General features: G+C 36.3%; 4 protein-coding genes and 2 long non-coding RNA genes across 9 annotated transcripts; 2 read left to right on the top strand and 4 right to left on the bottom strand.

Moving 5' to 3' along the window:
• Positions 1-26,101: 26,101 nt before the first annotated feature.
• Positions 26,102-29,096, top strand: LOC118487963. The gene is made up of 3 exons (XR_004883022.1): positions 26,102-27,360; positions 28,065-28,151; positions 29,044-29,096. It is a non-coding gene; the product is annotated as an uncharacterized LOC118487963 (long non-coding RNA).
• Positions 29,097-32,407: 3,311 nt separating this feature from the next.
• Positions 32,408-36,177, top strand: LOC118487962. 2 transcript variants are annotated; one of them, XR_004883021.1, is made up of 4 exons: positions 32,408-32,949; positions 33,036-33,520; positions 34,225-34,311; positions 35,223-36,177. It is a non-coding gene; the product is annotated as an uncharacterized LOC118487962 (long non-coding RNA). The 2 variants fall into 2 exon arrangements; XR_004883020.1 differs by having other exon boundaries at positions 32,408-33,520; positions 35,223-36,176.
• Positions 36,178-41,039: 4,862 nt separating this feature from the next.
• On the bottom strand, positions 41,040-44,738 carry LOC110916833 ((+)-neomenthol dehydrogenase). The gene is made up of 5 exons (XM_022161491.2): positions 44,606-44,738; positions 42,683-42,929; positions 42,532-42,606; positions 42,265-42,447; positions 41,040-41,514 (listed from the first exon to the last, which is right to left on the bottom strand). The coding sequence occupies exons 1-5, from the start codon at positions 44,626-44,628 to the stop codon at positions 41,134-41,136; spliced, it is 909 nt and encodes a 302-aa protein (XP_022017183.1). The 5' UTR covers positions 44,629-44,738; the 3' UTR covers positions 41,040-41,133.
• Positions 44,739-45,776: 1,038 nt separating this feature from the next.
• Positions 45,777-47,554, bottom strand: LOC110916832 ((+)-neomenthol dehydrogenase). The gene is made up of 5 exons (XM_022161490.2): positions 47,048-47,554; positions 46,719-46,965; positions 46,562-46,630; positions 46,311-46,487; positions 45,777-46,228 (listed from the first exon to the last, which is right to left on the bottom strand). The coding sequence occupies exons 1-5, from the start codon at positions 47,089-47,091 to the stop codon at positions 45,842-45,844; spliced, it is 924 nt and encodes a 307-aa protein (XP_022017182.1). The 5' UTR covers positions 47,092-47,554; the 3' UTR covers positions 45,777-45,841.
• Positions 47,555-47,726: 172 nt separating this feature from the next.
• Positions 47,727-51,209, bottom strand: LOC110916834 (putative threonine aspartase). 3 transcript variants are annotated; one of them, XM_022161492.2, is made up of 12 exons: positions 50,992-51,209; positions 50,723-50,773; positions 50,113-50,233; positions 49,911-49,995; positions 49,738-49,819; positions 49,505-49,628; positions 49,289-49,398; positions 49,047-49,198; positions 48,737-48,860; positions 48,306-48,410; positions 48,106-48,181; positions 47,727-47,990 (listed from the first exon to the last, which is right to left on the bottom strand). In XM_022161492.2, the coding sequence occupies exons 1-12, from the start codon at positions 51,136-51,138 to the stop codon at positions 47,902-47,904; spliced, it is 1,266 nt and encodes a 421-aa protein (XP_022017184.1). In that variant the 5' UTR covers positions 51,139-51,209; the 3' UTR covers positions 47,727-47,901. The 3 variants fall into 3 exon arrangements, with proteins under 3 accessions (XP_022017184.1, XP_022017186.1, XP_022017185.1); XM_022161494.2 differs by having other exon boundaries at positions 47,727-47,999; positions 50,992-51,208; XM_022161493.2 differs by having other exon boundaries at positions 47,727-48,002; positions 50,992-51,207.
• Positions 51,210-58,586: 7,377 nt separating this feature from the next.
• LOC110916836 (ankyrin repeat-containing protein ITN1) lies at positions 58,587-60,183 on the bottom strand. Its single transcript, XM_022161496.2, has 2 exons — positions 59,600-60,183; positions 58,587-59,509 (listed from the first exon to the last, which is right to left on the bottom strand). Exons 1-2 carry the CDS (start codon positions 60,167-60,169, stop codon positions 58,739-58,741), a joined length of 1,341 nt encoding a protein of 446 aa, XP_022017188.1. The 5' UTR covers positions 60,170-60,183; the 3' UTR covers positions 58,587-58,738.
• Between the last annotated feature and the right edge of the window lie 11,906 nt (positions 60,184-72,089).

Genomic DNA, 72,089 nt, shown 5'->3' with positions numbered 1-72,089 from the left:
ACACCTTTTCTTGTAATATATTGGAAATTGTTTAAATGTGTTGATTATTTTCGCTTTATTATTACTAAATCATTATTTACGCCCAGTTTGGAGTGTGCATATATAATGTATATATGTGTAAGCTCTCGTAGGTCAAAAGTGAAATTACACTAATTTTAACTTATTTTACTAATTTAATGAAAATAACGTTAAAGCGGCAGACGGTTAATCATGCATTATGTGGTGGTGTTGATAGCCGAAAGACAAAAGGATACATGCACTAATCGGCATTTGTCTCGATTGTTGAGTGTTATGTGCCTTATGTCCAAGGCTTGATGCGAAACTATTATCGAGTCGGGGGTCTCAATGGAAGCAACATCTCTATTCCTGGAATAGAGGTAAGACTGTCTACATCTTACTCTCTTCAGATTCTATCTTACTTTTGTTATTGATGGAATTTACTGAGTCTACTAATAATAATGATGGGTAAAGTTCTTGTACAAATAATCTTAACATACTAAACATACAAATTGAAGGAAAACTCAAAAAGACAAGGTGGCATTTTTGTAATTATCAATAACTATCAAAGTTACTCTACAAATATACCTAAAAAAACCTAACCACTCCCCCCACCCCCAAAAAAAACCTAAACCCCCCACCCCCCAAAAACCTAAAAAAACCTAACCCCCCCCCCCCACACCCCCAAAAAACCTAAAAAAAAAACCTAACCCCCCCCCCCCACCCCCAAAAACCTAAAAAAACCTAACCTCCCCACCCACCCCCAAAAACCTAAAAAAAACCTAACCCCCCCCCCCCCCCCACCCAAGCTAAAATGCTAAAAACTAAACCCCCCAAAAAACCTAAAAAAATCTAAAAAAATAAAAAAAAAAACACACAAATTATTTTATTTTATTTTTTTAACATTTTTTATTAAAAATCGCTACTTTTAGTAGCAGCAAAAAAAAATTTTTTTTTTTTTTTTTTTTTTTTTGCTAACGAAATGTAGCGATTTTTTAATAAAAAATGTTAAAAAAAATTTGTATTTTTTTAGGTATTTTTGGTTGTAACTTTGATAGTTGGTGGTAATTACAAAAATACCACCTTGTCTTTTTGGGTTTTCCTTCAATTTGTATGTTTAGTATGTTAAGATTATTTGTATTTGATCTTTTGCCTAATAATGATTACCAATTTAGTTATTTAATGTTCGTTCCAATTTTTTAATGATACTGAATTGAGATAGTCAAATTAACAAAGGTAGAAAAGATATAAGGAAGTGAAGGAACTAGGGGGTTGACAACTTGACACGTTGGCTTATGCATAAAGTTTTTTAAACTAAAAGATGCATCCCGTGAACACCGGTTTTAGCCTATAAATTGTGTGCATAGATTAGTTTTCTTTTGCAAATTAACACACCCCTGTAATTTGATAGAACAGTTTAGGATTTTCACCATTTTTTCCTCTCAATCACGTTACAAAAAAATGTGATAAAACTCAGAAATTTATTTAAGATTTCTTATATTTAGAGACACACTCTTCATTATTTATCTTAATATCTATCTGCAATGTATTCTGTTATCTTGCAAATGAATAAACTTTTTTTTATCTAATTAGATAAAGATGAGAGATGCCGTTCAAAAAAAAAGATAAAGATGAGAGATGAGTAATAATGGGCTACCAAGTGTGGTGGCAGTCCATTTTTTTTAACTCCTATCACCTTCTGTCCAACTCCAAGCACATTTTGTCACCTATTTTTTTTTTTTCTTCTTGGAGTAAGTGGTGGAGCTTGAACAAAAATTCAGTGGGGGCTGGACTTTAAAAATCCAAATCGGTGGAGGCTGAACTTTTAGAAAACCAATATTTTACACAAAAGAAATCGAAAATTTTCGATAAAATTAACACTATACGAAAAATCGGTGGGGGCTGCGCGAAAAATCGGTTGGGGCCGACGCACCCACGGCCCAAATAAAGCTTCACCATCGCCTAAAGTTCTCTAAAGATACGATGTGAAGTTTGCTAGACTTTTGAAAAAAAAAAATTGAGTGAAGTAAATGACAATAATAACATATAATTTGAATTAATATAAAAAAGTAATTAATCAAGTAATTTCAAACATAAAAAATAATAAATATAAATAAAGGACTAAATACGTTAAAAAAATGAAGTACAAACAATGTTAATACGCTAATCATCGTTCTTAGAAGATTGGGAACCAACACCCATCACTGGAACCGCCATCCACTTGTGATGATTTTTTAGAATCTCCGATGACGATATGTGTTTAAATCCCTTTTAGCATAGCTTTTTTTATACTTTCAAAGGGCGTCGCTGATCACACATGCCGTCGATTGCTCGATATGGCTATGCGTCCACAAATTTATTACAAATAAATTATAACTAAAATAATAATAACAAATATTAATAAATAAAAAATATGAGTAAAAATAAGTAATAGCATTAACTTATATTTATACCTTTTGGTTGAAGGTATGGCTGAATTTAGTATCCTTCATTTTCAAATCTTTCAAAATGGGTTGTTAGAATAAGTGTTCGAATCCCCTCAATTGTTGACGGAAGTTGCCTAACATTCTACTCCAAAATGATCCACCTAAGTCGTGGCCAGGGTCACTTCTTCAATACCGGTCTATGTTCTCACTCTCATTGAGAATAGTAGGGTATATAATTTGATAAAAGGGGAGGTATTTTGTGTAAAAAATGGTTGATTTAGTTTATTTGTATAGGATAATTTAGATTTAAAGCTTTATTTTGTAATGTTATATAGCCGTTTGAAACACTTTTAACTTTCCATTTAGTTCTTTAAAGACTTCCTGAAACATCTGGGACGGTGTTCCCAGCTACCCTTGTTAGCCTCGAGCTCTTCGGGGCTTCCACTTTGTTCCATCTGAAAGATGAACAAAATTTATTGATTCAAGTGATATATCAAGTAAAAGTACAGGAGAAAAGGCCGAATGAGAATACTCTAAATGATGTTTAATATTGATTTCACAAAATTGTATTACTTTAAATAAATTAAATGAACTTGATATATTAAAATAGGTTGAGTGACTGTATTTTATACGAAATAAAATCTTTCATGCCATCCTGGTATTAGAGCATTCATATTTTCGTTCACCATTTTCTACCATAATTTATTTAAAAATTATATCTTTCAAAATTTATCGCTCATCTTAAAAAACCTTTCATATATTATCCATCATTTTTATATTTAATTTACTCACATACACTTATTATATTATATGTCTTATTTTTATACACTTATACTAACGTTAGAGGATGAATAGTATAGCTTTTTATGTATAAGAAAATTAGGTGGTGTTTGTTTTTTTTCAAAAAGAGCTTCCTGCCTCTTCTGTCTGCACCGTGCAGACGCGGGAAGATGTTTAGCCTCAAAAAAGTGTTTGTTTTTTTTTTTTTGAGAAGTGCTTCCTGTCTCTCCCCAGCCTCTTCATGAGGAAGTGATAAAACCAAAGCTTCTCCAAGAAGAGCTTTACCTCTTCTTGGCACCACCTCCACCTCCACCCATGCTCCGCCACCACCACCACTGCTCCGCCACCATCATCATCATCATCACCACCCCTGCTCCGCCACCACCACCTCCACTCCGCCACCACCTCCGCTGCTCCGCCACCACCACCACTGCTCCGCCATCATCATCATCATCACCACCTCCGCTGCTCCAGCCTCCACTCCGCCATCACCTCTGCTCCACCTCCACTCCGCCACCACCTCCGACATCATCATCAACATCACAAACAAAACCCCCACATCAAAACCCCCAAAACGAAAACCCTAAAATCGAAAACCCTAAATCGATCGGAAACGAACACCCCAAATCGATCAAAGTTCAGCGAGTCCGGTCGACCTCATGTTCAGCGACTCCGGCCAGGTGTGAAGGCGGAGGTGGTGACGGTCGTTTTGTTCGATTCGTTGCAGGCTCGGTAGTTGTGATGATGGCGGTGGAGGTGGTGACGGTGGTTGTGATGATGGCGGTGGTGAAGTGGTGGCGGTGGTGATGATGGCGGTGGTGCAGATTGTAGAGAGAGAGTAGAGAGAGAGTAGAGAGAGAGTGGAGGTGCAGATTGTCTGTGTGGTGTGTGTTAAAACCTAGAAGAAGAAGAGGTTTTATATAAAAGAAAAAACAAACCCTCTTCTCCTTACAGACTGAAGACATTTGGTCCACCTCTTCTCCTGCAGATGCCTGCAGATGTGGCCTGCAGCAGAAGAGGTTTTCAAGAAGAAAAAACAAACAGCACCTTAATGTAACATCTTTTTATAATTTAGAGTTGGGTAGAAAAATAAGAGCATTCACATCCATTTCACCAAATTATGTGACTGGAGTTTTTATAATATAAAGAGTATAAAAAGTGGTTGTGAGTGAAGGATAGATAAAATGTTACTGTTCATCTGTATATTTGAGGGGACACTGTTCGCCTCCTACAATTTTTTAATATAGTTTAAAAGTGATTGTGAGTGAAAGAAAGAGAAAATGTAATAATAAAGGTATAAAAATATATTATTTAATTGAAAAGGAGAGAGAAGATGTAGTGTTTTTTAGTGTAATATAGGGTAAAAACATAGTGGAATAGATGTGAATGCTCTAATAGATGGGATAGAGTCTGTTTTAGTATATTTCTTTTAAAATTTAAAGATATGGGAATTGGGAAATGATGATAGATGGGATGGATCGCCAAAAGACTATATGGTGTGGAGGGACTTGAAAATGGGGTCTTATTGTAACACCCCGTAAAATCACGTCCAATGAAGTATTGACACGTGTAATAAACCCTAATAAAGTCAAACCTTGAATTTAAGGGACTAATTTTTTCGAAAAATCGAAAAACATTAATTATGAAAGAACTGGAAGTATTAACATACCTAAAATAAGTTTCTAAATAACCTTTTACGGTTTTATATTCACAAATGAGCCACTTGTTGATCAAGTATAGCCGTTTACGGAATTAATTGAAAGTTTGCGCAATAAAGGGTTAAAAGCGTCAACATGTTATTTCTTACCTCTGAGTGACCTTTTAACAAACCGAGAGCTTCATAATATTTGATTATACTCTCGGGAATGCCAATCGTTGGCCGTCCAAGGCTTTTATGCCTTTAAGTGGCGTTACGCGTAACTTTGCAAGTTAGAGGGACTAAAAGTGTCAATATGTTTAATTAAACCTCTGAATGACCTTTTAGCAAACCCGGAGCATCGTGATATTTAATAATACTCCCAAGAATGCTTAATATGGGTTAAATAGGGCTTCGATACTATTAAACGATGATATGTGCAAGTTCGCGTATTAAAGGGACTATTTGCGTCAAACTGTAAAAGTATACCGATTCGTATGGTATCGAACCTTTCGGAATATGACCATGAGTTAATTATACCCTAATTATCCTTTATATAGCTTAGATATAGGCTTAAAGGTATTTGGTGCGCAAAAATATAATTTTAAGTCATGCAGGGACTAAATGTGTCAAAAACTGCACAGGTTTGCATTTTCGCGCATATCTCGCATGCTGAATATCCCCGGACACCCAAAAATTTATGTAAGCACTAAAATATTTTATTTTAGCGTTTGGCTTGATAAAATTCCATTCGTCGCGTAATTTGGATCGTTTTTAGCGTCCGTCCGTGTTTCGTCGTAATTAACCGAACAACGGGACCGTACGACCAAACGAACCGACATCCGGCATATTTTTGAGCATGTTTCATGTTCCCTATGCTTAGTCATCATTGTAGAGCCTTAAAAAATGGTTTATCGGGCCTTAGAAGTGTTGGAATTGACTTTTGGAAGTGCAGGGGCCAAAACTGCCAAGTTTTAAAAGTCTGCATGTGCTGTACAGGTCCTTACGGACCGTATACAGGACCATACGGTCCGTATAGCTTGCCCAGTTCCAGAATTTTAAAAACCAGCCTTGGTTTTGCTTTTGTCTCTCATTTCTTCAATCTAGGGGCTGCCCATTGTTTTGTAAACCATGGGTAATAGGTGTATGGGTCAGATTTGATCACGGTATACGAGAAACGATCCTAATGGTTCTCAAATTCCTATAAATACCCCCTTGATCTTACTCCCATTTCACACCTTGATCTCATTGTTCTAAGTTGAGGCCCTTGTGCTTCATACCTGAACATCCAAGATCAATTCCCTTCTTGCTTGGACCTTTTGTAAGTGTCCTTTCATGCTTAGTTTAATTTTTAGCGGTTATAACCGAAAGTCAAGTGTTTTCGATAAACGCTTTGACTTTTAAACGGTTGAGCTATGGTTCGCAACGAACATGGCTACGTGACCGTAATTAGGTAGGTAATTAACCCTCAAAAGGGCACCTCCTAATTACCACGTTTACTTAGTTTAATTGTCGGGTCAAATGAAAGTCAAACGGGTTAGTTTAAAAAAAATTCATAACTAAGCTATAAAATCAGTTTTTTCACTTTAATAACTTGGTAAATATTAGTTGAACATGCCTAAGTATGATTCAACCCGACAATTCTAAGTATAGGCTCGGTTCGGAACCGAAAGTCGCAAAAGTTGACTTTTGCTTTGACTTTCAGTTCTGACCCGATTTAGTTTAGTTTAGATATGTCTTAGGATTCCATTAGGACCATATTATGAGTTAGTATAACCCTCCAAGGTTATACAACCTGGTTCCATAGAAATCCTAGTTCATGCATGTTTCCGTAAATGCCTAAATGTTAACCGTTATGCCTTTTGACCTTAAAACGATATTTTGAAAATGTGAGAGGATAGAAACCTTCATTACTGAATTATAAACTTGTCCCTAAAATTTGACATCAGTTTGAGCTTTAGATTAGGAGTTATGCTCATTAGCGTAAATGAAAAGCTTTTTATTAATTAAACGGCGTAAATAGCATATAGCCTATCTAAACCCAATTTTTGATACCAAACTTTTTTACCTACTGATATAAAATAATATTTTGAGATTTTTGAAGATTTTTATTTATTTTTAAGCAGAGCATAACATAAGGTTCTAAGCTTGATTCGGTAATTACCGGTTTTGCCCTTTTGGCCTATAAAATGAGTTTTACAAAACATTTTGACCCTAAACCTTTTGCTACTGATTTTATAAGATAAATAAAATATTTTAAGCTTTCTGGAATAATAAAAATATCAGCTTTTCTTTAAAAACCCGAAAATCGCTTAAAACTGCATTTTCACGCGTTTTAAGCGCATAGCACGTATTAAAACTATTTTAAATATATATGACTTGATACCTACTGATATTTTAAGTAAAATTTTATACTTTAACAGTAAGCAAAAGTTTTAAACTCATATTTCTAAAATTTGACCTTTAAGCCTTATGTGAAATTACCAAAACGCCCCTTCGATGCATAGTTTGGTTATAAATGATAAAATTCACATATGTGTAATACCCTACTGATATAACTTATTAAATTAAGTATTTTTACTGATTAAATTAGACATGAAACTCAGATTTATGTTAAACCTCTTTTATAACCTTTTAAATGACCAAAATACCCCTGCGAGGCATAAATTGGTTTTAAATTCGTTTTGGGCATAACGGAAGGTATCTTACTGATATCACAACATATTTAAGGCATATTAACTTAGGAAACATGTATATGACTCTTATGGCTACCCGTTACGCATATTTCACGTTCGGATCGGTTTATGTAACTAGTTTGCATAAAATAACCGAAACGGGTCAAACCTTATCATTTTCACTTCAAAATCCGGAATGTGTTTAGTTTACCCATATTATACAAGTCTTTGTACATGTCGGGTCTAAATCACATTCTAATCCGGTTTGCGCTTAATCATGCGTTTTGAACTGTATCCCCCTTTAAAACTAACCGGTCTAAGCATAGGCTTAATTAAGACCCGTTAGGAATCTAATAGGTTATTAAAAACCCTCGTTCCAGATTAAGAGCCCCAGTAAAGGTACTTGTGCTTGCTGATTAGGATATACGGCTGAGTATAAATTGCATTGTTATCTCAGGTAAATACTTTTAACTTATTTCCCCTTATACGGGCTTGGGATACGGTATATAAAATACCGCTTGGTCGGGTATAGAAACCTTTTAATCGGAGATGATTAAATTGCACAATCCCGTTTTAATCTGTATTGCTTGATAACAAATAACATTGGGGGTTAATGACCGTGTCCTGGATATCCTTGGCTCATTTAAAAAGTGAATGGCCACGACGTAAGCACAAGGTGTAGGCATAACACCTCCTGTTGCTTATGTAAAGCATATACTCACTCGTAAGGGTGTCTTCTTGTGAGATTATATTTGTGGTGTGTCTATTAATTTTGACCAGCTTGTATTATCACCGACCCTAAATGTTGGACAAACATGTAAATCGGATACAAGATTTTTATTAATAAAATTGTCCCAAGTTATAAAATCTTTTGTGCCTTGTGCATTCAAATCAATTTTCTAAAACGTTTTCAAAATGGGTCAGTTAAATTGTATTTACCAGTGTAAACTGACGTATTTTCCAAAAAAGGCTAAGTGACAGGTACTGTACGTAATTGGCTGGGAGCTCAGGGTGTTAATAGAGAATCTTGCAAGTTCTAGATGCCTAAAGTCTGTTGAACAGTTTTCTTTTATTTGATCCGCCTGTGGATCCCTTTACATACCGTTTGTAATACTTTGATATTCTCATTCGGTTGTAATATAATTATCTTTTGCTTCCGCTGTGCATTTAAATTGTGTTGTTTGACTATGATGATATCAACTACGTCACGATACTCCCCACCGGTAATACGTGGAAATATCGGGGTGTGACACTTATGCACATCCGCGTGCGCCAGAAATGGGGCGTGGTGCAAAAACAGGAAGAGGGGGTGTGGGACAGGCGTGGTTTGGTGGGCGTTGTTCGACACGTGGCAGACATTTTTTTGTTATTATTTTATATTTAAAATATTTAAATAAACTTACATAAATTTTTAAAAAAATTTACCTAAACATTAATCATCTTCTACTTCTTCATCTTCATTAAGGTCGTTTCGTAGAACCCTCAAATGTGTTCAACGAAGTCCGCTTGAAGGTTGTGATGTGTTATATTATGTTTAATTTCGTCGAAGTTCTTTTGTTTCTTTTCATCACTTAATTCTACGGTCGTTGGTTGACTCGACTCCTCATAATATTGCAAATTGCGCTTCCCGGATCCTCTAGAATCATGTTATGTAAAATAATGCACACGTAGATCACATTTCGAATTTTAGGTTTTTCCATAATTCTACACGGCCTCTTCAAAATGTGCCATCTATTCTGCAAAACACTAAAAGCTCGTTCGATGTCCTTTCGTGCCGCTATTTGAGCACCGTTAAGCTTATATGTCTTTTTGTCTAACGTTGTCCCCCGTGTAAATGATTTTACAAACACGGCATAATCCGAGTAAATACCATCCGTTAAATAATAATCGTATATATACTCCGCATCGTTAACATAAAAGAACCTTTCGGTACAACACTGTTTATATAGTTATTGAAAATGGGCGATTGATTAAGAATATTTAGATCGTTATTTGAAGTAGAGACGCCAAAGAACGCATGCCAAATTCAAAGATCTTGAGATGCAACCGCTTCAAGCATCATAGCCGGGGCTTTATGACATCCACTGGTGTGTTGCCCACACCACGCAGTTGGACAATTTTCCCATTCTCATTTCATAAAAACTAAACTGATGATCATCCCAGGGAAACTATGTCGCTTTTCATGAGACTCTAAAAGTTTTTGTATATCACTAAATGTAGGTTTTCTCAAATATCTTTTTAAATATAGTTCAACGACATACTCACAAAAATAATTGATGATTTCCCTCGCCACTCATTCTGGTATCTCTATATATTCGTCCATAATGTCGGAAGCCGTCCCATAAGCCAATTGTTTAAGCGCGGCCGTGACTTTTTGCAACGTGCTAAATCCTAGACAACCACGCGCATCTTTTCTTTGTTGAAAAAAAAAATTCTATTTACTTGATAAATCTTTTGATATTTTAAGAAATAATTTACAGCTCATACGAAAGTGACACCTAAAAGTATTATCATCACAAGCCAGGTTGGGTGAAAATAATCATTACCAATAAATCGTGTGCGGCGATTCGGTCGCGTACTACGTATTTCCTCCTCTTTGGTACTGAGGAGCACTCTTCGTCTTCCATTATAGTTTCAACCACTTTTTGAAACACTTTAATTAGAAGTGTCATTCCCTCGTCGTCTGATGAGAATAAAATAAAGTTTTCGAGCTTAGACAACGATGAAGAAGATGAACTTGCGCCTTTCAATTTTTTTAAAGTTTTGTAGAAAATGAAAGAAAATATATAGTTGGGAAGATAGAAATGGATGATTTGGTGTATGGTTTTTGGGTGAAAGATATCGAGGTTTTTTTTTTTTTTTTTAAATAAAACCAGCCGTTGAACGGCTAGTTTAAACAAACCAACCACAACCGTCCACGTCGTCTGGCCATTTGCACACAACGACGATGGAAAATCAAAAGCCCCAAGCACAACGCGGGGCACGGGGTGGTTTTGTGGGCGTAGACTGGCAACAACGGTGTGTTTCGACGCCTACACCGTGTGGTCCTAGATTATACGGTGTAGGGGGGCATGAAGCGTCACGTGACAGCCACTTCAGCGACATCAGAAGGAGTGGCGTGGTGGAAAAAAGCGTGGGATGGAATGAGGCGTGGAAGAGTGGTGTACAAATCGGTTTTATTCAAAAACCGGTTTCGGTTTTTTCACCCAAACCAAAATAAAAACCGGTTTTTTTTATAACCGGTTCCGGTTACTAACCGGTTTTTGAGGTCCAAGACAATAACCGGTATAACCGGTTGGGACCGGTTTTTAACCGGGTTTTCCCAAAAAAAAAAAAAAAACGGTTTTTTACCGGTTTTAACCGGTTTTTTAATAACCGGTTCAGTTAATATCCGGTTTTTGAAGTCAAGAATAGTAACCGGTATAAAAACCGGCGGTTAAAAAAAACCGGTTATAAAAAAACGGTTTCGGTTTTTTTTTTTCCGGTTTCGGTTCTAAAACCAGTTTTTTTTACACCTCTATGACATCATCAATCCAATAAACAACCACGTTATCATCATCAAACCCTCCACACGAGGCAAGAACTCGTCGCCCACGCCCTACTACACACCTATGTCGGGCCGGTGTGGTGCCATGGTTGAGCCCTCCACACCGGCCTCCATGCTACCACATTAATGTGTGCTTAAACTGCGTATGATATGATAAAAGTTGTGACTGACTTTTTATAACTTGGAGTTTTATAGATTAATGATAAAAGTTGTGAGTGACTTTTTATAACTTGGAGTTTTATAGATTAATTTGGGCCCATGAAACAAAGAATCTCCAGACATAAAAAGTATAATTGAAAGTGAAAGGGGAAAATAAAGTAAATACTGAAAAAATAATGATTTCCTTCAAATCATAAAGTAGTAAACATCGTCGTGAATTGCTCGAGATGACAAGCGACGAGACAAGCGACGAATTATATTTAAGTAATAAGTAAATAAAATTTAAAAACAATGATTACACATCAATGAAGCCCCCAAAGCTAGTGAGTGTGGAGGAGAGTATCCTTTGTGATGATCCACCATTTAAGCGTCTATGTCAATGGGTGTTATGGATGAACCTAGGGTGTGAGGATGAGACTCTTTATATATGTGTGTATTAGGGCTGCAAACGAATCGAACGAACACGAACAAAACCTTGTTCGTGTTCTTTTGTTAAGAAATATATGTGTTCGCGAACCGTTCACGAACACTTATCGAACGAGATTTTATGTTCGTGTTCGTTTGTTAACTAAATGAACTTGTTCGTGTTCGTTTGTGTTTGTTTGTTAATTTTAGGCAACGAACGTTGACGAACACAAATGAGCACAAACTAATGTTCATGAACACAAATGGAAACAAACGAACACAATCGTTCATGAACAGAATATATAATACACCGACACTTATTAGATATTTAATTTGTTGGAATTTTGAAGTATTTAAATAAATATAAAAACTAAAAACAATAACGAAGTATTGAACACAAACTAGCACGTTACCGAACGTTCACGAACATAAACGAACGAACACGATCTCTGTTCATGTTTGTTCATTTAACTAAACAAACGAAATTTCTTGTTCGTGTTCGTTTGTTTAGTAAACAAACAAACACAAACGAACTTCCCGCCGAACGGTTCACAAACTGTTCGCCGAACACAGGGGCGGAACCAATTAATAATGAGCTGTAGCACGGGCTACGGCTCAACCCCGTATTCGCAGTGTTTTTTTTCGGTTTTATACATAGCATACCCCAAAACATATACGAGGATATCCCTAGGAGAAAATTATGAAACTTGATATTATTCATTAAGCTCAAAACTTGTAAGGTAACAAAGCCCAAATAATTAGTTTTATGATAATTAAGCCTAAATTGTAATAAATAACAAAGCTCAAATAATAAAATAAGTGATCTTGCGCATCTTATGGTTAAAATGGGAACACATAGTTCTTGTCTCTTGGTTTATCGGATAATAAAGCTATCTTTGGTTTTAACGGTTGCAACAGCAACCGTTGAAAGATGTTTTTCGAAGTTGAAGCTTGTCAAGACGGATTTACGCAGTCGAATGGGCCCGGAATTTTTGAACGACATGTTTGTGCGGTCGAAAAGGATTTTCTTTTTCATAAAGTAAAAGACGACGATGTGATGGAACGATTTCAAGCTATGAAAAAAAAAAGAATATGACAAATCTATTAGGTATTTGTTTTATTTGTGTGTGTGATAAAAAGAAAGAGGGCCGTCATTGGTGTCTTGAAAGGGACGAAGGGCACGGGGACGGATCAAAGGGGGCGGTGTAGACGGCCCTCAACAACCCTGGAATGTCATCCACACCCACTAGCCTAATAAAACCTCTCCACTACACTTCTTTAATAGTCTAAAGAGTAAATTACTATTTGAGTCCCTGTGTTTTAGTGGTTTTAACCGCTTGAGTCCAAAATCAAAAAGTTTAACACCCTGAGTCCCTAGCCATTTATTTTATAACGTTTTGAGTCCAATTTTGTTTATTTTATAACGGTTTGAGTCCAATTTGGTTAAAAATATTAGACTCAAAAAGTTAAAATTTGGACTCAAAAGGACTCAAATGATTATAACAAAAGCGTTTAAGTACTCAGAGCGTTAAACATTTTGATTTTGGATTCAAATGGTTAATACCACTAAAACATATGAACTCAAAAAGTATTTTATCCTAGTCTAAATAATGAAAAAATTACGTCTACATGTCACCTTGACATCTCAACAAAACAAAGTCCACGTAACATGTTTCTTGAAAATATCTCTCTTAATCTTGATTTAATATATTAAACTCTTCACATCTATTAAATTATACATAGCTCTAAATTCAGGAAAAAATGACCTGTTATATCTTAAAGGAAAATCAACCTTTGCCCCATTGGTAAATAATAATCCCACCTACGTAATTGGTATACAATAATTCTACCTATCAACATGTTGGTACTCAATGAACTTCTATTAGTTTTTTTTTAACTGAAGTTAGTTTTTAAGTTTTATTTATTACACAAACAGTCCCTGTAGTTGTATTTATTACACAAAACAGTCCATGTAGTTGTAAAACTCGAACTAAACCCGAAAACCCACTGAAAAACTCAAACCAAGCTGACCCGTAGACTTGTCTTGACCCGATACCCGTTGAATCTGACCCGGAACTCGAACTGGCATCTGAGATGAAACTGAAACTGAAATCTGACCCGCTTACGTGAACCCGGGTCCTGCGTCGCTGTCATCGGCCAACATCTCCGACGGCCACCTCTCCTGCCGTCACTCTCCAGCACCATAATCATTCATCATCTTCAACCTTGACAAATCCTCATCATAATCAACAACAGCAATCTCCATCAACATCTGAAAGTCGCCGATGGCGGATTGGTCGCCGGAAAACGGCATCTCTGCGCTCTCTCTCTCCTTCTGTCTCTCTCTCTCCCATATCTTCTCAGCCCTCTCTCTCTTTTCTATGATATCGCCGCCGGAAATCGAGGGAGTCGAAGGGGTGTTTGGCTGTGGATGTTGTGGTTACCGGAGATAGACGGCACCGGAGTGTGGGTTACCGAGAACCGAGAAGGAGGGAAGGGGGTGTCGTCGGCTAGACAACTGCTGCCGTCCTGTTAACCGGTGTCGGCTCCCATGCGGCTGCCGATCTGTTATCAAGAGGGGGGTGTAATTAAATTTATTTATGAACTTCAAAGTTATATATTTTACAAATACAGGGACTGTTTGTGTAGTAAATAAAACTTAAAAACTAACTTCAGTTAAAAAAAATTAACGAAAGTTCATTGAGTACCAGCATGTTGATAGGTAGGATTATTGTATACCAATTACGTAGGTAGGATTATTATTTACCAATGGGCAAAGGTTGGTTTATTAAAAACCAATTTTCCTATTTTAAAATGTCTAAGTTTGTCGAGATGACTTTCCAAGCATGTGAATATATTGACGTTAATATACTTTTGTCATATTAAATGGAAATATTATTTATCTAAAAGAGTAAAATGCACGGATAGTCCCTGTGGTTTGGTGAAATTTCACCTTTAGTCCTCAACTTTTCAAAACTACACGCTTAGTCTCTGTGGTTTGACAAGTTGTTACTCGGATAGTCCCCAAAGCGGTTGGAGGTTAGTTTTTCTGGTTAAGTGGGTGTCAAATGACAAGGACTATCCGAGTAACAACTTGTCAAACCATAGGGACTATCCGAGTAACCTTCATCCGCTTTAGGGGCTATCCGAGTAACAACTTGTCCATCACAGGGACTAAGAGTGTAATTCTGAAAAATTGGGGACTAAAGGTGAAATTTCACCAAACCACAGGGACTATCCGTGCATTTTACTCTATCTAAAACGATAAAAGTTAGAGATGTATAATTGGGCAAAAGAAAATAAAAATAAAAATAAAAGATTACATAATCAGAAGTGGACCTAAAAGTTTTTTCATGCTTATCGGATATTTTTAGGTTTGGTTGGTTATTGCTATATGTTAGATTATTTTCGGTATGATTCAGTCCGGTTGGGTTGCAGAATAAAAAGATAAAGCCATGTTAAACTACAGGTGCATACTAATATATGTCAGTTGACAATAGAGATGCATAATAGAAATAAATATCTATACAGTTGCTCTCGACTAATGTTTACCAAACCAAAGATTGAAACTACGTTTAATCAGGTCAAAATAGGAAAAATCACACACTTATTTACATAATGATGTAGAAATATTATTTACTTTTAGTTACTTAATGATAGGTTGTGACATAACATAAATCTCAATAAAAGTCGTCTGTATAGTTTTTACTTATGTGATGATTATGCGCGTAACCAACATTTATTGGTAATTTTACAAGTATATGGATCAAGAATCAAATACTAATAAAAAAAATATACGTAATGTCATATGACATTTTTATACTAAAACAACAGCATACTTAGTGGCACATGACATTCCCTCATTCAATTCACTATTATTATTATTATTATTTAATCAATTAATTAATACAAAACAAAAAAAAATCTTTAACAACTTAATACTAATAAATATTTTATTGTTTACTTAGATATTGATTATTTACTTTTGATTTATTTAAAATATATAGTTAGTTATTAATAACAACTAGGTTATAGTCCCGTGTATTACACAGGTTGAATAATAAAGCCATCGTTTGCTAAGCAAAAGCCAACTTTTAAAAAACAAATCAGTTAATATATTTTCTCGCATTCTAATATGATAGTTTGTTTTAATAATGATATACATTTGCTAAAATATGTACATAAATATATAACGTAAACCTATGATAGTGTAAGAAAATATTCTTTTCTAAATCTTATATATAAATGTACGTAGAATAATATCAAAAATATCTTATAACAATACCACTTCTTTTTATCCTAAAAATCGTAGTGAGAATTATGGCTTTTAAGCAAATCAATTTAATGGTTAGAGTTAACACTTTGGTAATCCGTTAAAAGTTACTTTCGGGTAATAGATGGAATTTGTCTTTATGGGAGATGGAATTTGTCATTAGGTTCTAAATTTACTCTTTGTGAAAAAAAAAAAAAAAAAAAAAAAAAAAAAAAAGAGAAAGGGTGGGTTGTATAATTTCACTCCTCCCCCATAAGGTTTGGATTAGCATGTTTCACATTTTGGTGTCATTTGGGTTTATTATCCGGCTGTTTATAATCGTGATGGGTTTGAGATTTAAAAGATAACGAAACTGGAGGATAATCTAATATATTAATGTATCCTAACTATTCGTATTTTTAGGATAGATTTGTTTATTTTTATTATTTTATAAATTCGTATTTTCAGGATAGATTCATTTATTTTTATTATTTTATAAAGGTTTATATTATATTATTGTAAAACTTTATAGAGATCACCTTAGAAAGTGACATGTGTCCTTTATTTGGTTTCTTTTATTATAAGTTAGATTCTACTTATAATAAACAATTTCAAATAATGTCAATGTGACACCTTCTTATTCTTTAAAAGGATTTTTTACTATATGTTTAAAACATCTTTTAAATAATTTATTATTTTATATTATAATAATAAAAAGGTAAAGCATAGGTTAATCTGATATTTAAAAACCAGTTTACTTCCATGCTTTGAAAACACTTTAATGTTATTAGACTAATGTAATAAACGAGTTTAATGATAGAATATCTTCATAGAATATCTTCGTAAACAATTGGTTTTTATACATGATCAACTGTTGTATCATATATGGTAAAAAAATCACTTATATAAATTTTATGAAGAGAATATAAAATTAAATAATTTACAAATTTATATCCTTAAACTCGTGTAGTACACGAGTTTAATAATCTAGTTTCATAATATACTTAAATTGGAGTGATAATTTTTTATATAAACAAAAATATATTAATTTTAATAGTATTAACTATTTCACATAAATGTATTTGAGTTATTTCAATAACAAAACCCATAAACAAACAAATAAATGTGAAAAGAGATGCATACACACGGAAAAGTGAAGTTCGCATCAAATAATTGAAGTTAACAAGACGAAAATTGAGACCCAAATGGTCCACGTTACAGAAATAATGAACTCTTTCAGAATATATATATATATATAGTAGGAGTTGGGTGAAAAGTGTGTTTTTCCTAGAAAGTCTAGGAAGCAATAAGAACGCGACATGTAGCATTGAAGGATTTTATCTAAAAGGGCATTTATGTACTTTCACAATCTATTTTTATTTTAGGAAATTATCTTCAATAACTAACTATACATAAATTTCGGAATTTTTTGTTTTCGATTTCTGATCTCACGTAATATCAATCATTCCTTCGTTTTCTTGCTGGAATCTATCAGCATGTTCTTGGTACTGTGTTTTAACAGTTTGTTCTTGGTGATGTGTTTTAACAGCAAGCAGATTCATACAGCTGTGTTTTATTATTCAGATTAATACAGTTGTGTTTTTAACACCAAGCAGAGTCATACAGTTGTGTTTTAGCATTCAGATTCATACAGCTGTGTTTTAACAGCAAGCAGATTCATACAGTTGTGTTTTAGCATTCAGATTCATACAGGTGTGTTTTAACAGCAAGCAGATTCATACAAATGTGTTTTAACAGCAAGCAGATTCATACAGTTGTGTTTTAGCATTCAGATTCATACAACTGTATAACAACCCTAACATAAACCGACACCCTCATAAATTTTTCGACACCCTAATATATCTTGAAATGTCTCAATATGTATTTATATGCACCCCATATGTGAAAACCGAGCCCAAAATAGATTATAATATATAAAATAAATTAAAAACACTAAAAATTAAGCTGAGGCGGGCCACGTAGGACCTCACCTCAACTTAATGCGGGCCGCATTAAGGTGTAACCGGACTCCGCTGAAATCTTTAGTTCATGCGGGCCGCGTATGATTTCGTATAAGTTAATGCGGGCCGCGAGTGTCCCAATTGGTGGCACAGCCTGGTGATGACACGTGTCATCATCGTGGCGGACCTATACGCTGACCCAGCCAAGCTACGCGTTGACCCAGCGTTGACGCGGGCCGCGTAAGCTTGGCCTATTCCTCACGCGGGCCGCGTGAAGACGCGATTACAGCCCTATAAATAGAAGGCAACGGGCCTTCAGTCCGATCGTTCATTTCTTTCTTTCTTTCTAAATTTCTGTAGTGGCGTTATTATACCCGGGCATTATACCCCCTAATTAGCGAGGTTCTGCTACGATGTAAGTATTATAACCCCTGGAGACGTATTAGATACTCTGCCCGATTGATCTAGGGTTCCGTAACGGCTGTCGTGGTTCTGCCCGACGTAGTCGTTGGAATGCCGTCTCGGGGAGGGTATTACTAATGTTAAAATGGGTTATTATACTAACACACGTGCATTTGTGTAAATTATAGATACTCACCAGGAAACCCTAAAGAATAACCTAAAACAGCAATGTGAGTAATCTCCTTTTTGTTAACAGTTTTTACAAAACCTTAACCTTTTTACAATGCAATTTAGCAGTGATTGAGTCTTTGTAATTCTACAATTACTGTCGGTATGTTGGGGTTTTGTATACAAAATGTGAGTAACGTTACCATTGGACGAAGAGTTAGCCAATGTGTAATATGACCCACAAGTCAGGATTGACAGTACTGAATGAGTAATTTGGTGGATATAAACATTGTAATCGCCCCCAATGCTGTTTAAATTAATTTAATATTTTCTTGATCAAACTGGGATTCACTCACCAGTATTTTCCACTGACAAAATGTTTTTAAAACGCGTTTCAGGTAACACAAGGTGAAAGCCAATTAGAAGCCAGCTGGACAGCACTGAAGGCTTGGAAAAGTGGCTATAAAAGTTACCTAAATAAAAGAAAGCGTTTATTTTAATAAAGTGGGATTTATCCCTGTAAATCAGTTTGTAATGAAAACTTGGGTTTTACCCATGTGTTTAATATTATAAAATATGGTGGTTTACTCTGATTTAATATTTCCTAACTACGGTCCTGATGAAAATTTCCGCTGCCAAATAAGTAATAACGTGATACCACCGAAGCTGGCTCGCGGCCGCCCGTTCCCGGGAATCAGGGATCGGGGGTTGTGACAGAAGGTGGTATCAGAGCTATGCCACTGATTCAGCCACAGGAGTGTTCTGCTGACATCAAAATTCAAAGTGTTAGGAAATAAATTATGGAAATACGTGCATAATTGTATTTTCTTGCTATGTGTCATCTGACTATTTGTTAGTTTACAGTATGAGCGACCAAGGACCCTCTGACGCGTATCGTCAATTGTCTGGTTCGCCTAGGAGCGAAGGCACCTCCTCTTCTCAGCCTGCCCTCTCAGGGTATTCTGCTGATACGGAAGAAGGAATCTTTGTGTTTAAGGCTCAATCTGAAGAGCCATTTCCTCAGAAAAAGAGGGGATGGTTCAGTAGGGGAGCGCACGAGCGTAGGAAACGAATGAAAAAAGTTGCAGGAACAGCGAGTGTTAGCCGCAGCAAAAAGAGAGACTGATGCCTATAATCAGGATATGCTCAATAGGGGTATAGCTAATATCCATATTTTAGCAACCACTGCTGCTGACCCAAACCTGGAACAAATACTAGCACCCCAACCACAACCTCAAATTCCTGACCAACCCATGGAAATAGAACACCCTGGAAATCAAGTAGAAATGCATGATTTCAACCCGGAGGAGATACCTAGGGTATCTGCATCAAATCCCCTAGACCCAAACAACTACGACCCCTGGTGGGACGATGTTAGGGACTACGTGCAACAAAACCCAATACAAGAAAATGTGCCAATACCCAACTTAGGAGCTTACCCAGGGTTAGATCCTCAAGATCCCTACAACATTAGTGATGCATATGTTAGGGAGATTTTAGAGAATCCATACCCATACCAGGCCCCTATGCCTCCATATCCGGAACCCGCACCACAGATTCCAAACCCAGTCCTAGAACCTGCACCCCCAATGAGTGCAGAAAATGTCCAAGAACTTAGGACTTTCGGTGAGGAAATTTTAGAAAGCAGTGAAAGAATGCGACAGGTGGGAGAACGCCTCGTATGGAAATACGATGAGCGTAATATGGATTTTTGGATGAATCCATATCAGTAGATGTGATGGCAGGAACGGTAGTAGTAATAATAATAATATAATTAATATAATAATATATGTGTGTATGTGTTAGAAAAAAAACTATGGATGCCTACTATTAGTATTGTAACTTTATATTTCAGTCGGTATTGTAATTTAAATTTCAGTACTGGTGTGTAATGATGCATACTATATAAATAGAGTAAAAGTCGCAATGCTCGACGCTTTTGACCAAAAAGTGTTTGTCATGTGATTGGCTATATTCAAATATTATTTGTGATATTAATATTTGGTAAATGTTTAAAATTCGGATGGCCGACGAGGGAAATCAAGATAATCTGAATAACGATAACCAGAGTAACAATAACGTGGTTAATGAGAATCTGGACAACAATAACAATGGAAACCAAATGGATAATAGTGCCGTTCAACACATAGTGGCACAAGGAATTATAGATGCGATGCCATTTATTATTCAAACGGTTCAAGAAGCGAATAATAAAAGTAAGCATAGCAGTAAACGACCAAGTGAATCGGAACACAGCGTGAACAATGGACCCATACTTCAAGCGCCCATTCCCAAAAGAAGAAGAACCATGCCATATGGTTGTTCTTATAAAGAATTCTGGTCATGCAAACCAATAGAATTCTCAGGCAATGAAGGACCCATTGCAGCCCTACGCTGGATAGAGAAAACTGAGGCTGTTCTGAAAATAAGCAAGTGTGCTGAAGAAGATAAGATAATGTTTGCTTCAAATCTGTTTAAAAACGCAGCCTTAGAATGGTGGAACACTATCCTCCAGTCAAGATGAAGTGATAAAATTTATAGCATGGAATGGGAGGAGTTCAAAAATATGGTAGAAAGGAAATTCTGCCCTCCCAATGAAAAGGAACAAATAGCAAATAAGTTTCTGAATCTTAGAATGACCGGGGTAGACAGTAAGGGTTACACTACTACATTCTTTAAATATGCTAGGATAGTACCAACCCTTGCATCACCTGAACCAGTGCTAATCTCCCGTTACATCTGGGGATTAATTGGAGAGATTAGACATGTAGTCAAGGCAGCTAGACCCCAAACCATAGAAGAAGCTGTAGAACTAGCCAATACCTTGACAGATGAGTTAATCCGTAATAGAGAAGAAGACCAGAGGAGAAACCTATCCCAAAAGCTTACCCAAGAATTCCATTCTGGAAATTTCAACCGTAGGAATGTAGGTTCTACATCTGCACCTTATTGCAAATATTGCAAAAGGAAGCATTCTGGAAAATGCTCCATATATTGCAATTTTTGCAAAACGGCAGGTCACAAGGAAGAAGACTGCAGGAGGAAAGCCAACAACCGCATATGCTTCAATTGTGGAGAAAAAGATCACATCAAGCCAAACTGCCCAAAATTGGCTCCAGCTACAAACAACAAGAATCCTAAAAATGCTAGAGCATTCGTTCTAACTGCAGACGAAGCTAGGATGATTCCAGACGTCGTTGCTGGTACGTTTTTAGTTAATGATATTTTGGCTAAAGTATTTAGTTTACTCTGGTGCAAACCAAAGTTTTATTAATACTTCATTTTGCAAACTCCTAAATCAATCATTAACTAAACTACCACAAGAATGTCTAGTAGAGACAGCAAATGGAGAAACCATTAAGATTTCTGAAATCTTGCAAGGAGCAAGAATAGAAATTTTTAATCAAAAGTTTATTGCAAACCTTTACCCAATGAATCTAGTAGGATTTGATGTCGTATTAAGAATGGATTGGTTAATAGCCAATAAAGCCAATATCTTATGTGATCAAAAGTCAATTCAGGTAAAGTCACCAAGAGGTGAAAAGATCACAATTAAAGGAGATAAACCATCTAGATCCACTAAATTCATCTCTGTGATGAAAACTGCAAGTTATATAAGGAAAGGATCTATAGTGTATTTGATTTCTATAATCACTAACACTAAAGGAAAAGAATTAAAAGACATTCCGGTAGTGTCTCAGTTTTCAGATGTCTTTCCAGAAGAATTGCCAGGACTACCGCCAGACAGGGAAGTTGAATTCAGAATTCACCTGCTACCAGGGACAGCACCGATTGCCAAAGCACCTTACCGTTTGGCACCCGCCGAAATGCAGGAACTGAAGAAACAATTAGATGAATTGCTAGAAAAGGGATTCATACAACCAAGCTCATCGCCATGGGGAGCGCCGATTTTATTTGTTAAAAAGAAGGACAGATCAATGCGTATGTGCATTGACTACCGTGAATTGAACAAAGTCACAATTAAGAATCGGTATCCATTACCGAGGATCGATGATCTGTTTGATCAACTTCAAGGAGCACGATTTTTCTCTAAAATCGATTTAAGATCAGGATATCATCAATTAAAGGTACAGGAAGAGGATATTCCTAAAACCGCATTCAGAACAAGGTATGGTCATTATGAATTTACTGTCATGCCATTTGGTTTAACCAATGCCCCAGCCGCATTTATGGACATGATGAACCGAATATGTAAACCATATTTGGATAAATTCATAATTGTCTTCATAGATGATATTCTAATTTACTCTAAAAGTAAAGAGGAACATGCAAAGCACTTGCACTTACTTTTAAGTTTATTGAGAAAGGAAAAGCTTTATGCTAAATTTTCAAAGTGTGAGTTTTGGTTAGAACAGGTACAATTCCTTGGACATTTAGTTAACCATGAAGGAATTCATGTTGATCCAACAAAGATTGAGGCAATTACCAGATGGAAAACCCCTGAGTCACCAACCGAGGTTAGAAGTTTCTTAGGATTGGCCGGTTATTATAGAAGATTTATCCAAGATTTTTCTAGAATAGCCATTCCTTTAACTAAGTTAACCTGTAAATCTGTTAAGTTTGAATGGGGACCAAAACAAGAAGAAGCCTTTAGAATCCTTAAGCAAAGATTAACCCATACACCTATACTAGCGTTACCAGAAGGAACTGAAGACTTTGTAGTCTTTTGTGACGCTTTGAAGTTAGGTTATGGATGTGTATTAATGCAACGTCAAAAGGTTATAGCTTACGCATCTAGACAGCTTAAAAGTCATGAAGAGAATTATTAAACCCATGATTTGGAATTAGGAGCTATAATTTTTGCCCTTAAGATTTGGAGACATTATCTTTATGGTAGTAAGTTTACCGTTTTTACAGATCATAAAAGTTTAAGGTATGTCTTCGGGCAAAAAGAGTTGAATATGAGACAAAGACGCTGGATGGAATTAATTAGTGATTATGATTGTGATATCCAGTATCACGCAGGAAAAGCAAAGTGGCTGATGCTTTAAGCCGAAAGTGTCACGAAAAGACAAAAAGGGTACGTTCTCTTAAATTAAATCTACAAGTAGATTTAAATGATCAAATTAGAAAAGCACAAGAATCAGTAATCAAGGAAGATACTGAAAAATTAAAAGGAATGATTAAGGAACTAGAACAAGGAACAGATGGAATTTGGAGATTCCATAAAAAGAGAATGTGGATACCTAAATTAGGAAATTTACGTCACCGTATATTAGAAGAAGCCCATAAATCTAAATATACGATGCATCCAGGAAGTGATAAAATGTACCAGGATTTAAGGAAAAATTTCTGGTGGATAGGAATGAAAAAGGACATAGCAGCCTATGTTTCTAAATGCTTAACTTGCTCACAAGTTAAAGCTGAACATCAAAAACCCTCAGGTTTGTTACAATAATTAGAAATGCCAGTTTGGAAATGGGAATTGATAACAATGGATTTTGTTACCAAATTACCCAAAACAAGAAAAGGTAATGATACAATCTGGGTGATTGTAGATAGGCTAACCAAGTCAGCTCATTTCTTACCAATGAAGGAAACCTTTAGTATGGAACAATTAGCCAAATTATATGTAAATGAAATTGTTTCATTACATGGAATTCCTCTATCAATTGTTTCTGATAGGGATAGCCGTTTTACTTCTCATTTTTGGTCAAGCTTCCAAAAGGCAATGGGAACTAAGTTGAATTTAAGCACGGCTTATCATCCTCAAACTGACGGGCAAAGCGAAAGAATAATTCAGACAATGGAAGACATGCTTAGAGCTTGTGTAATCGATTTCGGAGGTAACTGCGATGATCACTTACCTTTAATAGAATTTTCTTATAATAACAGTTATCACACAAGTATCAATGCTGCACCATTCGAAGCACTTTATGGACGAAAGTGCAAAACCCCAGTCTGTTGGGCAGAAATTGGGGAAAAACAATTATCTGGACCTGAGATAGTACAAGAAACAACTGACAAAATCATCCAAGTCAAGGAACGACTAAAAGCAGCACGTGATCGACAAAAGAGCTACGCTGACAACAGACGTAAACCATTGGAATTTCAAGTAGGAGATAAAGTATTGTTAAAAGTCTCTCCTTGGAAAGGAGTAGTAAGATTCATCAAAAGAGGAAAGCTTAGTCCCAGGTATATTGGACCTTTTAAGATTATTAAAAGAATAGGACCTGTAGCCTATCAGCTACAGCTGCCAGAGGAAATGGCAGGAATACATGATGTATTTCATGTATCTAATCTCAAAAAGTGCCTAGCTGACGAATCACTCATAGTACCTCTTAAAGATATAGAGGTAAATGAACAACTCAAATTTGTAGAGAGACCTCTACAAATTGAAGATAGGAAAATTAAAAATCTCAAACATAAGAGATTAGTTCTGGTCAAAGTAAAGTGGGACTCCAAAAGAGGACCTGAATACACATGGGAGCTTGAATCAGAAATGCAAAGGAAATATCCACACTTGTTCCAGTAGATCTCGAGGACGAGCTCTAAAACAAGGTGGGGAGGATATAACAACCCTAACATAAACCGACACCCTCATAAATTTTTTCGACACCCTAATATATCTTGAAATGTCTCAATATGTCTTTATATGCACCCCATATGTGAAAACCGAGCCCAAAATAGATTATAATATATAAAATAAATTAAAAACACTAAAAATTAAGCTGAGGCGGGTCGCGTAAGACCTCACCTCAACTTAACGCGGGCCGCATTAAGGTGTAACCGGACTCCGCTGAAATCTTTAGTTCATGCGGGCCGCGTATGATTTCGTATAAGTTAATGCTGGCCGCTAGTGTCCCAATTGGTGGCGCAGCCCGGTGGTGACACGTGTCATCATCGTGGCGGACCTATACGCTGACCCAGCCAAGCTACGCGTTGACCCAGCGTTGACGCGGGCCGCGTAAGCTTGGCCTATTCCTCACGCGGGCCGCGTGAAGATGCGATTACAGCCCTATAAATAGAAGGCAACGGGCCTTCAATCCGATCGTTCATTTCTTTCTTTCTTTCTAAATTTATGTAGTGGCGTTATTATACCCGGGCATTATACCCCCTAATTAGCGAGGTTCTGCTACGATGTAAGTATTATAACCCCTGGAGACGTATTAGATACTCTGCCCGATTGATCTAGGGTTCCGTAACAGCTGTCGTGGTTCTGCCCGACGTAGTCGTTGGAATGCCGTCTCGGGGAGGGTATTACTAATGTTAAAATGGGTTATTATACTAACACACGTGCATTTGTGTAAATTATAGATATTCACCAGGAAACCCTAAAGAATAACCTAAAACAGCAATGTGAGTAATCTCCTTTTTGTTAACAGTTTTTACAAAACCTTAACCTTTTTACAATGCAATTTAGCAGTGATTGAGTCTTTGTAATTCTACAATTACTGCCGGTATGTTGGGGTTTTGTATACAAAATGTGAGTAACGTTACCATTGGACGAAGAGTTAGCCAATGTGTAATATGACCCACAAGTCAGGATTGACAGTACTGAATGAGTAATTTGGTGGATATAAACATTGTAATCGCCCTCAATACTGTTTAAATTAATTTAATATAAGGTACATAACTTTATAAAAGAATATATATAAAAAAGTTACTAAAGAATTATGTAAAAGGGTTTATGATATATGAACGTAGAATTGATAAATTCACTATCATCTCATCATCATATTTATATTACAAGCAAGAATAGAATAATATAAATACCATGCTATTTATTTGATGTGCTTTGTTGATTTAACAGTGGCCATTCATAATAAATAATAGATGGTCAGATCACCTCTTTTTTTTTTTTCCACACCGACTCCATACTCTTGGCTGATTACTTTCCCATGCCAATTTTTTTTATTCTTTGTTAATCTCTTTATATCCAATTTAAAAACATGATACATGAAGATTTTTTTTTTTACTAGAACCATGCTCTACCAACTTGAGTGTCTTACCATATAAGTCAAATGAACAGTCCCACTTGCTTGAGGATCTGTCCAAATCGGCTCCCCCATCCCTAATTATTACGTGAGTTTTCTTGCAAGTAACATACATTTTTTTTTTATCCAACACAAGGTAGGATCTCAAGAATCAATATCTTCAAACCACCACCAATAACACTCTATTTCTCCCTCTTCTTTCTCAACAATCCGGCCACCAGATTGTTCTTCGGCGACGCCATTCCGACCAACCACGCTCCCCAAACACGCGATACCTACCTCCTCCTTGCACCACTATCACACGAACACCCCTGTAACCCGGAGAGAGAGAAAGAGAGAGAGAAGGCGGCGACGGTTCGGGTAAGATGACGACGGTGGTAGAAGTTCAACATTAGCAGCCGCGGTTCGTGACCTTTCTCTCCGGTAAGTGCCTTAAACTCGTCTTCATCTCCTCCATCTTCTAGATCTGTTTAGATCCGATTGATTTCCGGTCAAACACGTTGTCCCAGGTGAGGACGGCGACGTGGCAGCGGAGGTGTTTCGGGTTTAGGTTTGTTCTGGGATCGGGTTGGGTGGTGACGACTAGAAAAACCAAGCCGATGCGCGGCGGCACCGGCAGCGACAGTGGTAGTGGTTATGTTGTTTCGGGTCTTGGGTTGGGTTTACATGGAACAAAGGCGATTCCGGTTCACTACTTCAGAACCGTGGCTCGGGTTTTGGTTCAAGTCAGATTTGGGGCTCAGGTCAACAGGTTAAGAAGTCATCATGGATCAGACTTGGTTTAGTTCGGGTTCACGTCAGATTTGGTTCGGGTTTCATGAAATGGGTCGACTCGGTTCAACTCGGCTCGACCCGGTTGACTCGGTCAACCGGCCGAAGTCAGTCAACAAGTCAAGCTCGGTCAAACCAGTCAAACTGGTCAACTCAGGTCAACCACAGTCAACACCGGGTCAAAGTCAGTCAACGCTGTTCGACGAAACGGCACGAAGATTCGGTAAAGTTTAATTCGACGCGAAATTTCTAATTATATAGTTATAGGTTTTATATTTAGATACGCGACCGAGCTCGACCCGCTTCGACTAGATATTAATCATGTTTTGATACTTTTGGCGAAAACTATACACATTGTTATTACATTGGGTTGTAATATTATTAGATGGTTGAATTTTGACAAAATGACGACAACTTGTGTTGTCAGGGTTATAAAAAAAAAACAGAGGAAACTCTGCCCGAGTTTCGTTAAAAATCCGAAATACCAAACATGTTTCTATTGTATAAGCGATACCTATCAAAGTATTTTCGCGAAATAAATATAAAGTATATTTATTTTAGATGACGCTTTATGACGTATAAAATGAAATCATAATGTCTCGATAAAACACGAGCTACTAGTTTACGAAAACTACGAGAAGTCGTACTACTATCCATCTACGCCTTCTATTCGCGACAACTAACACAACTATGTAAATATATTTTATATTTATAGATATAAATATATATGTCCAAAATCACTCGAAAACTAAGTCGATCTCGACACTTAGTCTTACCCCGATTATAAACGGGATCAATTAACCATAGAATGGTTATTCTAAATCAAGATAACACCTTAACTGAATCGTTTAGCTAATGATTCGGTAGAGCTCGGACACGTAGCTTATCTACGTTTAAATTAGAAAACTTATAAGTATTCCTTCGTAGGAATGTTGTAGTTGCCGCTAGCTACTTCACGTTCTTGGAATGACACTACGGAATCACACTAAGCTAGCTTTGCACAGGAATATCCAGGTGAGTTCATAACCCCCACCTTTTCTAGTTTTACATTTTTACAAATGTTTTCGGGGGTGGAAAGACATGCAAGTTTTGCAAAAATAAACAACTTTTCGATGAACGAAAACTCATATTTCTAAACCGTGTTGCGAATGAATTTCAAGGAACTTAAATGGTTTACGAATGATTTCGATCAAACATACCGGTTTTACAAAACGCGCGCATATTTACGAAACGTGCATGATTTTCTAATGGGTACGGGCGACACAGTCAAGGTGATTTGACACAGTCGAGGGGATTCGACACAGTCGAGGGGATTCGACACAGTCGAGGTTATTCGACACAGTCGATGTGATTCACACAGTCGAGGTGATTCGACACAGTCGAGGTGATTCGACACAGTCGAGGTGATTCACACAGTCGAGGTGATTCGACACAGTCGAGGTGATTCGACACTAAAAACCGTCTACACAGGTTGAGTACTTCCTATGTCGCCGCATACGTTAATGTCCTCGCGAAACATTAACAATCAACCTGTTCATAGACGCTTTACATACCCATTTACAACACTAAAACTTTCATATGTTCATAAGATTCATTTGATGGAAACTCAGAAATACATGGATTTATAAACTTTGGTAACGTTTTTCAAATTATGCCTAAGTAAGAGGACGCGCTGATCCTGCTTACAAAGGTTCGTTTGGGCTTGGCCCATTCTCTCTCGTGCAATGCACAAACACTCTCGTGGGCTAGACTCACAGTTCTCATATATCATGCAAAGAAAATGATTTTAGTATATTTTCTCAACAACTTTAAAACCGGTTATCAAAAAAGATTTCTTTTAAATCTTTTCAAAACAAACTATGAACTCGCTCAACTTTACGTTGATTTTTCGCATGTTCTTTCTCAGGTTGCATTTTCAAAAATATGGAACGGTTGGAATAGGAGAACCCATGGGAATTCGAGTACTTAGCGGCGTTCATTGTTTAGAAGTCTTAGCCTTTTGCTTCCGCTGTGCAATGAAGATACCGGTCCAGTCACGCCATGCTCTGATAATTCGGGGTGTGACAGATTGGTATCAGAGCTATTGGTTTCAGCGAATTAGGTTTCTGTGTAGAGATACCTAGGCTTTAACCTCACTTATCTCTGGGGACTTAGATTGTTAAGTCTTTGAGTACACACAGAACGCCTAGTACTCGAATATGGGTTCCAACCGTTGCCAAAAATAATGAGCCAATTGTTTTGATTTTAAACATACACAAGTGTTGTGTTTTGTACACGGTACACGAAACAATTACACACAAAATCAAAACTTTGAGAGTTTTCAATAACATGCATTTAGGACCTTTGGAAAGCTTATATCAAAACTCATTAGAGGTCCTCACTTAGAAACTGCGACTATTAACTCGCGCAAACGCCATTATATTATGTCGTCTATGCTATCTTACTTACCAGAGCAGGTAACCTACGCGGAACGAAATGCTAGTGCGCACGAGTATACATGAAACTCAAATTATACATCAACGGATGTCGGAGCACATCATATTCTACGCAGAACGAAACGCTAGTGAACAGGTATACATGAAACTTAAACTATACGTCAGTGGACGTCGAAGTACATCACACACGATTTTCGAGGCAAGGCCTTGGGGAAAACCACAAATGGTCACGACAACAACGATGCTAATCCTGTCAGCGGGAGAACTACGGATCGAAATGCGGCAATTTGCCAAGTGATCCTGCAAGCAACACAAATCATGCTGAGGTACGTTGAAACAAGGTTTCATAACGATCGATACTAGGTCTAATGAGACTCACAACTATGGGCGCTGCAAAAGAAGTCACACGTCTTCGCATTCCCCCTACTTCATTCATGGCGATTATGCTACGTACAACATTCCATGGTAATGTCACATAACAACCAATCATCACGTGAACTTCCAGGTAAAGTCCTTAAATTTCTTTTGTTGAAATTTCGACTTCTTGCATATAATGAGTAGATTTTTGCATTTCTACTCCCCCTAATGATCGTTGCACCACAAAGATTTTCTTTCATGATAACGAACACTTAATTGCTTCATTCTTGACAAATTCATATGTTACACATGTGTTGTTCGTTACGCATGAGGCTTCGCTCGAAATTGTTGCTTTATCAACGTTCAATATTATTTCGCTGTGTCGAATTTTACATTGTGATTTGGATAATCGTATTATTGCAAAACGTTGACTCTTTGATATCGGGTCAACGAACTTGTTGAAACTCATTTCCTTTCAAGCTACATACATGGTTTTTCGTTGTAACCATGTCGAAACTTTCTTATTGATACATGAATTCATTGTTGGAATATGTTTCAACCAAGTTCAATTGATGGAACTTGCTCGTAATATATATTCGATTCAAAATTCCATATGATGGATTGAGGCCATCATATTCAAAATAATCCTAACAAGCACTTCATTTGCTTTGAACCATAACATGCTTGTTTGGTCTTCGACTTCATTGAATCGTTTCCTTGATCACGATCACCTTGTGGTGACGTTCTCACAAATTTGAAGCTTGCGCTAATCTCGTTTGCACACATCATGTACGGATTTAATAAATTATTTATTTGTTTATTTATATTAAATCCGTTTTGTTAATTGTCATATTAAAGCAGTCTTAATACAATCGTGTATTAAGATAATGGTACACAAGTTCATGTCAGATTTCGGTGTACCTCTTAACGGTTCTTTCACCATTGAGCGAACATTTTGTGATATTTATTGCTTTTCATCTTCGCTCGAAAACATTATTTATTTGTTTCATTTTCAATTAAAAATCCTATGTAATTTGTTTGGAGCAACTATTCGTAATTATTTCGTTAAACCTTTCATTCGATTTCAAACACGGTGATACTTGTTTGATCACCGCTATTATTGAATTGTTTCATTCACTACGACACCTTGTGGTGTCGGTATAAACTTGTAGCTTGTGCTAATCACGATCAGCCGTTTCATGCGTAACTATTTATGCTTTTCGTTTGACACATCATTTAAATAGTCTTAATTCAATTATGTATTAAGACGATGATATACCAGGTTCGGTTGTATTTCATTTCGGTGTATCCTTGCAACACGTTGATTTTATTCATTTAATGGTTCAAGAGTTGATAAATCATTTTTACGATTCTACTCATTTGAGTTTGTTGAATTCGAGTTTCACTTATACAACAACCAACGCTAGATTCCGTTGGTATTATATTCTGTTGTTTCAAAAATTGTTTGCATATTGTGAACGTTCATTTGGAATTCTATTGGTCAAAATTTCTCTTTTGTTGGACCCTTGTAAACTTACTCACATTGGTTATAGTATCACTACACTTCGTTTACTTGACGTCGATTTCTAGAAACAAACTCAGCTGAACCGTTGGGTTCTCATTGATGCAAAATGTCCTTACATTCACGTAATCTGAATAAGTCTTGATTCGATTAGGCGGTCATTTACTTTGGTGTTATTCAGACTTACCTGTGAAACGACACAACTTTGAGAAGATAACATAGTCTAAATTTCGAGGACGAAATTTCAGTAACAAGGGGAGAATGTGACAACCGACAAATTTTCAGGTTAATTCGTACACTTAACAAATCATGTTTTATTCTGTAAACGTGCATTAGACTTAATTTCGACTAATTAGGTCGCCATATGTCCAGCAAAGTCATATATTCTTTTACGAGATATGCATTGGTGATTATTAGAAATTACTAGTACACACACGAACGAGTCAGACAAACACACACGCATGTGATTTAACGATCAAAATGATAGGGAGGCATTTCGCAAGTTACTATGATGCATAATATTGATATATACACATTTAAATATAGTTAAATAAACCTTTTTAGTTTGAATGCGTGTCTACGTTCACAAAGATTAGATACGCAATGTAACGTATATTGTGATGTTCGTCAATTTTCAAGTCTTTAAAACCTATAGCGATCTAAATCTCTAAATGATGCATCTCATATAATAAAACCATTTATATAAGGTACATAACTTTATAAAAGAATATATATAAAAAAGTTACTAAAGAATTATGTAAAAGGGTTTATGATATATGAACGTAGAATTGATAAATTCACTATCATCTCATCATCATATTTATATTACAAGCAAGAATAGAATAATATAAATACCATGCTATTTATTTGATGTGCTTTGTTGATTTAACAGTGGCCATTCATAATAAATAATAGATGGTCAGATCACCTCTTTTTTTTTTTTTCCACACCGACTCCATACTCTTGGCTGATTACTTTCCCATGCCAATTTTTTTTATTCTTTGTTAATCTCTTTATATCCAATTTAAAAACATGATACATGAAGATTTTTTTTTTTACTAGAACCATGCTCTACCAACTTGAGTGTCTTACCATATAAGTCAAATGAACAGTCCCACTTGCTTGAGGATCTGTCCAAATCGGCTCCCCCATCCCTAATTATTACGTGAGTTTTCTTGCAAGTAACATACATTTTTTTTATCCAACACAAGGTAGGATCTCAAGAATCAATATCTTCAAACCACCACCAATAACACTCTATTTCTCCCTCTTCTTTCTCAACAATCCGGCCACCAGATTGTTCTTCGGCGACGCCATTCCGACCAACCACGCTCCCCAAACACGCGATACCTACCTCCTCCTTGCACCACTATCACACGAACACCCCTGTAACCCGGAGAGAGAGAAAGAGAGAGAGAAGGCGGCGACGGTTCGGGTAAGATGACGACGGTGGTAGAAGTTCAACATTAGCAGCCGCGGTTCGTGACCTTTCTCTCCGGTAAGTGCCTTAAACTCGTCTTCATCTCCTCCATCTTCTAGATCTGTTTAGATCCGATTGATTTCCGGTCAAACACGTTGTCCCAGGTGAGGACGGCGACGTGGCAGCGGAGGTGTTTCGGGTTTAGGTTTGTTCTGGGATCGGGTTGGGTGGTGACGACTAGAAAAACCAAGCCGATGCGCGGCGGCACCGGCAGCGACAGTGGTAGTGGTTATGTTGTTTCGGGTCTTGGGTTGGGTTTACATGGAACAAAGGCGATTCCGGTTCACTACTTCAGAACCGTGGCTCGGGTTTTGGTTCAAGTCAGATTTGGGGCTCAGGTCAACAGGTTAAGAAGTCATCATGGATCAGACTTGGTTTAGTTCGGGTTCACGTCAGATTTGGTTCGGGTTTCATGAAATGGGTCGACTCGGTTCAACTCGGCTCGACCCGGTTGACTCGGTCAACCGGCCGAAGTCAGTCAACAAGTCAAGCTCGGTCAAACCAGTCAAACTGGTCAACTCAGGTCAACCACAGTCAACACCGGGTCAAAGTCAGTCAACGCTGTTCGACGAAACGGCACGAAGATTCGGTAAAGTTTAATTCGACGCGAAATTTCTAATTATATAGTTATAGGTTTTATATTTAGATACGCGACCGAGCTCGACCCGCTTCGACTAGATATTAATCATGTTTTGATACTTTTGGCGAAAACTATACACATTGTTATTACATTGGGTTGTAATATTATTAGATGGTTGAATTTTGACAAAATGACGACAACTTGTGTTGTCAGGGTTATAAAAAAAAAACAGAGGAAACTCTGCCCGAGTTTCGTTAAAAATCCGAAATACCAAACATGTTTCTATTGTATAAGCGATACCTATCAAAGTATTTTCGCGAAATAAATATAAAGTATATTTATTTTAGATGACGCTTTATGACGTATAAAATGAAATCATAATGTCTCGATAAAACACGAGCTACTAGTTTACGAAAACTACGAGAAGTCGTACTACTATCCATCTACGCCTTCTATTCGCGACAACTAACACAACTATGTAAATATATTTTATATTTATAGATATAAATATATATGTCCAAAATCACTCGAAAACTAAGTCGATCTCGACACTTAGTCTTACCCCGATTATAAACGGGATCAATTAACCATAGAATGGTTATTCTAAATCAAGATAACACCTTAACTGAATCGTTTAGCTAATGATTCGGTAGAGCTCGGACACGTAGCTTATCTACGTTTAAATTAGAAAACTTATAAGTATTCCTTCGTAGGAATGTTGTAGTTGCCGCTAGCTACTTCACGTTCTTGGAATGACACTACGGAATCACACTAAGCTAGCTTTGCACAGGAATATCCAGGTGAGTTCATAACCCCCACCTTTTCTAGTTTTACATTTTTACAAATGTTTTCGGGGGTGGAAAGACATGCAAGTTTTGCAAAAATAAACAACTTTTCGATGAACGAAAACTCATATTTCTAAACCGTGTTGCGAATGAATTTCAAGGAACTTAAATGGTTTACGAATGATTTCGATCAAACATACCGGTTTTACAAAACGCGCGCATATTTACGAAACGTGCATGATTTTCTAATGGGTACGGGCGACACAGTCAAGGTGATTTGACACAGTCGAGGTGATTCGACACAGTCGAGGGGATTCGACACAGTCGAGGTTATTCGACACAGTCGAGGTTATTCGACACAGTCGATGTGATTCACACAGTCGAGGTGATTCGACACAGTCGAGGTGATTCGACACAGTCGAGGTGATTCACACAGTCGAGGTGATTCGACACAGTCGAGGTGATTCGACACTAAAAACCGTCTACACAGGTTGAGTACTTCCTATGTCGCCGCATACGTTAATGTCCTCGCGAAACATTAACAATCAACCTGTTCATAGACGCTTTACATACCCATTTACAACACTAAAACTTTCATATGTTCATAAGATTCATTTGATGGAAACTCAGAAATACATGGATTTATAAACTTTGGTAACGTTTTTCAAATTATGCCTAAGTAAGAGGACGCGCTGATCCTGCTTACAAAGGTTCGTTTGGGCTTGGCCCATTCTCTCTCGTGCAATGCACAAACACTCTCGTGGGCTAGACTCACAGTTCTCATATATCATGCAAAGAAAATGATTTTACTATATTTTCTCAACAACTTTAAAACCGGTTATCAAAAAAGATTTCTTTTAAATCTTTTCAAAACAAACTATGAACTCGCTCAACTTTACGTTGATTTTTCGCATGTTCTTTCTCAGGTTGCATTTTCAAAAATATGGAACGGTTGGAATAGGAGAACCCATGGGAATTCGAGTACTTAGCGGCGTTCATTGTTTAGAAGTCTTAGCCTTTTGCTTCCGCTGTGCAATGAAGATACCGGTCCAGTCACGCCATGCTCTGATAATTCGGGGTGTGACATAGCTAATATCCATATTTTAGCAACCACTGCTGCTGACCCAAACCTGGAACAAATACTAGCACCCCAACCACAACCTCAAATTCCTGACCAACCCATGGAAATAGAACACCCTGGAAATCAAGTAGAAATGCATGATTTCAACCCGGAGGAGATACCTAGGGTATCTGCATCAAATCCCCTAGACCCAAACAACTACGACCCCTGGTGGGACGATGTTAGGGACTACGTGCAACAAAACCCAATACAAGAAAATGTGCCAATACCCAACTTAGGAGCTTACCCAGGGTTAGATCCTCAAGATCCCTACAACATTAGTGATGCATATGTTAGGGAGATTTTAGAGAATCCATACCCATACCAGGCCCCTATGCCTCCATATCCGGAACCCGCACCACAGATTCCAAACCCAGTCCTAGAACCTGCACCCCCAATGAGTGCAGAAAATGTCCAAGAACTTAGGACTTTTGGTGAGGAAATTTTAGAAAGCAGTGAAAGAATGCGACAGGTGGGAGAACGCCTCGTATGGAAGTACGATGAGCGTAATATGGATTTTTGGATGAATCCATATCAGTAGATGTGATGGCAGGAACGGTAGTAGTAATAATAATAATATAATATAATATAATAATATATGTGTGTATGTGTTAGAAAAAAAAACTACGGATGCCTACTATTAGTATTGTAACATTACATTTCAGTCGGTATTGTAATTTAAATTTCAGTACTGGTGTGTAATGATGCATACTATATAAATAGAGTAAAAGTCGCAATGCTCGACGCTTTTGACCAAAAAGTGTTTGTCATGTGATTGGCTATATTCAAATATTATTTGTGATATTAATATTTGGTAAATGTTTAAAATTCGGATGGCTGACGAGGGAAATCAAGATAATCTGAATAACGATAACCAGAGTAACAATAACGTGGTTAATGAGAATCTGGACAACAATAACAATGGAAACCAAATGGATAATAGTGCCGTTCAACACATAGTGGCACAAGGAATTATAGATGCGATGCCATTTATTATTCAAACGGTTCAAGAAGCGAATAATAAAAGTAAGCATAGCAGTAAACGACCAAGTGAATCGGAACACAGCGTGAACAATGGACCCATACTTCAAGCTAGGGGGCAATCATGACCCGCATGAATAAATATGGGTTGATTTGGGTCCTTTTTAATTTACTATGGGTCAATTTGGGCTTTCTTTTAATGATTAATGGGTCCAACTGGGTAATTCTAAAACTTTAAAAAATATTCACGGGTCCACTTGGGTTGATAGAATTAGAAGAACGGGTCCATACGGGTCATTAGGGTTTTAAATAGAAGAAACCACGGGTTAAATACTGAACAATGAACATCATCTTCATCATCGACGTTCATAGAGGATTAGAATCTTATACCAGTACTCGCAGAGCATTATCTTCATCATCTTTCGTACGAGGTACATCATCTTCATTCTCCGGTACTTCGTTGTTTATCATCGATGTTCCTCCTTACATTCATACGCTTCAGAACCGTAGAAACTCATTCATCAATCGAGGTATGTGCGGATTAGATTACAGTTGAGGGAGGCTTGAGTCGGATCTACTGAAATTCATTGATTTTTAGTTCGAATTAAGAGTTAGGATTGTTCTGTTTTTTAGTTTGTGATTCATGATTTAGCTAATGCTTGTCAAAATATGATGGATATTCTTATGATACAGATTGTTCTGTTTTTGAATTCATGATTTAGTTGAACAATAAGTTTGGAATTAGGGGTTGTTGTTGTGTAATTTGGTAAATGATGAGTCAGTGTTCCGTGTTCGTACAGAGCTTGATTGGTTGGGGAGTATGTGGCTGGGAAACAGCTCGGGTCGGGTTCGTTTTCTGTGGTGTGGCATGCGAGGCATATGGTTTATGATACGGAAGTTGCGATTAAGGAGATTGTTACTGGAAAGTTGCGATTATGTTAATATGTTTTATTAAACGGGTTGATGGGTCGACATATTTAATTAAACGACTTAAACCAGTCGATCTAAACATAACCCGTTTAATTAAACATGTAAATCTAAACACAACACGTTTATTAAACTGGTTAAACATAAAAATCGAAAACCTAATTATTTTTCATGTCGTGATGAGTCAAGTGGTTAAATCACTCCTAAGAGTAAATTCAATGCTTCATACTTCAAAAATTATGCTTAATATCTAAAGTAATATAAGTCTTTATGTAATTCCATCTTTATGAATGAATGGTCACTGTTGTGACAGTTTTAAGGGGATAAACCATAAAAGTATTAGGCACACAAAATCACCAACCATTTTCGGTGAACTGAATTAATTGTGTATTTGAATTGAAGTTCCAGATCTCATCTGGTCTAAGTAGTGGTTGTTGTTCAGATCTGTAAAGCATTCATATGTACTTATTTGTTGAGTATTTGAAAGTGTGTGACGAGGAAGAAAGATTAGATAAGTTGTTCTTTAGAGGAATAAGAAAATTGAATAAAAGTTGCAGGTTGTTTGTCGAATTTCGGACAATTTCAGTTGATTTTCGATAAGTTTCGGTATATTGTATGTGTATTTCAGACTGATTCAATGTGTTTAGGTGTGATTTCAACGAGTTATAAACTGCATTAATTGATTTTAGGTGAATTTTGAACAAGTTTTTGATCTGTCTCAGATCGATTATTGTTCATTTTGATCTGTTGCATTGATTTTCGATAAAAAAATCAATCATTTTGAACTTGTTTTCAGGTTGTAGTTTCGAACATTTTGAACTGGTACATTGATTTCGAAAGATTTCACAAAAAAAAAGAAAGAATTTGTTTAGATTTGTAAAAGATGACCAGTAAATCCAACTTCTTACTACACGAATGGATCCAGAGCGGTTGAAGATCTTGGGTAACGAAGATTATAAAAATGGGAGATTTGCTGAGGCTTTGGCACTCTATGATGCTGCGATTTCCATTCTCAACCCGAACCAACCCGGACCCGTTTTAACAGCTCATACATTTTTTTGACCCGTGTCGACCCGACCCGAACCCATTCTCAACCCAAACCAACCCGGACCCGTTTTAACCTGACAAAACTGCCCCTTGATGTACAATAACAATCTCTTTAAAAAAACATTTTTTTAACTAACCCGACCCGACCTGACCCGAAACCCGTTCTGACCCGAAACCCGTTCCGACCCAAACCCGTTTCGACCCGAACCCGTTTCAACCCGAACCCGTTTCGACCCGAACCAAAACAACCCTTTTTTTAATTGACCCGTTTTAACCCGAACCCATTTTGACCCTAACCCGTTTTGACCCATGACCCGACCCGACCCAACCCGACCCATTTGCCAGGTCTACTTCAAGCGCCCATTCCCAAAAGAAGAAGAACCATGCCATATGGTTGTTCTTATAAAGAATTCTGGTCCTGCAAACCAATAGAATTCTCAGGCAATGAAGGACCCATTGCAGCCCTACGCTGGATAGAGAAAACTGAGGCTGTTCTGAAAATAAGCAAGTGTGCTGAAGAAGATAAGATAATGTTTGCTTCAAATCTGTTTAAAAACGCAGCCTTAGAATGGTGGAACACTATCCTCTAGTCAAGAGGAAGTGATAAATTTATAGCATGGAATGGGAGGAGTTCAAAAATATGGTAGAAAGGAAATTCTGCCCTCCCAATGAAAAGGAACAAATAGCAAATAAGTTTCTGAATCTTTCAAAATTCAACTTAACATGTTAAAAATTAAGTTTTTCTAAAAAAAATTTCGGTGCTTAAATGAAAACGCTAAATATTGTGAGAACCTTGAGAGCGAATGAAAAATCGCGAGAACTTGGTAAAAAACAATTCAAATTCAACTTTTTTTACTTATCATTATTATTATTCGAATACAATGTTACAAATTTGATTGACACGTTTAACTTTACGTGAATTCGTAAATAAATAAAATTTACACATGCGTAAATTTTTATTATATTTACACATGTGTAAAATATCTAATAAGAGTGATTTTAAGAGAAGAAATAAATTATTTGATGTTATAAATTTTTTTTATAATATACTTTAATTACAATAATGTTTGTATTAAATAAACAATGAACTGAGTGAAACAACTATAAAAAGTAATTTAATGTGTTTAAATGAATTGCATTAAAGATTGGCTAATTTATTTTTTTGATCCATTTGTTTATTTAACTAGATTTTGCCCTATCCAAATTGCGGGGCACTAAGCCGAATATTGCTCTCTCGTAGTATGTACGTCTGTGTTTCGGTTACCTGTCCATACTACTCATAACACGATTTTAAAAAATATATATATCGAGTCAACCAATTAAAACAAAATAGTACCATACTTTTGATAAAAAAAACTAAAATGACGGAAAAACTATAATTTTAAACTGACGAAAAATTATAATTTTTCAGGACAAATAAACGTGTGACAGGCAGCCGCCTGACACAAATAAATATTACACCAACTCAACTAATTAAAAACTACACCATAGTTTTGGAAAAAAAAAAAACATTGTCACAGTTTTGTCAAAAAAAATCGATGGCATGATTGTAATTTTATATCGGGGGAAAAATCGTAATTTGACAGGGGAAAGAAAACAAAAGCGATGACAAAACCGTAAATTTCAACTCGGGGCAAAATCGTAATTTGGCTAGGAGAAGGAAAAAAACAAAACTAATGTCACAACTGTAAATTTAAGCGGTGCAAAATCGTAACTTGGTTGGACCAATAGGGAATAGTGCCAGGCAGCTATAGTTTTGTCCAAAAAAAATGGCATGATTGTAACTTTACATCGGGGCAAAATCGTAATTTGACAGGGGAAAGAAAACAAAAGCGATGACAAAACTGTAACTGGGGGCAAAATCGTAATTTGGATAGGAGAAGGAAAAAAACCAAAACTAATGACAAAGCTATAAATTTAAATGGGAAATTCATAACTTGGGTAGACCAATGAGGAAGTGCCAGTCAGGTGCCTGACACTATTCCCCTCCATCGTGTTTGTATGTATATAAAATAAAATAAAATAAAATTCTCAGCCTACTATCTGGAACTTAAACCAACAAGTAAAGAAAGAAATGAGGAAAAGAAAGGGTTAAATGGTTTGGGCTTTTGTACTACAACAACAAAAGAAAATTAGTTGGGCCATATAGTTAGTTATTTGTTGTGCCAATCATTTGGGCTGAATGTTTATAGTTAATTGTAGTGGACTCGCATGTTTATAGTATAAATAATCAAACGAAACGTGTAATACGAGTCATATGCTACTTGTGGATAAGATACTCTACCTACCATAGTTATTTAGGTTAATTATGTTTTTGCATGACTTGAATGACGTCATCACCCTATAGAGAAAAGGGGTCAACAATTATCTCATTTCTCAATACTCTTTTATCTCATACTACCTATACTTACTCTCACATCGAACTCATGTGACATCAGAACTCTCTCTAACAGTGACGACGTTAACCTTGCATACATTGAAAAGAAGATTCTTGATAGCCCCTCTACCCTTCAATCAATTGACACTGAAGCTGAGCTCCTTGCGCTGCCTTAATTCTTTTGTGGCAACACCGTTGGACCGCCTTTGTTTCAGCCCAATGAGTTAACCACAATTAATATGTAGAAACATGATCAGTCGCCTACTTAAGTTGATCGTCTTTCTCCAGACAGAACCATAAACTCAAATCTCAAAACAACATTACCATAGGATACAAGAGTGACCATTGTCCCAATGTTGAATTATACATACAACAAATCATACATTTATTCAAATGATGTGACACCATTTCTATCGAAGAAGCACCCGGAAGGACTCCCTTTGGGAGACAATGCAACCTTAACGGGAGTTTCTGCACCATCTTCGACGCTTAGTATGCCAAGATTATAGTTAAGGTCGGTTTTAACAAAGCCTGGGCAGACACAATTGATGGGAAAACTTGGGTATTTTTTCGCCAAAATTCTTGTGTATGCATTCAAGGCTGCTTTTGAGAGGATATATGCTGACATTAAAGGAGGCCAACCTTTGGCTTCTAACAAGCCATCTTTGTTATCTTTCAAATATTCACCAACTACTTCATCTATTTTCTCTTCTGTTAGGTTTTCAATATCACTAAGAATACCTTTAGCCCATTCATTTTTCAAACCCTGAAACAGATAACTAAAATATGTAAACAAAAAAAAGAACAAGTGATATACTAGACCGTTCATGTCGGTTCTATTAAAGGTAACAGGTCAAAACGGGTCCTGACTACAAAGGGTTTTGGTTGAAAGAGAAAGAGAGTATCAAAATGAGCTCACCCACTAAAAACGTTTTTTTTATGGCGGCTAGCGGCGAAGGTTGCCAGGTGGGGTGTAGTAAGGATGAGCAAATGGTATTCAGTACGGAAACTGAACAAGTAGCGTACTAGTACCAAACCGTACTTTACCGAGCACTTTCGGTACCAATCATTTTTTGTGATTTTTGAGATTGGTACTTTAAGTACCGGTACGGTATTTACCCACTTTTTATCTTCGAATACCGTAACGTACCAAACACTTTCGGTACCGGTACCCATATTTTACGATTTTCAGGATCGGTACTTTCGATACCGACACAGTACCAAGCTCATCCCTAGGTTGTGGTGACGACAGATGGTGTGGTGGATGATATTGGCCCATTTGGTTCTATTCTAATTAGAAGAGTGACCCTTTGAGTAAACCCAAATCAACCCATCAAGCTAACAAAAACTGCCCAAATCAGCCCATTCATTGAAAATGGGTCATAATTACTAGGCGTAGTATTTTTCCAAAAATGATTAATTACTTGCAATAAACGATCGTATCATAAAGAATGCACATACATATGTAGCACAAGAGATGGATGTTTTATGCGTGCATTTCAGTTGGATCGCGTACCTTTAACTTTCCCATGGACGAAGAAACGTTCACAATCGTCGGGGAATCAGATGATTCCAGAACAGGAATGAAATGCTCAACCATCCTTTTCGCCCCATAATAGTTTGTTTGTACACATTGTACAGCCAACTCGTAAGACTCGTTTAATATCTTTCCCCACTCGATTCGGCTTCCTGCAGCCGCCTGTATTAAGACAAAATTAGTTATAATAAAATGAAAATAAGATAAGTTGTGTACAAACCACCACTCGTACAATAAAACGATTACCTCTTTGGCACTATTACTTGCAGCCCTTAAAGCCTCTTCATCAGCCACAGCACCACCTATCCCAGAATTGTTCACCTGTACATTTTTTTTCGCGAAAGGGTGGTCAAAATACAAGATTGCTAGATTTGAAAACCACGGTTTTGAAGCGTACCAAGATATCAAGCTTTCCGAATTGTGTTTTCACAAACTGAGCTAAGGAAGCAACACTAACAGGATCCAGCACATCAAGTTGATGGAATAAAACAAGATCGGAAAGATGAGTGTCTTTGAATTTGGCAAGGGCATCAATGCCTCTCTTTTCGTCTCTTGCAGTCAACACTACTTTGACCCCATTTGAAGCCAGTTGCCTGCAAATTTCAAATCCTATACCTTTGTTTGCCCCTGTTACCACTGCATATCTACACATATGCAACAAATTTTGTTAAGAAAAACAAACACAAAATGTAGCTTAAGTTGTTGATTAGAACTAACTTGATAAATATTTTTTAAACCACAACCAGTTGACAATTAATCTTTTCAGTCATACTCATTTGACTAAAAACGTTTTGTAATAACATTATACAGCCATAACGCGTAAAATGATAAATTGATAACGTAACCATACTTATTAACAGTGTTTTAAAAACCGGTTTTTAAATCGTATTGGGTTGGGCTCATAAATGGTTCAACCCGTTGAACTGGGTGTACCGGGAGGTTCAACCGGGTTGACAAATCAACCCTATAAATCCATAAAATATAATTTCAACTCAAAAAGTAATCCAAAACTACATCATTCCATAATAAAAATTATTCCAAAAATTAATCCATAATAAAAAAAAATAATCCAAAAATTCACTATCAACATCATCCTCACTATCAACGTCATCCTCATCAAGTTAATACAAGAAGGTAAACCTGGATTATGGGTGCTAGGTTTTAACTAAGAAGGTAATCTTTTTGGGCCCATAAAAGATTAAGGGGCTGTTGTTTACCTCTTAATGAGGCTCTTAATAGTTCAGACCTCTTATTGGTTCAACACTTAATGGTTCAGACTGTTTGTTTCATGAGCAGATGTCTGAATGGTTCAGACATTTGCCTCTAAATGGTTAAGCATTATACAGAGTCTGAATGGTTAAGACCTCTAAGACCATGGGGTATGGTGGGGCTTGGGTTGGGGCATTGGTTGACACGTGGAAATTCAAAACTCAAGTCTTCAACCTACTTTGAAGGGGGTATGGTGGGGCTTGGGTTCAACTTTTTTTTTTAAATATATATATATATATATATATATTTATAACCATTCACAGCCCGCTATGTCAGCTTGCTCCCCCGCCCCACGCCCGGCTTGAAACCCAAGCCCCAAGGGCCACGCCCCAACCCAAGCCCCATACCCCATGGCCTAATCTGAATTGGTTAGACATTTGCCTCTGAACGGTTAAGACCTCTTAACCATTCAGATGTTGCCAAACAGCCCCTAAAAGTCCAAATTTTTACCTTTGGCCCGGTACTGGTATAAACCAATTTACCGGTGGTACAACTTCTTTCCTGTTCCCTCAATTTACAGGTATGATTCATGCCGGCCAAGCTTCCGACATCCGGTTTAACTGTTTTTTGAAACCTTGCTTATTAAAGATGCACACCTAGGCTCCCACACGTAGCCCAGGTTATACTTGTCTAAACAAGCTAAAAGACCACTTAAAACATGACGGAAACAACAAAAAAAAAAGGCGTGGAATACACGTGGCGCCTTGTTTGTGTCAGGCGCATCATTTTTAAGGGTTTGCGCCTAGGCGACAGACTCACCCTTTGCGCCTTCAACTTAAGTTATAGTGAAAATAATAAAAATGATAAAAAAAGTAATTTTTTTAATTTTGAAGATATATTAATAAATAGTTCCTATCTAGAATTTAGTAGCTACATCAAACTCTGGAAAAATAGTTGTATAATTTAGTGTAATATTATGTTTAAATTTTGAGGATCAGGATTATGTTATGAACAGATGAGATAAAACAGTTTCGTTGACTTGACGAACAAATAATAATAAACATTAAATGAAAACGTTTGGTGGAGATTATGAACAATCAAATGATAGTACCTGTTTTGCCCAGATTCAGACATTTTTGGAGGATTTGATGAAGAAGAAGAAGACGCAGCCAATGGGGTAATGGCTATGGAAACCTGCAAAATAAGCACAACTCAGGAGGACACGTAAACACAAAATCAATATAACCATTACTTAGTTTAATGATTAATTAATTCATTGTTGAGCAAATAAAATAATAATGGAGTATTAGTTTATTTTGTTGTTATTATAATTGTTTCTTTAATAGTTTAATGTCAAATTTGTAGTTTACTCCTTTTTATTTCTAGTTCTTATCATCCATCTTGAAATAATTATTTTTTTTTTTTAAATTTTAGTTTGTTTAGAAAATTGGCTGTTCATAAAATTGTTTGTTTTAGAAAACATTCGTTCTACTGAATATAGTATTTATTATTGAAAGAGCTTGTAGTTTGATGGTATCAAAGTGAGTAGATAAGGTGTCTATCCCCATGAGGTTGAGGGTTCGAGTCACATGTTGGATGATATTGTAGATTTGAAGTAGGATAAGAGTATATGTTTGCCGTTCTAAAAATTTTACAATAAATAATTTGTAAACTTCGTAAAATTAATGTTTAATGATTTAAAAAGCACTAATGGAATATTTTAAGTGTTTCTTAAGCTAAATAGGTTCGGTTATGACCAATTTAGACTAACCTCTATCTTAACTCAGATAACTCAACAAGCCCTTTAAGGCGATGGGGGTGTAGGGAAGTGGAATATGCGTGGAAATGGATGGCTGGCTTCAACGGTGTGAATGGTCTGGCCTGGCGACAGGATGTGAGCGTTCCAAAATTACTTTTTCTTTTTTTTAATCATATATAAATATTTAGCGGGTGTGAAGATTTATGTGAAAAGTGAAACCATACCCCTTATACATGGACAAGGTGTAAAAATAAGGTAGCACCTGTGTGGAAGTTTGCATGAGACTGGAGAAGGCAAACCACACCCATAGTCTAAACACATGCTTGGCTTCAACTTTCAAGATTCACTCAAGCTAGACTCTGAAAATCTCGAATTTTACATACTTTTTTTCTTTCTTATATTCACATTTATTTGATATGAAAAAATCATATATAACAATAAAACTCATTTAAGATATATAATTTCGTCTAGTGGTGGTGATCGTGTCAGATTGTTGGATTAACGAGTTGAATTGATAAACCCATACATAATCCACATATTTATTCATTTTAAACCGTTACTTAGCAAATTAATAAGGTTTTACATTCATTAAAAAGATGATACTTCATCCCTATAAAAGAAAAGACCAGAATGCTGCAGCCCATGATCAATGGGTAGCAAAGCAAGCCTAACAACACTGTGGGCACCCTCTTCAACATTCAAGGGTCCTGTAAATACACTTAGATTTGTCTTCACATGCCCCGGGCAAACACAAGTTATGATACAATCCGGATGCTTCTCTGCTAACAATCTTGTGTAGCCATTCAATGCTGCTTTTGATAATGTATATGCAGATAAAAAAGATGGCCACTTCTTTGTTTCTAAAGAACCCTCTTTCAAATCCCTAAGGAAAACTTCAAGGACCTCATCAATTCGATCTTCGCTTAGAGATTTAGTATCGTTCAAGATGTCACGAGCCCACTCGTTGACTACATACTGTCAATAACATGTTTGTTTGTCATATTAAAAAAGGATGTTAATTTTAGGACTTACTAAACACAAATTAGCAAATAATTACCATTAATTTTCCGGAGCTTGATGAAACATTGACGATTCTTGGAGAGTCGGACAAGGAGAGAAGAGGCATGAAAGCTTCGGTCATCCTCTTTGCTCCATAATAATTTGTTTGAATGCAGGCTTCTCCCAAGTTGTATGGTTGTGTAGAAATTTCTCCCCATTTGATATATCCTGAAGCCTGCAATAATCATATTACTTTTAGATTATCGGCATGAAAGCCAAGGCCAAAACATTCTACATCTAAAAACTTACGCTGCCATTTGTATAGGCTTCTAATGCATTGGTGTCCACACTCGATCCTAAAATTCCGGCATTATTCACCTATGAGAACTTTTGAATCAGTTTAGGTAATAGTATTTGTTAACTATAGTATACAAACATAATATGAGGAAATAAAAACATATCATACCAAGATATCAAGCTTCCCATATTTGGATTTCACAAAGTCAACAAGAGAAGAGATGCTAGATGGATCCAACACATCAAGTTGATGAAAAACCAGATGATTGAAAAAGGCACAACTTTCAAGAGTTTTTATCGCGGATTTGCCTTTTTCTTCGTCTCGAGCGGTTAGCATGACTTGAACTCCTTTTGAAGCTAACTGTTTGCATATTGCTAAGCCTATACCTTGGTTTGATCCGGTTACTATTGCGTACCTACAAACACAAGACAAATATTGAAACATTATCGTATGTTTTAATTTGATTTAAAAGGAGTATTGAGTATAATTTGATTTACCTTTGTGTTGCAAGAAAATTTGAGTCTTCTTCTCTAATGGCCATTCTTGAGAGGATCTTGGATGAGGTGGGTGAGGCTGATTAAGTTTTTGGAAGTATTTGCTTTTTTTAATGATTGTTTTTATTGTTTTACTTAACCAATGCATTTTGTCACATTTGTCTGACAAGAGATCTGGGATCATTTGGCATGGTCAAACATTTGTCTCACAAGAGATCTTGGCCTGAAAGATCCGTCATAACACCTGCATATTGTCTCGTTTCCATCGCGGTCTCCGTCGTCATCTTTGCCTTCTGTTCTGAGTCAAACACATTCGTGAATGGCGATTGAACCGTGAATAGAAAGAAGGCTGTTTATCTGGATATGGTTTGAAGCCGGGGGATAGAGCTATAGTTCGCCAACATCCTAACCTCCATAGACCCTACTAATAGCTTTGTTATAGGTATTATTTTGCTAAGGATGGTTGTTGTATTAAGATGTTTCATTAGAGAAAAAAAAATTATTTGTTGTATTAAGATGTTTTATTAGAGAAAAAATAAAGTTATTTTAAGATGTACGCAAATAATATAATAATTTGATGTTAACAAAATGTCATTTTACTTTGGGGTCATATTAAATTTTTTATCGTGAATAAATAATTAGAGGTAAAACAGAAAAACTAGTAATTGTAACAATACATATATTTTAAAATAACAAAGTAAACTGTGTATATATACCAACAATCCACTTGTTTTATAAGTAACAAAATTCACTAATTAAAATACAAGTTGAAGCAAAAAATGGCAGAATCTGGAAAAAAACAGATACTGCTACTGCTCTGATTGTTCATCAATCAAACCGGTTTTCCTGACTTTAATTTAAGACACCCGATGTCTTTTGTTTTGTTTTGTTTTGGAGTCGCCGGAAATGCTGCATGTGTTCATAATCAGAATCCGGATCTTCAAACCTAAAAATTCTTCTAAAACAAATATCGTCACTAAAAAATATGTGTGATAATTTTGCATAATATAAGAAACCGTACACTTAATAGTTAATTGAAGTCTTAAACTATGTACACTTACAGGTGAGGTTAACTAATGCCGCAAATTGGGATATGTCTCTTCTGTTATGTTGTTTGCTACTCCTTAAAATAGAAGCCTGCAAAAAGTATCAAAAAACAAATTAGTTTTTTTACCTGTCATCTAATTTTTTTGCATAAATATTACAAACATGTTTGCTTTTTACTCGATTTTATACAGAAACAGCAAAAAGTGGTTCATACCTTAGGCTGCTCCATGGAATTACCAAAATAACCTATTCCGAAAGACAAGGTAGTGTAGCCAGCAGCAATTTCAACAGATTTCAGCTGTGGTGATGATCCAATACCCTAACGGAATTAATTCAAAATTGTTATTCGATTTTCAAAATATTAAACTACTAGCACCTTGCTTTAATGGTGAATTTTACAGGTGGCAAGATGAGTTCAGGTTGAAAAGAGTTCATGTTGACCAGTAAACATTTCAACTACCGTTTAAAAAATTATATATATAATTATTGCATCAGGAATAGACTTTAAGTGACGTTCGACCCATTCCCCTTTACCTAGATATCCGATTTGTATCATTTATAATTATGTAAAAAAAAACAAATCGACCCATTTACAAGTAAATGGTTCGAAATTGCCACCTATAGTGAAATTAATCATGAACTAACAATTGAAGGAGCCTCGGCTTGCACAAGCAGAATTCCAGCACTTCTATCACTACCACGTTGACAACTGTCTTTGATTACAGACTCTAGAACTTCTGAGCAGGCAGCACCTGGACCGGCCTGCAATCTGCATTAAGAGTTGACCATACTTGACACATATACGAGAAAAACGCAGATACACATTTAACTAGTTTTCAAGAAATATAACATAGTGTGCAATAGAGTAGAACTAGCAAAATCAAACTTAAGATAAAAATCACTATTATATATACAAAAAATAATAATAAGTGAAAGATGTAAATGCAAGTCATACAGTGATGAAGAAGTACAACATTCTTGAGCAGCAAAATTTCTCATCAGGCATTCACCAGCACCACTGACACAACAACCAACTATTAACGAGCCCTTTGAGGAGGCCCAACAACCAGAACCGTATGTTGCCGCTAAACCCACACGCCCACTGACCTGTTTCACTTTTAAAAAGAAATTGTCAAAATATGGATCAAATAAAACGAGGTCAAATAATTATATAGATTTTAAAATATGAAAAAGGACCTTTAGTGCGATGCCACCACTAGACGCTCCAGATGCTATATTCCCTTCTTTATCGATACATATAACTCCTACGGTATCCATGATCCTATCCATAGCATTATTACTAACATCTGATTTTAAAAATAAACAAGAAATTCATTAAAAATGTAATTCGAGAACGTGTATAGACTTCAGTCATCGTATTGAATATGTAAATAGATCTGTTTACTAGCATACCTGATGCATTATCAATCTGTTGACGACTAGATGACGGTTTGCCTGAAGAAATTCCCGATTTGGCATCTTCAAGCATTGCTGTATAATTCTTCCATTGTTCTTTCGCCTTTCTTGTCACAAGCCACTATAAGCAGAAAATATGGTCATGGAGATTTAGGGGCTCAAATGTAAATTATTGTGAAAATGAGCGGAGTAAAAAATATTATAATGTCAAACGGGCCCGGTGAGCTTACCTTTTCTGTATCTTCAATGGTTCCTGAAACATTTGCGCCCTTAGACTTGGCCCAAGCACGGGCACCCTCACCAGCCAAAAACCTGAAAGAATATTTGAGGAAAAAAATGACACTAACAATAAAAAAAGTAACAATTTGTAAGCTTGGAAGACAAAAATAATATGAAAGTATACATGGGAGGAATTCGACCCAACAGTGATGAGCCCGACATCTGCTCCTTGACCAACAAAGCTGCAATCTTGATGGCATTCTTTACACCTGATAATCATTTGCTTCAAATAAAGGTAGAACATATATGAGAACAAAAATCCCAAAACATAAGTAAATCTGTAAATGAAATAAAGGAGGAAGAAAAAACAACTTTACTGGATATACCTGGCACTGCTCCAACAGCCCCGAATGTTCCCGAACTACCTTCCATGATGCTGGCATCACATTCAACGTGACCACCTTCTGTCAAGTTTGACCCTCTCCCAGCATTTGTGCACGGATCGTTCTGCACTTCAACATTCAACAAATATAACCATATTTAAGCGAAGAAAAGTTCGCATATAAATTGAGCTACGGCTTGCAATAAGTACTTTTCACGCACAAAAGACCACTCTGTTTCAACGGAAGACCCACACCCAAATTCTACAGCTTTTCCTAACGAGAAACTGCAAGCAAATTCCACAAAACCCTACACTATCTAGAATACTACTTGTTTTTTCGTTGTCACACTTGTATTACGTAATTGACTTAATTATTTTTAATTCGGTTTTCCGTCATACTTCCTTCTTCTTTCCATAAATTCATCAGCAAAATAGAGAAGACAAAATATCAAACCTTCGCATTTGAACTTATTATTAAGAACAGAACTCGATGAGCAACCCATAGACTATTACAAGCACACATACAACTAAAACAGGTACCACAAGTTCGATATAAGATGACCGTTGATCACAGTATAAATGTACAAATCCTCACAAAGTGAATATAGCCATACCTCCAGGGTTTCAATGGCTGCTGATACAGCATCTACACATCCGCCCGAGCCCTATAACAAAGCAAAGCTCATAAAATTATATTTAACTAATAAATATTCTAATAACTAGAACAATAAGCAACAACTTCATTCGTTAAAATTCACCTTACAAAATAAACCTAACTCTTAATGGGAATAATATATTAAAAATCACTGGAAATAATAAGGCCAATATACGAATATAATCGTCGTTTATTTAGATATGTAAAGAGAGAGAGAGAGAGAGAGACCGTTCGGAGAATAGACGCTGCGGCGATGCAGGCAGTTTTCATGGCAGATCGGAGAGCCTTTTCGTTAACCGGTGAGTGGTAACCGGCTCCGACGTGTACGGCCACGAAGAATCTATGGTTTGTAGGATCTGAAACTTCGCCGGCCATTAGGTTTCTGGTAACTGGAAGTCAATACTCCGACGGTGGAAGCGGATTCCCTCTTATACTTGTAGACATTGACATTTTAAGCCAGTAAATATGTTATGGTTTTACATCAAGTAAAATGCCAAAAGCCCACTTGGTGCAGAGTGAGGCACTGGTAGGCAATGATAGGAGACCCAGGGAAACCTGGGATGGATGCCAAACGGGTTTTACCGGTAATTTCACTGTCAAGTGGGTGCCTCGAGAGTGCTCGGGATTGAGTTTGTTGGCCGTTCAAAAAAAAAAATGCCAAAAGGGCTCTTGATAGTTTAAAAATGATTTTTTTTTTCTGGGTACTTGAGATTTTAGTTTTGTTTGGGGTAAATTACACTTTTGCCCTTTATATTTGTAGCAGGTTGCAATAGATGATGCTTAACTTCAATAATTACAGTCACAATCCTTTATTTAGAAAACCTATTTCATGTTTCGTTCTTTACCCCAAACCATCTTAGAAATTTAAGTTAACTCTGATCATGTGCTTAGCATGTGAGGGCATTTATGTCCTTTTACCCTTTATTCCTCCCACCTTATAAACCCATCTTTCACTTTCCTTCCCAAATTAGGGTTCCAAACTTCAAACCCAAGCCCCACAACCACCTTCACCGTATCCACTTACTAACCCAAGTAGTTAATATGGCGGCATTCAGGTCTAGATTCCACCGTCTCCAGGATACTCCAGTATGGTACTGCCGCCACAATCTCACCCTAACCCCTCTCCATTTCAATCCCCGATTGCATCATTATCTAATGCTCCTCATAACAGTGTCGTGGCGGCATTAGGAGCACATTTGAGTTCCGCCACCTCCCCGAATATCTCCATGAGTGATGCAAATGTTAACGACTCTCAAAGCTCTGTCCTGAAATTATGCAGGAAATGATGATGTCATCCCAACTTGGCGGCAGCGGCGGTGGAAATTCTAATGATTTAATTCAGGCAGGTAATAATAGTTTGGGTGTTATGTGATTGTGGGTGGGACTTACTTGACTGTTGTTGGAATTGGTGAAGGTTCTTGAGGGAAGATGTGGTTGTTGCAGAAGCAAGAGAAGAGGGAACTTGAGCGGTGGTTGGACCTCTCGCTTGGTTTCTCCACTGAGGAAATTTAACGGCGAGCTACTAGTGTTGCTGGTTTGGAGTGGAAAAGATGAGATGGAGTTTGGGAACTTGGCAGCCATGGAAGAAGATGAAGTTATTAAATGCGAATTTCTTTTATTTATTAAATAATTTAAATAATTAGGTATAAAGACTAAACTACCTTTATGTGACTATACTTAACTGAATATTTTAACCATGTTAGGGTCAAAGGATGAAACATGCAACAGGTTTTCCAAATAAAGGATGGTGCTTGTAATTATTGAAGTTAAAGGTCATCCTTTGTAACCTGCTACAAACATAAAGGACGAAAAATGTAATTTACCCTTTTTGTTGTGATTTCATTTTGAAGAGAAATGTGAAGGAATATGGTTTAGGATGGTTTATATTGGGGGAAAAGATAAGTGGATTAACAAATGACATATCTACCCTCATGTGACATGCACATGTTCTTATTTAATTGAAAAAATAAACTGGGTTAGGCTTAAAGGACATAACGTGTAGAATTTTGAAGCATAAAGTACAAAACCTATCAATTTTAAAGGCAAAGGACACCGCCTGCAATTTGGTGTAAACATAAAGGACAAAACTTGTAATTTACACAATAAAAAATAGTAGTTGACTCGTGAATACGTTTTACACCTTTAACTTTAATTGTTAAATTTCGTTTTTATATATATATAAAGATTATATTTTTATAAAATTTTAAAAACAATTTTTATAAAAAATAGGATGTTAAGAGTTTATATCTTTATTAACTTTATATTATAGTAAGTTCAGGTTTTTAGTTTAGCTTTAAAGTTTATTACTTTATTATTTTTTAATTAAGAAATACAAATTATTAGATTAATATCCAAGAATAACTGCAATATTTTATAATTTCAGCTTGACTATATCTAACTGCAATATCTATTTATTGCAACTTTAGGATATTAACTTATATAAGTTCAGTTGACTTGTAAATTTATGATACTAACTTCATTTTGAACTTTATTAATATGGTCAATAACTGCTTTATATTAACACCAAAAATAAAGTTCAAATACAAAATAAAATTTATTCTTACGTCTAGATCAAAAATAACAACTAAAAATGAAAAAAAAAACATAAAAACACTTGATAGATTTCATATTAAACTGCATGAAATCTGGTCCGCTTCTGAATTGACACTCGAGGTATTTTTAATCGGGTTTTTCTGGTTTGTGGTTGAATCAGCAGTATTTTCTAATTTCTCTTCTTTATCATTGTCATCAGAATCGTCTAAATTAATAACCTCACTCCATTTCCATTCAGAGAGTCTCTTGGATCTCTTCCTTTGAGTCTCAAACTTCCGATCCTTAAAAAGGACAAAAATTAAATACAAAAGGAAAAAAAGATTAAATAAACCTTAAAATTACCTCTTCACTAAATTCATGTTGAAGATTAGACTTGTATGAACCAAACATTGCACCATATGAATAATATCAACACTTTTATCACCATCATCCAGCAATAAAGCACACATATAATAACATAACGAACATGTTAATATGAAAGATATATGCAAAAATAATACTTATAAACCAGCAAATGAAAGATATACGCAAAAATAATACTTATAAACCAGCAAAATCACTACCTTAGAAGCTTGTTCGACAAATGGGTTGTTTAAATTGGCATGTTCATCATGCAACTGAATCTGAAAAATCAAATAAGTTAACATTCACATAAAAGTAAATAAAAGAAAACAATTACTCACTGTTGTGATATAACAGAACTGACCTTAGAATTTTCAATCTCGCATGCTTGGTTTTTCGCAACAATTGAATTCATAACTGGATCTATTTTTTAACTTTGTTTAGCAATAGATATAAGGTGTCCTGCTATATATTTATAGTAGTAACTATACAAGTGCATTAGAGTTTAATTTTAGATTTGTCACCCCTTTATTTAGGAAGTTTGTTGTGGTTAGTTTTAAGTTTTTATAAGATATATCTAAGTATAGATATTAGACAGTTTTAATAAAATAAAATGTGACACATAATATCTTCATTTTATAATATCTTCGTTTTATGTTACGGTACTTTTAATTCTTTTTGTTTTTGTTTGCATAGATGGAGCACATCTTTGTAGATTAGACACATTAGATCACATGTATTAATTACTTGTACATTAAAGCATTATCGACTTGTACCTTTTAATCCGTGCGTCGATATTGAACAAGACAACTACCGAAACGTCGACAAAAATGTGTAGGTCGTCATGCTATCTTTGGAGTTTTTTTTAAACAATATACTTTATAAGATATGTCAAGAAAACATAAAAAAATTATAAGTTTGTTGTGGAGGGATGAATTGTAACTAATTATCTATAATTTTGTTAAAACCTTAGGAATTTAAATGTAATAAGTTTAGGGGCTAAAAAATAAATAGTATTTAAAAGACCAAACTACCCTTATTTTAGGGGTATTTCTATAAATAAATTGGGGGGGGGGGATTCTTATTTTTTAGGTATCTTAAACTACCCTTCTCTCATGCATTATAATATAGTATAGATAAATGTGTGTGTATGTGTATATATATTATGGTTAATTTGTTATTTTTTATTTTAAAGGTAAAAAAGAAAATTTTTAAAAATACGTGTGTATTTATAAATGTGTGTGTATGTATGTATGTATATTTTATTTATAATTATTATTTCTTTATTTAAAGATGAAAAAAATTAAAAAAAATAATAAATGGGTAAATTGCTAAAATCATCATTGAGGTTTGAGAGTTGCCAAAATCTTCCATGACTTAAAGATGAAAAAAATTAAAAAAATAAAATAATAAATGGGTAAATTGCTAAAATCATCATTGAGGTTTGAGAGTTGCCAAAATCTTCCATGACTTAACAATACATTTTAACTGAGTTAGTGATTGGATGGAAATAACAACAAAAATGAAACCTCAGTGACCTCGAGACAAAAGGTTTCATTTTTAGACTGAAATGACAAAAGTGATCTAATCTTAAGAACCATTTTGGCATTTTACTCTTTTATATTTTTTTCACTTATATCAAAATGTGAATAGAGAAATGATCCTATACAAGACACAATTTTCATACGAAACATAAGGGGGTGACAAGTGTAATTGGCAGGAAGGGTAATGTAGTTTTCTCTCAAGTGAACCAGTTTCCCTATTGATTTTCGAACGGCTATAACTTTCTCATACATTAATATTCTTTTAAAAAATTATACTCTATTAACGAGCATTTCATTTTGTTTAATTCGAGCGGCCTATTGCTATAGTTTTATTTTCTTATAATTTTTTATAGTATTTTGAATACAAAATACCCATTACGTGATTTTCAATACCATTACATGACTATATGGTTTTTGAATATCCATTACGTGATTACACATTCAACATAAATCATTACACATTCAATATAAATCTATTATGTGATTACACATTCAATAGGATTTGTTAGTTATTGTGATTATGCTTATTACGTGATTACACATTTAATAATAAGAACTTGATTGTTTATTCTTTATTACGTGATTAAATCTCTAATATACAACATTATGTGGTTATTATAGTTTCATTTGGCTAATCTTTTGTATATAATTTATCCTTAATACGTTATTATACATGAAATATTAGGTATTCCATATGAGATATTATGTATTGCATGTTTTGTTTTTACGTAGTTACGTAATCACTTAGTGGAGTTTCACATAAATATTATAATGAATCACGTAATCATTAAATAAGTATTCAAAATCACGTAATCACATAATAATACATAGTCAACTGTCGTAACGTAATTATGTAATCATTTAGTGGGGTTTCACATAAAATAATATTATGAAATCATGTAATTGGTATTCAAAATCTTGTAATTTAAAAAAAAAAAAACTATAGCAATAAGTTGCTCAAATGAAAGAGAATGAATACTCGTTAATACGGTGTATTTTTTTTCTTAAAAATTGACGTTTGAAAATGAAAATCATAATTTGAGCCCCCTGTAATGAAACCATAGCCTAGTGTTACTATAGGCGAATCAAACCATGTGTGGCGCATTTAAACATGCCAACCAATACAAGTTCTCACACTGGACCCATAAATCCATAATTGGCCTAACGGAGATCAAAATAAAATACTATAAAACCTATCGACGTGATCTTCAAGTCTTTGACTTTACCACTTTGGACCCACCACAAGTTGACACCCGAGCCCAAGAAGATAAGCTTCCAATGCGTTCATACATCACATAATGGATGAAAATCAATACCATCCTTTACCACTTGCTCAAACCACTTTGACCATAATCTTCATTTCCAAATTCAAACTAACCTCTTCAACTGTCCTAACCCATCTAACAAAACTACGTTAGTTTTTTTTTTTTTTTTTTTTTTTTTTTTTTTTTTGAAAATTAAACTTCATTAGCACCAACCAAAACAGACAACTATCCCCAAGACGGGGAAAGAAGCCGAAAACCAAACAAAACAATCCAGTTACATTACATCAAACATACACCACCTATCCCAATCCACTACAACACCACTTTTAAATCTAGACTTATACCAAAGAAAACCCAAAGACTTTATATCCGCAACCAAATCCTCCACTTTAGGAACCTTGTTGTCGAACACCTTGTCATTTCTGGCACGCCATAACCTCCAACACGCGATAATTATAACCCCATGCAAGACCACTTTCTTGATCCCGACTGCCCCACTAAGCTCATGAATATCCACTAGATCCTTTACGTGAAAAACAAAGGACCTAGGAATGTTACACCAAGCCGAAATCGCACTCCATACCCCCGAAGAAATAACACAACCTGTAAGCACGTGCTCAATGGACTCTTCGGACGACTCACACCAATCGCAAAAGAGATTATCAATAAAAATGTTCCTTCTAGCCAACGCCATCTTTGTAGGGAGACGATCCAAGTACGCGCGCCACATAAAAATATTACACTTGTTTGGAACCCACGAACTCCACTTGAAACCGACATGACTTTCGCTACTAACCGGACCCCTCAGCCACTTCTTGACCGAAGCAACCTCAAAGTCTGCCGACGAGCCATGATCCCAAACCCATCCGTCTTCCTTATCCTCCAAGTTAACCAAATGCAATCGATCTTCTAGCATTTGTTTATCAAGAAGCTCTTCTGCAGTAGCTGGACTTCTAGACCAATCCCAACACATCAAGCGCATACCCCCTGTTTGCTTCAACCGATCTGCAACTAAAGCCCTTTTACACTTCTCAATCGCAAATAAAGAAGGATACGTTACCTTTAATGGCTCCTGACCTAACCAGTTATCCAGCCAGAACCTGATTTGCAAGCCATTCCCAACTCTACCTCTCAAGACACCATTCAAGCCCACCCCCTTTACCTTATGTTTATTCCACAACGAAACGCAATTTTTCCAAACACCCGGAATAGCATTATTACAAGGCGCAATCCCCCAACTCCTAGACGACCCATGGATAGACAACACAACTCTTCTCCACATCGCGTTCGGCTCATTAAGATACCTCCATAACCATTTAACTAACAAAGCATTATTGTTAATCTTCAGAGGCGCTATCCCCAACCCACCGTCTTTAATTCGCTTAGTAACAACCTCCCACGAAACCCAGCTCATCTTTCTCATATCCTCTGTACCTCCCCATAAAAACCGCCTCATCAAACCCTCCAAGTCGCTAATAACCTTCTTGGGCGCCTTAAATAACGAAAAATAATAAGAAGGCAAGCTATCTAGAACCGACTTGATTAGAGTCAACCGACCGGCAATGGAAAGAGAATTAGCTTTCCATTTTGATAGTCTCGTCTTAAACTTTGAAACCACCGGTTCCCAGTTCGCCACCCTGTTCATATTCGCCCCTACCTTAATACCCAAGTACGAAAATGGCAACGTCCCCGGCTTGCACCCCAAAGACTCAGCCCCTACCTTAATACAAAACTAGGTTAGTTAACCAGCATCTTTTCACATACATATATATAGCTACTCATGGACCGATTCCCAATTTTATATAAAAGGAATATAATTTGTTTACAAATTTATATACGTTACTGTTTTTTGGTGATTAAATATACAAAGTTGAACTGTTTTTTTAAACGTTTGATATTTTCACTTTTTTTTATGTTTAAATGAATTGACCTCTTACCCCTATGAGTTTTAAGCATTTTTTACATTTACCCGTTGGTTTGTTCCATATTTATACGTTTTTACATTAACTCGTTTGACATGTTCGCCATATCTTTTTTCATACATTTTTTTTCTTCTTTCTTTAACATTTGGCTTGTATCGTGTTTGTACGTCATTTAAGAGCAGCGTGTTGGAGACACATGCAAGAAAAAAAAAACAAAGGCTATGTTGAAAGAAACAAATTACATCAAATATACAAATGTTAAACACATAAATTACATTGATTATACAAAAACACTAAACACATAAAATGCACTTTGATGATCAAACTCATGACAAACTATACAACAACATCAAACTTCACCTGCATCATCCTGGTTCCCTTTTCTGTGTGTCTCAGGCATGCCGCACTTTAACAACTTTATCACCACCCAAGTCACGAAAAAGATGGTATGAATCAACGCAATCACCCCGCAAATGAGAATCATTACCAAACAAGTCCAAACAACCGTCAAGTCCACATACCCATCTGGTCCGAAATTACTCAGTGAATCCCAATAATTTGCCACCATGGTCACCATAATGAAAAGGGTACCAACAGTGAGCAACCATATCAAGAACTTGTTGCTCAATGGTAATCCACTAATCAACACAAGGACTATGGCCAATGAAGTTATCATAGTGAACAAATTAATTACAATAAATTGATTGAAATCATCCATCTCTGATTGATACGAAAATCGACCATTTGTGTTGTTTGGAAGAACCTTGCTTGGAGGGTTGATCCCCGAGTAGAATGACATCGCCGCCACCACTAAAGCAGCAACTATTAGAATCCCACGTTGCTTTTCGATCCAGTGGTGGTCATTGTTCACATACCGAGCCCATGTTCTTGAAAGGAACCCTTTTCGTTTGTTGCGTGAGGATTTCGTTAATTGTTTGGGGATAGATGGTCTAAGGTCATTTGCTCTCAAAACACCTGCTTCCATTAGAACTTGTCGCGTTTCTAGCGATTTGACATCTCGGGGACATTGATCCAAAACGTCTAGTGCGGTTAATCCATGTTTGTTTACCACATTTCCATTATCTTTGATGCTTTGTATCCTGAGCAAAAAATTTAGAATCTGCACAAGTAAAAAAATTCCGTTCAGAAAACATGTGAAAATATTATAAGGATTGGTTAGCAGTGTATTGACGGGTCCCTTATAACGTACCCGTGTCTGTTTATTGATAGCAGCAGCATGCAAAAGGGTGTTTCCACTATGATCTGTGATCTTTGCCAACTCTTCTTCATTCCACAATACCATCAACACTTTCAATGACTCCATACGGTTATAACTAACACACACATGCAAAATGGTCTCTCCAGTTTCTGTAATTTCCTTAGCCGCGTCCGGGTTTGCCTGAACCAGTGCCTTAACTACTTCCAGATGTTCATTCATAGCTGCCAAATGAAGAGGGGTGAAGCCATCTTGATCCCGAAAACAACACACGTCGCGCCCCCCTACGCGTACAAGTTCCTGGACCATCTCTAGGTAACCGTTGGCAGAGGCCAGGTGGAGCGGGGTTCGCCTTTGGGAATCCAAGGCTACCGCAAGCTTTGGCTTTTGGGTCAGAAGTAGGAGGGCGAACTGGTGGTGGCCGCGCATGGCAGCGATGTGGAGGGGGGATTCATTGAATCCGGTTAGTGAGAGTCTGTCAAGGATGAGTTGATCTTGATGGAGAAGTGCATTGAGTGCTTGAACATTGCCTGTTAATGATGCTTCATAGAGCTTTGTTTCCATATTTGGTGAATGGTAATATGAAAGAGCATATCTACAAAGTACTCTTATATATACATACGCAAGTGCCATAATGATTGTATGGTTTGTTGTTTCCATGGTGTTTCTGATGGATAGTCAAAATTTGACCGAGATATTTTCAAATACAACAACTCAAAATTTTAGATAGTGCCAAAGTGGTCAAACGCCCACATATTTTTGTGGTTATCCCACTTGAGCAACTTGCCCACTAGCCCCTTTTGCCAAAAATGGCAAAGTGGCAACGCGTCTACATTTATTAGATGTGTCCATGTTTAACTTTTTATTAGAAGTTACACTTTTAATTGCAATATTATTTCGTGAACACTATTATTAGACATTAAAAATTCAATTAAATATTTGTAAATTGGCTAGTATACCCTTATACGTTTTATAAACAAATCACACAATACTATCTACAAAAACATGACACTTTAGACGTTTAAAATTTCAATTAGATATTTGTAAATATTTAGCTGAAATACCCTTAATTATGTTTAACAAACAAATCACATAATAATATCAACAAAAACATGACACCTTAGGAATGTCCATAACGAATGCCATGCCTCAAACATCATGAAGGTTTAAAAGAACGGAAACATGCTTCGAGACATTGTCCTTTAGCTCACAAGGCATAAGCCTCAAGGTGGACTAAGGCGTAAGCCTCGAAACATTATTTAAAAATAATTAAAAAATAGATATCTCATAAAAAAATCACAATTTAATATAAAACAAACATTGTAAATATCACAAAATGTCACAATTCAAGCACAAAAATAGTTCAACAACCTAATTTAGTAATGTTTTAACATTTAAATATTATTAAACTTGTTTCCTCCGCATCATCCTTAATGTTTTCTTCCATCAAATTTAGTTCGTCATCGTCATCTTCATCAACGTTGTTAGGGAAGACACATAAATAGCGTTACCTGAATTGGGAGAAGACCTAGTCAGAGATTGAGAGAAGACTTGCGTTTGCGTACTTGCGTCTATGTTATTAACGAGGATAATGTTTCAATGTTGTTTTATTTACCTATTTACTACACTGGGCCTTTAAGCCATTGTTGGGTTGGCACGCCGATTTAGTCAACTAAGCACTAAGTGGGTCAAAAAAAGTCTAAAAAATTAAAAACTAGGCAAGTATTACAAGGTTTGGTGAGGCTTAGCACCTCAGCCGAGGTGTAAGCCTCGAACTTCCTCATTCAGGTTGAGGTTTAGGTTCCAGTTGACCCCATGAGGTTAACATCTTGTGCTTTTTTCCAGTACCTCAATCTTGTGCTTTTTTCTAGCACCTAAGTGTACTTGCGCAAGAGCAATTACAAGAGCAATTCAATAAAGAGTGATGACCACAATTTGAGTCATGCAAATACTAAATAACCCAGAGTAAGTAGTGAATCGTATCTACGAAAGCATGTGGTTAGTATTACACGCTAGGTTTAGTTCTAAAATAAAATGCAAAAGTTTGATTGACTTTTTAAACTAAAACTAAACTAACTTACAAAGAAACTAAGAAGCAAGCAACAAGACGCAAGAGAGTTGAAAGGGTACGAAGATAAGAATGCGCAATCACTTCAAGTTTCAAGTTTGTTGCAAGACTCGGTAAGAACAATGTTTATTTAGCTATATAAAGTTACAAACATAGCCTATATGAATCCTATCATGACCCAGAGCACGGTTCATGTACTTACACACCAACATATGATCCTTAACTAAACTAGCTAGAGTATGCTATAAATAGTTTGTCATATCAACGCAAAATCAATCACACCGAAAAGAACAAAAATCACATGCATATGATAAACACCCTTCAAATGCTTAAACATGACTATCTTTTAAGTACACTAGATTGAACCGGTTAACTTGAAATTTCATATCCGTATTCGTGATTACGAAGATATAACTTACATTGACTAACTTTAGACATGAATCACATCAAATGACACAAACGAGACATCTAACACACATCTAGAGTCTCCCTAGGGTACAATGACACATCAGAAAATTTAACAATATTTCTTCTAACGATTAATACAACCAAAAATAACTACGAACTCAACTTTCACTTCGATAAAAAATTAAAGTGTCGAAAACAAATACGATAATAAATGTTAAACAAATAAATAGACCGTGTTTGGGTTGTGATCGCGTAAAAGAACTAATTATATATATATATATATATATATTATTAAAAAGTAACTTTCCTTTGCGAGGAAAAGTTACTATAGAGCTTAAACAACTTTCAATGCTCAAGTTACAATCAATTAATGCATAAATCATACTCCACTCAATTGTTCCACCAATCAAACTCTTGAATTCTCAAAAAAAAAAAAAAAAAAAAAAAATCAAAAGAATTAATTTGATGATCCAATCAATGATTTTCTTTCAACAATGAACCGATGAATGAATTTGTGATCTTTGCGAACCAATAGAATTCAAAAAGGTTTTTTTTTTCAATTTTTTTTTAAACTTTACTAAATCTAAAATTAATTTGTTATTGTTTATAAAAGTAACAAAATTGTATCATTTAAACAAATAAATAGTAATTACGTTTCAATATTCACTACATATTTAACCACGTTAATGTTACCGTCGTAAAATATCTATACCAATAATGAATAAACAGGATACCAAAGAAATTCTTACCATGACACGCGAGGTAAAAATCTTGTTATTCATAATAATAATACAACGAACAAACATATGCGATGATTAAATCTAAATATCAAAAGTGATGAACAATTGAATTCTTCTCTGATTTTGCCCTCGAGCCACTGTAGATGATCTTTTTCTTACCTTCACTGCAAAGTTGCTTGCCCTCTTCATGTCAGAACTTCAGGGATTAAATCAACCAAAAAAGATCAAATTTATTCAACTTCTTTCTCAAATCAGTACAAGGAAATCAGCCAGTCATCACAGATTAACTGATGAACATATACAACCAAAAGGTTAACAAAGAACAATTAAACAGCCTCACGAATAAACGTGTGAGGGAAAGAGGGCAGGAGCACAAGTATTCGAGAAGGAGCAGTGTGAGACGGTGTAACCAGGATCCCAAGGAGGCACATTATATAGCCGGATCATCACGAAACCCTTAAGCCCAAAGCAAAGACGGACCAGCCCAATAAAGGAGATAGCGAGCCCAAAGCAAACCGGATCAAACCTCAAAAACAAACAAGAACAAAAGGCAACGATTAGAAATGTAAAAAAGGAAAACATTTAAACTGAAATATATGCAATATATAGGATATTTTAACACCCCCTCAGTTTAAATGTTTAAACAAATTTACCAGAACTAATGACTTACACATTTCATCATGATTCCTTGGCATTAAACCTTTTGTGAACATGTCAGCTAGTTGAAATTCAGTTTTTATACCAGCTGTCTTGATGATACCTGCAGCTATTTTTTCTCTCAGGAAGAATAGGTCAACCTCAAAGTGTTTCGTTTAATCATGAAACACAAGATTTGCAGCTATAGAGATGGTTGCAGTATTGTCACATCTGAGGGTTACCGGAAGATTAACCTTAACCCCTAATTCCCTAAAGAAATTTATTAACCACAGGATTTCACAAGAGGCACTGCACATGGACCTGTACTCAGCTTCAGCCAAGGAACGAGAAACTACACTTTGTTTCTTGCTTTTCCAAGAAACTAAGGAGTTTCCAAGAAAGATACAAAACCCTCTGACAGACCTCCTGCTGTCGACACATTTAGCCCAATCGGAATCAGCATAAGCCGTCAACTGAAATGAGTCACTTTGTTTAAACATGATACCACAGCCGGGTGCACCTTTTAAGTATCTCAGCAGCCTAAAGGTTATCTGAGAGTGTGCCTCGGTTGGTTTATGCATATATTGAGATAGGTAATGAATGGCATAGGCAATGTCAGGACGAGTGTGGGATAGATAGATAAGTGTTTCCCAACAAGTTTTTGATACTCAGTGACATTAGCATCCTTTAATTCCTCATTTTTACTTAGTTTGGTTAAAACATAGTTTTGCTCTATGGGACAACTGACAGGTTTGCATCCACTCATCCCATATTCGTTTAAAAGATCCATACAATATTTTCTCTGAGTAAGACAAATACGGTTACTGTTTTTAATAACTTCAATGCCAAGAAAATATTTTAATAAACCAAGGTCTTTGATTTAAAATTCTTTTTTTTTAATAGAGATTTGATGTTATTAATTTCAGCAGAATTGTTCCCCGTTAACACACTGTCATCCGCATAGACTAATAAAGCAATAAACACAGAGTTATCAGACTTAATGAACATAGAATGGTCACATTTGGACAGAACAAAACCAATTTTAACAAGAACTTGAACAAGTTTTTCATTCCACATGCGAGGGGCCTGTTTTAAACCATACAGGGACCTTTTTAGTCTGCAAACTTTGTTATTGGTATCTATATTTAAACCATCAGGAGGAGTCATATAAACCTCTTCCTTTAGATTTCCATAAAGAAAGGCATTATTGACATCAAGTTGATAAATGGGCCAGTTATTTTGCACAGAAAGACTAATGATGCATCTAACCATGACCATTTTGACAACAGGAGAAAAGGTCTCCTCAAAGTCTATGCCCTCAACTTGACTAAAGCCTTTGGCAACAAGCCTGGCTTTAAACCTATCAATTTCACCATTTGATTTGTATTTAACTTTGTATACCCATTTGCACCCAATGGGTTTCTTCCTGTTTGGAAGGTCAACTATGTCCCAAGTATCATTACTATATAAAACAGAAAGTTCATCATTCATGGCATCTAACCATCTTTTATCTTTACATGCTTCTCTATAATTAACAGGTTCAGCCATTTTATTCAAATTAGCAGCAAAACACACATTTTCACTAGACAGATTTGCATAGCTAACAACTTTATCATAACTGTATTTAGCATTCCCAACAATGAAGTCATTAAACCTTTTAGGGCAGGCACATATCTAGTGGATTTTCTAAGATAAGGTTGGTTACCCTCAGGAAGGACTGATTCATCATTTGTACCACTAGACTCAACCCTCACAGACTCAGTTTGAGACTCACTATGATGCTGATCATTAGCCATGTCACCTAAAGAAAATGACTGCTGAGCATCAGCAACATCAACTGGCCCATTAGAGCTAATGTGTTGTTGTGTCTCAGGTACAGAATCAGTAGACTCCTTCTCTTCATCATCGGGATTTATATCACTTGAAGGTTCATAAATATCAAAAAAATTTGAGTGATTCAAAGAATCTGTTTTGTCTAAATCAGTTTCAGAAAATAACTTGGTTTTAAAAGGAAAGACAGTTTCATAAAAGCTGACATCTCTTGAGAAGGAGAATGTCCTTTGATCCAAACTCCAAAGTATGTATCCCTTTTTTAAATTTAAGTATCCCATAAAGACACAACGTTCAGCTCTTTCTTCAAGTTTATCAGTATTGTTTAAAACAGTAAAGTAACATAGACATCCAAAAACTTTCAAGTGATCAAGAGAAGGTTTAAAACCATAAAGCAACTCATAGGGTGTTCTACCACCTAACACAGAGGAGGGGGTCCTGTTAATCAGATAAGCAACAGTAAGAACACATTCAGACCAGAATCTTAAAGGAACACCAGATTGAAATAATAAAGCTCTTGTTACATTCAGAAGGTGTCTGTGTTTTCTTTCAGTAATCCCATTTTGTTGGGGAGTGTAAGTATAAGAAGTTTGATGAAGTATTCCATGAGTTTTAACAAAATTTTCCATTTGAGAATTTATAAACCCAGACCCATTATCACTTCTAAAGCTTTTGATTTTTGTTTCGAATTGAGTTTTGACCAAATCATAGAAGTTTTTGATATTGTCAAACACCTCGGTTTTGGATTTCATTAGATAGACCCATACTGACCTGGAGTAGTCATCAACACTAGTGAGAAAAAAATTATAACCATCAAGGCTGGGCCGTTTATACGGACCCCAAACATCAAGATGAACTAAGTCACCAACACGTTTAGACTTATGGTCACTTAAGGGAAAATGAATTCTATGTTGTTTTGCTTTGTGACAAGTGTCACAAGGCTCAGCTTGTCCTGATTCATTTTTAAGGTTTAGAACATGTAGGACTTGGTCTGAGGGATGACCAAGTCTGGAATGCCAGAGCTTTATTGTTTCAGTTTTATTAAAACAAGCAATAATAGGATTACTAGAATTACCACAGAAATAAAGACCATCTGTTTGTCTACCAATCACCAGGTTTTTCCTTAAGGACACATCCTGAATATAACAATTATGTTCATAAAAAACAACTTTAAGTTAGTTATCTTTAGCTAGTTTGTGAACAAAAATGAGATTCACACAATATTCAGGGACAACAAAGACATCTTTCAAGATCACATCTTTAGAAAGTTTAAAGCATCCTATTTGTTTAACTCTAGCATCAGTTCCATCTGGATGTTTCACAATAATACCATAATAAGACACATCTACCAGGTTAAACATGTTATCATTGTTCATAACCATATGTTGATTAGCCCCCGAATCAATGATCCATTTTAGTCTATTTTGGTGGAAAAAAACTAGTGTTAAAACAATAGATATTTTTATAAGATCCTAGAGAAGAGAAGGCACTATAGCACTTACCACTCATATTAGATTTGTGAGAATCTTCCAGCTTATTTTGGTTTCGCAGACCTAACAACTTAGAGAATTGATCAGCAGTTTAAGCATTCAAGGAAGTACTAGCAGATTGATCATTCATAGTATTGGCAACAGAATTATTAGCAGACACATTTGTTTTTTTACCATTGAGGACTGTTTTGACTGTGTTTATTTCTGTAGTTTGAGGGATAACCATGAAGTTCAAAACATTTTCAATCACATGACCAACCTTATTGCAGTGGGTACATTTTAGGTTGGGATTAGGACCTTTGCTAAAACGTTTTTTATTATCATTATATTGTGTTGTTTTTGCAAGAAAACCAACATTGGGAACCTTTGAGGATTTATTTGAATCTCTGTGTGATTCTTCTCTAGAAATAATGGAAAAAGCAGTTTTAACAGTAGGTAACGGATCCCTGGTTAATAGATTTGTTCTAATAGGTTGATAAATGTCATCTAATCCCATCAAGAACTGCATAAGTTTAATCAGTTGACTGAATTCATTGTATTTAGAAGAAGCATCACAAGTACAAGAAGACAATTGAACCATAGCATCAAATTGTTTCCACATAGTGTTGAGTTTATGATAATATGCAGACACACTTGCCCCATTTTGGCTAACATAATTAATCTTTTGGTATAACCCAAACACAACCGACCCATCAACCATGTCATAGGTGTCCTTTAAGTCACTCCAGACTTCACTAGCAGGCCTAGAGTAAACTTGACCAACATATAGTTCTTCAGAAACAGAATTGAGAATCCAAGTTAAAACAACAGGATTGCACCTATCCCATTAACTAGCCAAAAACATCATCTTTAGTTGATTTGGTACAAGTACCATTAATAAAGCCTAACTTATTCTTAGCAGTTAAAGCAAGTTTCATAGCATTTAAACCACATAATTTTCAGTTCCTTTGAGTTTGATATTGACAATAGTGAGACTACTGGAGTCACTAGCATGCAGGTATAATGGAACGCTTGCATCTAATTTACTAACCAAAGTAACAGAGGTTTCAACTTGATCATCTGTGTTAGGCATTTTTGCAAAAAAGACACAATAAACAGATAATCACAGAGACAGTAATATCAAGCAATCAAATTGAAATGAACCAACATAGTAGCAAACAAAATAGCAAACAAAGCAACGAACACAGGCATAATAAAAAAAAAGGTCAGGGTCAAAAAAGCGAAGCCTGCACAGAGGTCCGATCAGAGGTTCATCACTCAAAGGTGCCTCCGCAGACGGTATTCAGGGAGCTTTAGACACAAACAATATGCAACAGAGTGGACCCTCTCTGTATCCCAAGATCAAACCAGTCTCACCTAAAAACCCGGTATCAAAATGCCTAGGCACAACAAAAAATGATGCAAGACAGAAAGTAAAAAGGAGTAGAACGATCTCACAGTGGGTGCGTGCAAAATCCAAAGGATCAAGGCTAGTAACCTTCACTTAGGGTTACAAGACCTTGATCAGACGACAGAAGACCAGATCTTGTTGATTTTCCTTCCAGCGGCGGGTCAGCAATCACAACCAAGAAAGAGACAGAAAGAAAGTCAACGGAACACAGGACCACCAAGACTTCAAGCACCACCGTCACAACCCTAGATCAGAGTCCTTGGACTGATACTCGGAGAAACAAGCACCGAAGATTGCAGCGGAAGAACACCAGAGCACCAATTTAACCTTGGAGCTCTGATACCATGTCAGAACTTCAGGGATTAAATCAACCAAAAAAGAAGATCAAATTTATTCAACTTCTTTCTCAAATCAGTACAAAGAAATCAGCCAGTCATCAAAGATTGACCGGTGAACATATACAACCAAAAGGTTAACAAAGAACAATTAAACAGCCTCACGAATGAACATGTGAGGGAAAGAGGGCAGGAGCACAAGTATTCGAGAAGGAGCAGTGTGAGACTGTGTGACCAGGATCCCAAGGAGGCACATTATATAGCCGGATCATCACGAAACCCTTAAGCCTAAAGCAAAGATGGACCAGCCCAATAAAGGAGATAGCGAGCCCAAAGCAAACCGGATCAAACCTCAAAAACAAACAAGAACAAAAGGCAATGGTTAGAAATGTAAAAAAGGAAAACATTTAAACTGAAATATATGCAATATATAGGATATTTTAACATTTCATGCTCCTACCATCCACCGTTTTGCCACTACATTGTCGACCTTCTCAGCTTCTCTTTAGTGGGCTGCTCAAGCCCTTTTCTTTTTTCAACAAAGGACCCAACCGTTTCTTTCTTTCTTGCACAGCCCAACAACTTAGCCTAATACCCATCTAACAAATTGCAATAACATATTTACATATCACCAGAAGGTGTCTGTAGCAGGAACTAGACGCTTGTAATCACATAACAAGTTAATGTTTTTAAGGTATTAAAAACATAGCAATATCATACATTGAAGAGAATAAAATGCTCGTTTGTATGATGTAATTTTATTAAAAAATTAACATATGAAAACGTTTTGGTCGTTTAAAAATCGTGGAGGTAGTTGCTCTAAAAGTCAACAATGGGTATGTTTGGCACGAAGCTTTTAGGAGCTTCTAGGTTTAAGCTTTTAAGAAAAAGCTCCTACTCAATAAAAAGGCTTGTTTGGTTGAAGGAGCTTGAAGCTTTTAGGTTAGGAGTTTGAAGCTTTTGGTTGAACGCTCCTACTAGTAGCATTTAGAAGGAGCTACAAGCTTTTAGGGAAAAAAGGACTATTTTAACCTCTAAAGATAATGAACTTTTTAATGCACAAGCTTTTTAAATTTTTAGTATGTCAATTTTGGTCATTTTATACATTTTATTAAAAGCTTCAACTACTCTGCCAAACACCAAATACATCTAAAAAGGTACAGCTAATAGCTACCATCCACCAGTCACCAACTACTTTTGTCAAACATACCCAATATGTTTTAAAGGATTGTATCATGCGTTTTAGAACATTCACAATGGTTCCCCTATATATTTGTGAGTGTGTTACTCAGATTATAAGTGGTTGTGAGTGGAGGATAAACAAAATGTTACTGTTCATCGGTAAATATACGGGGAAACACTGCTTACTCCTATAAATTTTTTGATATTTTTGAAAATAATTGTGAATGGAGGAGAGAAAATATAATGATAAAAGTATAAAAATATTACTTAATTGAAAATAAGATAAAAAATAATAATTTTTATTGTAATTATAGAAATAAAGATAATGAATTCAGTGTGAATGCTCAACTCTTAAAATTGTGTAAAGTTTCCTTTTGTACACCTTATATGTATTATAAATGATATAGCATAGATATTTCATATGTAGTTCACCGTAATCAATTTCATTTCATTATAATCGTATTTTATTTTATCACATTCATTTGTATTTTTAAACCGGTAGAATTCAACCCTTGTACGGTGGTTCAACCAGAATTCGTTCTATGTATAAAGCGTAAATATTGTTTATAGTAGTGTCTGACCATATATAACAATCCTTCAAAATTATTTCTGACACCCCAAATATGTTTAGAGTGCCCCTATACGTCTTAAAATACACCCCGTATACGAAAATCGGACCCAAACTACCTTATATAATTAAAAATTAAATAAAAACAATTTCTGAGCATCGCTCGCGGGCCGCGAAGACCATGGTAGTCTTCTACGCGGGCCGCGACAGCTGGTCACCAGGGCGCAGCCCGGTGCTGCCACGTGTCTCACCACTCGTCGACCCTACCCCATGACTGGACATAGCTAGGCCCTACTCACCCTACGTCGCGGGCCGCGAAAACTTGGCTTTCGGTTTACGTGGGCCGCGAGGAACCATAGATCAGCTCCTATAAATTGGGAGCATCGGCCTTCATTCTCCGAATCGCTCACACACAACTTTCTCTCTTAATTTTTCTATAGCCTAAGTAATACCCGGGCATTATACCCACTAAAATAGTGAAGCCCTGCCTCGTTGTAAGTATTTTAACCCCCGGTTACGTATTAGATACGTTGCCCGATTGATCTAGCGCTCCTTAACGGCTGTCGAGGCTATTAGACTAATAATCAGCCCTAACAATCAGCTAAGACTTATGATAATTAGAATAATGTTAGCCAAGATTTATGCTTAGCTTTAGAATAGAGATTTCCATATTTACATTTTCCATATTTACCTGTAATCATCTCTATTTATACTCCTTATGTATTCTGCTAATTCATATCAATAAAACACAGAAATCTTTATGTTTAATATGGTATCAAGAGCCTGTCTCTGACCCTAGCTGCTGCCTCCTTTTTTTTTTCTGGCCACCGCCGGACAGTAGCTGTACAGCCGTGAGTAATATCTCCGGCCATCTACTCAACAAACTCTCTCTTTGAACAGCAGCGACACCCATTCCAGTCTTCATTATGGCCACCCTTGCCCTCTTTACCACCCAAGAAAAGACCATTCACAACTCTCACAAGTTCGCCTTTACCCTCTCACCCTCAAATTATGGCTATTGGAAAGCAATGGTCGAACCATTCCTTGTCTCCAATTCCCTGTTTGGTTACATCGATGGTTCCATACCCTGCCCATCACCCAAAGTTTCCGCTGATGCGGCTGCCGCTGATAACCCGAACTACACCCGGTGGATTGCAAATGATGCCCATGTCCGCATGCTTATCATCTCAACCGTGTCTGAAGCCTCCTTCCAACATGTCCAGGGCACTACTTCTAAAGATGTTTGGCTGTCTCTGGAACGCGCCTACGCGCCTCAAACCGCCTCACATGAGTATACCTTGAAGACCCGACTCTTGAAAATAGCCATGAAAGGCGATGAGAAAGCTGTTGACTATTTAACTCGTGCTCAAGAATATGCAACAGCCTTGGCTAACATCGGGGAGCCCCAGAAAGATAAAGATGTGGTGATGCTTACTATTGCGGGTCTTCGGGAGGAGTACAATAGCTTAAAAGGTAATCTACTGGCTCGTAATCCACCTGTTCAGTTTAACGAATTATATGGTTTATTGACCGACCATGATTACATGATTACTAAAAACCAAGAACCACAACCCTCCCTAATACCACAGGCTTACAACAGCACCACAAAACAACCTCCCACCATTAACAACATCCAATCTCAACTCCAAAATCTTCAACTGCTTGCTGCTCAACTTGGCTATCAACTACAGCCTGCTCCTAACACCAACCAGCCGTCCCCAGCCTTCAGCCCACAACCCCAAGCTTACTTTGCCCCACGGTCTTACAACAACAACCGTGGCAATCGACGTGGTACTTATCGTGGCAACTCACGTGCAAATTCAAATCGGGGCCGTGA

This window comes from Helianthus annuus, chromosome 16 (genome assembly GCF_002127325.2).
Source record: "Helianthus annuus cultivar XRQ/B chromosome 16, HanXRQr2.0-SUNRISE, whole genome shotgun sequence".
NCBI classification, from domain to species: Eukaryota; Viridiplantae; Streptophyta; class Magnoliopsida; order Asterales; family Asteraceae; genus Helianthus; species Helianthus annuus.
The sequence above is the reverse complement of the archived record's forward strand: the minus strand, read 5'-3'. Positions and strand labels throughout refer to the sequence as shown.

What these genes read in the sequence shown, in the direction of transcription:
- LOC110916832 (XM_022161490.2), bottom strand. Translation starts at nt 47,091, where the DNA reads ATGGCCATTAGAGAAGAAGACTCAAATTTTCTTGCAACACAAAG. An exon ending in ATGGGAAGCTTGATATCTTG is followed by an intron (nt 46,631 to 46,718) that starts GTATGATATGTT and finishes AAGTTCTCATAG; the next exon opens with GTGAATAATGCCGGAATTTT. An exon ending in CAAGCTCCGGAAAATTAATG is followed by an intron (nt 46,229 to 46,310) that starts GTAATTATTTGC and finishes TGTTATTGACAG; the next exon opens with TATGTAGTCAACGAGTGGGC.
- LOC110916834 (XM_022161492.2), bottom strand. Translation starts at nt 51,138, where the DNA reads ATGGCCGGCGAAGTTTCAGATCCTACAAACCATAGATTCTTCGTGGCC. An exon ending in TGTTGTACTTCTTCATCACT is followed by an intron (nt 48,861 to 49,046) that starts GTATGACTTGCA and finishes CTCTTAATGCAG; the next exon opens with ATTGCAGGCCGGTCCAGGTG. An exon ending in ATTCCATGGAGCAGCCTAAG is followed by an intron (nt 48,182 to 48,305) that starts GTATGAACCACT and finishes TACTTTTTGCAG; the next exon opens with GCTTCTATTTTAAGGAGTAG.
- LOC110916833 (XM_022161491.2), bottom strand. Translation starts at nt 44,628, where the DNA reads ATGTCTGAATCTGGGCAAAACAG. An exon ending in TCTGAATCTGGGCAAAACAG is followed by an intron (nt 42,930 to 44,605) that starts GTACTATCATTT and finishes GCATATGTGTAG; the next exon opens with ATATGCAGTGGTAACAGGGG. An exon ending in CGTCCATGGGAAAGTTAAAG is followed by an intron (nt 41,515 to 42,264) that starts GTACGCGATCCA and finishes TATCTGTTTCAG; the next exon opens with GGTTTGAAAAATGAATGGGC.
- LOC110916836 (XM_022161496.2), bottom strand. Translation starts at nt 60,169, where the DNA reads ATGGAAACAAAGCTCTATGAAGCATCATTAACAGGCAATGTTCAAGCA. An exon ending in CTATCAATAAACAGACACGG is followed by an intron (nt 59,510 to 59,599) that starts GTACGTTATAAG and finishes TTACTTGTGCAG; the next exon opens with ATTCTAAATTTTTTGCTCAG.